The 61,000-nt window shown below is 36.5% G+C and overlaps 6 protein-coding genes across 7 annotated transcripts; 2 read left to right on the forward strand and 4 right to left on the reverse strand.

Moving 5' to 3' along the window:
* Window positions 1-12,244: 12,244 nt before the first annotated feature.
* Window positions 12,245-27,238, reverse strand: LOC104732722 (uncharacterized). The gene is made up of 10 exons (XM_087477391.1): window positions 27,178-27,238; window positions 26,869-27,008; window positions 26,131-26,232; window positions 25,898-26,049; window positions 25,629-25,808; window positions 25,462-25,540; window positions 25,273-25,371; window positions 23,392-25,184; window positions 23,227-23,284; window positions 12,245-12,658 (listed from the first exon to the last, which is right to left on the reverse strand). The coding sequence occupies exons 1-4, from the start codon at window positions 27,236-27,238 to the stop codon at window positions 25,900-25,902; spliced, it is 453 nt and encodes a 150-aa protein (XP_087333517.1). The 3' UTR covers window positions 12,245-12,658; window positions 23,227-23,284; window positions 23,392-25,184; window positions 25,273-25,371; window positions 25,462-25,540; window positions 25,629-25,808; window positions 25,898-25,899.
* Window positions 27,084-30,982, reverse strand: LOC104732723 (uridine/cytidine kinase UKL1, chloroplastic). Of its 2 annotated transcripts, none has more exons than XR_015574548.1 (14): window positions 30,586-30,977; window positions 30,270-30,361; window positions 30,112-30,181; window positions 29,860-29,978; window positions 29,542-29,638; window positions 29,167-29,246; window positions 28,702-28,896; window positions 28,536-28,619; window positions 28,391-28,451; window positions 28,124-28,199; window positions 27,895-27,988; window positions 27,751-27,823; window positions 27,568-27,650; window positions 27,084-27,452 (listed from the first exon to the last, which is right to left on the reverse strand). XR_015574548.1 is itself a non-coding variant. In XM_010452302.3 (14 exons), the coding sequence occupies exons 1-14, from the start codon at window positions 30,794-30,796 to the stop codon at window positions 27,297-27,299; spliced, it is 1,476 nt and encodes a 491-aa protein (XP_010450604.2). In that variant the 5' UTR covers window positions 30,797-30,982; the 3' UTR covers window positions 27,084-27,296. The 2 variants fall into 2 exon arrangements, 1 of the variants encoding a protein (XP_010450604.2); XM_010452302.3 differs by having other exon boundaries at window positions 28,139-28,199; window positions 30,586-30,982.
* A 641-nt stretch (window positions 30,983-31,623) lies between these two features.
* Window positions 31,624-33,651, reverse strand: LOC104732724 (uncharacterized protein At3g27210-like). The gene is made up of 4 exons (XM_010452303.2): window positions 32,999-33,651; window positions 32,689-32,802; window positions 32,331-32,414; window positions 31,624-32,247 (listed from the first exon to the last, which is right to left on the reverse strand). Exons 1-4 carry the CDS (start codon window positions 33,111-33,113, stop codon window positions 31,856-31,858), a joined length of 705 nt encoding a protein of 234 aa, XP_010450605.1. The 5' UTR covers window positions 33,114-33,651; the 3' UTR covers window positions 31,624-31,855.
* A 5,381-nt stretch (window positions 33,652-39,032) lies between these two features.
* Window positions 39,033-41,493, reverse strand: LOC104732725 (S-adenosyl-L-methionine-dependent uroporphyrinogen III methyltransferase, chloroplastic). Its single transcript, XM_087479402.1, has 6 exons — window positions 41,154-41,493; window positions 40,288-40,854; window positions 40,121-40,198; window positions 39,959-40,028; window positions 39,527-39,804; window positions 39,033-39,427 (listed from the first exon to the last, which is right to left on the reverse strand). The coding sequence occupies exons 2-6, from the start codon at window positions 40,831-40,833 to the stop codon at window positions 39,278-39,280; spliced, it is 1,122 nt and encodes a 373-aa protein (XP_087335528.1). The 5' UTR covers window positions 40,834-40,854; window positions 41,154-41,493; the 3' UTR covers window positions 39,033-39,277.
* Window positions 41,494-44,733: 3,240 nt separating this feature from the next.
* LOC104732726 (uncharacterized) lies at window positions 44,734-45,551 on the forward strand. Its single transcript, XM_010452306.3, has 2 exons — window positions 44,734-45,020; window positions 45,111-45,551. The coding sequence occupies exons 1-2, from the start codon at window positions 44,878-44,880 to the stop codon at window positions 45,421-45,423; spliced, it is 456 nt and encodes a 151-aa protein (XP_010450608.1). The 5' UTR covers window positions 44,734-44,877; the 3' UTR covers window positions 45,424-45,551.
* Window positions 45,552-46,613: 1,062 nt separating this feature from the next.
* LOC147933301 (uncharacterized) lies at window positions 46,614-47,674 on the forward strand. The gene is made up of 3 exons (XM_087477931.1): window positions 46,614-46,943; window positions 47,151-47,252; window positions 47,364-47,674. The coding sequence occupies exons 1-3, from the start codon at window positions 46,649-46,651 to the stop codon at window positions 47,570-47,572; spliced, it is 606 nt and encodes a 201-aa protein (XP_087334057.1). The 5' UTR covers window positions 46,614-46,648; the 3' UTR covers window positions 47,573-47,674.
* Window positions 47,675-61,000: the final 13,326 nt, after the last annotated feature.

Raw genomic sequence — 61,000 nt, forward strand, 5'->3', positions numbered from 1 at the left:
GCCAAACTCGCCTAAGCCCGGTATAACTCGGAACTGTGACCGGTTTGTTAACTGATCTCCTTGATATATTTATTGGCTACTGTTTTGTTCAATTTTAGTTATCTGTTCTGAATTTCCTGAATTTGTGATAATGAGTTTGAATCGTTGTATCTTTGCTTGGTGAGCTCAAGGAGCAAGAACTATGGATTTAGGACTATGGAAACCTAAATTATTTCTTAGCTTCTTTTGATGGAAGACGAAATTTTAATTTGATTAGAAAGGCTCATTTGAAAGCTTAGCAGCCTTAATTGTGCTTAGTCTTGTGCTTCTGTGTATTCTTTTGATGATTTTTTTTTTGCTTGGCTGAGATTTTATTTGGATCAATATCATCATCATCATACAGAACAGTGGTTATAATCTGTTTCTAGATTCTTTATTAATCTCCGGTTAGGTAACCTTATGTGGAAACCTCTGTTCTTGGACATTATTATATGTAGTTTAGTTGGACCTCATATCTGTTTTTTCCAAGTTGTTAGTGTTCTTCCTTGTCATTTTTTTAAGGTTATGAGTCATGTTCTAGCAGCTCTTAATCTCTGTTTATCTCATGTTTTCTTCCTTAACCTTTGCAAGAAATGTCCTTAAATTCTTCTTCTATAAGTGGACAAGCATAGAGGTTTACTTAAAGCCCTCATTAAAATCTAACCTACTGTTGCTTTCTTTCTATGTAAACTAGATGTTAGCTCACGCTACACGTGAGTTTTTACATAATCGTTATTCTATTTTGAAAAAAATAATATGTTATTATTATTTTGTTTTTTTGGTGTACATCAAAATTTAAAATCTATTTACTATGAATTTAACTAATGTAAAGAAATCAAATTTTCTTTTGATGATAATTTAGTGTAATTAAGTCATATTGTACCTTACATGTCATATGCTATATATTTTTGTAGTTGTAGTCATATTTCAAAATCATTGTGATATATATTTTCATAAAAGTTATTTTGTGGTGTAGTTATGCATATTATTTTATTTAATTATGGTGATAGCTTAAAGAGATTTAAAATGTTTAAATTAAGAAAAAATAATAATAATAAACAGTAGGTTTGTAGTGTCTCATACATATATAACTAAATGAGTATAACCATAGATTATTAGACTAATACATTTTCCAGAAAAATGAAATTAAAAAACAGCAACTACTTTATTAGGTTATTATCTTAAAGTCTTTAATTGTGTCTGAATTTTTATTTATATGAAATGATAATGTTTAATGTAAAAAAGAAAAAATAAAATATATATCATATATTACATGTATATCCTATTAAAATAAACTGAAACTTTTATTAAGTTAAGATATCATTGGTTAAATCAAGGAAAAATAATGATATTGTAGAATTTATAAAATTATGTGAGATTTGAAATATGAGGCCATGAGGGTTATAGTGAGATATGTGTCTTTCTTTTAATAGATAATACAGAAATCGATGTATCAAAGGTAACTATTTGAGAGTTACAAAAGTGCAATTAAGTGAATATTTATACATTTTTAACATGTTCTATTATATTAAATTAAATTCATTGAGAACACTACTATGATATTATTATGGGAATTACAAACAAACTTTAATATTTTTCCAACTCCTAAAATTAAAACCCATTTAATTTAAAAGTGAGTGATGGTAGGTCCATAATTTGATTCAAAAGTATAATATGTTTTTTTCGTCGAAAGTGAATTATATTGATGAAGAACTTTGGTAGTCCAAATACAACTGTTTGTAAAGCCAAAGTGGCGGGTTAAAACAATCATAATAAAAATTACATGTTTGACAACCAAACTTTGCTAACAGATGAGCAACATTATTCCCCTCTCTCTTTGTAAAGCTAAATACAATATTTGAAAAATATGATGCCCATAACCAAATATCTTGGATTATACCATCTAAACATATTTCTATGTGTTCAGAGTTGATGATCTTATATAAAATCTGACAATCTCCTTCAAAACAGACAGAAGTAAAACCTATAATCCAAGTTTGTTGCAGAGCCATTAACAATGCCTTTGCTTCAGCTTCAAGTGAAGTTCTTGTCGCACCAATTCTTGTAGAGCCCCATCCTAGTGATATACCAGATGTATTACGTATGATCCATCCTCCCGTGGCTTGATTAGTAAGATGATCAAATCCTGCATCATAGTTACACTTAACAAATGAATCATCGGGTCTTCTCCATTTAACTGGTTCCTGTTGTCGACTTGTATCACTTTGACAAGGTTGAGGGTTATAAGTAAACCAATCTTGGATATCATTTTGAGCTCTCTGTATTGTAACCCTCGGTTGTATTGTAATACCCTCAAAGATGAACTTATTTCTTGCTTTCCAAATGTGCCATAGCAGCCACAAAGGTAGTAATTGAGTTGCAGTAGAGACTTCTTCCATGTAATCCATATCTAACAAAGCTTGTAGGATAGACTCGTTATCTAAATTCATATCCAAAAGGATCCCAATTGGCACATTAGCTTGTTCCCATACTAATTTCGCATAGGTACATTCAAAAAGGATATGCTTTATTGTTTCATCAGCCTGAAAACATTTTGGACAAACAGGGTCAATATTTTCTCCCCGAGTATTTAGCCGTGTTATCGATGGTAGTGCTTTGGACAAAACTCTCCATAGAAAGTGTTTGAGTTTTGGTAGAATATTAAGTTTCCATATCTTGTTCTTTAAAGATACCGAACCATGTGGTATTGGAGGTTGATTCAGAGGATGGTGGTTCTGCATACTTAGCCAATAACCGGACCGTACAGTGTATTCTCCTGTTGATGTATAATGCCAAATGATTCTGTCTGGTCTTGTATTTCATGATAAATAGATTGATTTTACTTGTTCATGTTCCTCCTGTGGAATGTGACTCATCAGTTTTTCCTCATTCCAAAAACGGTGAGAACCTGTGGCTGCTATCAAGTCTTTAATCACTAGCTCATCAGTGCAAGATATTGTATGAACAGGTTGTGGTGGTGTTGTCGGTAGCACATTGTCAATATTCGCCCGTATAGAACTTCCGTCTCCAACTAAATATCTACTTCCCTCCTTGATTATCTTGATACCCTCTAGAATAGACGCCCATCCATAAGATTGATAAGGTCTTTTCTTTGCTTCAAGGATGTGAACATCAGGGTAATACCTTGCCTTCATTATTTTTGCAAATTTTGAATTTGGATATTGTATTAGTCGCCAGACCTGCTTTGCAAGGAGAGCATCATTAAACTTAGATAAGTTCTTGAATCCTAACCCACCATCTGACTTAGCATATTGTAATCGTTGCCAAGCAATCCATAAAATTCCTCTCTCATTGTTGCTTTTCTCCCACCAGAATTTTTGGAGAACTTGGTCTATCTCTGTTATTACATTCTTCGGCAATTTGAAACATGACATAGAGTATACATGCATTGATAGGGCTACAGACTTGAGCATTATTTCTTTTTCAGCTTGAGAGAGTATTTTGGTGCTCCAAGAGGAAGTTCTTTGTCTTACATTGTCAACAATGTAACTAAGCATTTCAGCTTTCTTCTTACCAAACTGCTCCAGTAAACCTAGATATTTTCCCCCACCGCCTTGGTTTGGTATATCTAGAATCTTTTTCAAGAGTTCTTGAGTATGACCATGAACTCGAGATCCGAATGTGATCATTGATTTACTCTTATTTATCATCTGACCAGAATAGTATTCGTAAACCTCAAAAGCTTCTTTTATTGCTCTGCAGTTTCTTGTATTTGCCTGACAGAAGAACAATGACTCATCGGCAAACTGTAGATGACTTATTGCCGGGACTCCATTCCCCACTTTTATACCTTTGATGTCACCACTATGAACCCTAGTACGTATTAGATGGCTCATTATATCCGCACAGAGAATGAAAAGATATGGGGATAGAGGATCTCCCTGTCTTATACCTCTTTCAGGGATGATCAAACCGTGAGGTGAACCATTTATTAACACAGAATAGCTTACTGATCTTACAGAAGCCATGATCCACGATATCCACTGAACACTGAATCCAAATAAACGCAGGGTGACTTCAAGAAAATTCCATTCGACACGGTCATAAGCTTTTGTTACATCAGTTTTGATTGCCATATAGTTTTGTGAAACCCTCTTTCTTGATTTTAAAGAATGCATAACCTCATGTGCAATCAAGACATTATCTGTTATTAACCGACCTGGGATGAAGGCAGCTTGTGAATCAGAGACAATGGAGTCAAGATGTTGTTTTAGTCTATTCACCAAGCACTTGGAAATAATTTTATAGATCACATTACACAAAGCAATTGGTCTATAATCAGCAAGAGTGATCGGATCATTAATTTTTGAGATCATACAGATATTTGTATGATTTAAGCCTGATTTCATATACGATGTATGAAAAAATTCTTTGACCTCTGTCACTATATCCGATCCAATAATGTCCCAGTAATGTTTGTAAAATCGAGCTGTGAGTCCATCTGGTCTCGGTGCTTTGTCGTCTCCAATGGAGGATAAAGCTGAATATATTTCCTCTCTGGTGAATTCTTTAGTTAGCTCTGCATTTATCTCATTTGTAACCGTAGGAGCAAAATCTCTAAATTCTATTGGAGAAACAGGATTCTTAGTAGATGCATAGACCTTGGTGAAGTATTCTTGTGCATGAGAACCAATATCATGGTCACCTTGATGAACATTCTGCGTATCATCCATAACAGATTTTATGTAGTTTTTTGCATATCTGATCTTAGTACTGGCATGGAAATAAGCAGTGTTACGATCAACTAGAGTAAGCCATTGATTTCGACTTTTATTTTTCCGATAATACTCTTCATCTCTATATGCTGCATTCAGTTTCCTCTGTATTCTCGGTATATGACTCCGCACTAAGGAATTTAAACTCGACATAGCTTTGTCTAGAGCTGCTTGGAAATGATCTATTCGTTTTGAAGCATTGATATTTCGGCATGTTTCCCTTTGGCCATGGCTTGACGGCATCGTGTTATTTGATCACAAATATTGTAGTAGTCTCGATCTTTACAAGAGTTCCAACCTTTTTCTACTACTTTATCAAAGTCCTTAATGTTGGTGAGTCGTTTATCAAATCGAAATGGTTTATGGAACCCAACGTTTGTAGGATTTAAGTTGGTAAACAAAGGTTTATGATCAGATCCATTAAACTCTAAGAACTCTGTTTCTGCAGTAGGAAAAGTTGCAGACAGTTGAGAGTTTACCAATACTCTATCAAGGCAACACTTTATGGTTTGATTTCTTCTCTCCCCTACCCATGAAAACCTGTCTCCTCTTGATTTCAGGTCTGATAGATCACAAGTTGCTAACATTGTTCTGAAATTACGAAAAGTCCAGTCCTCCCTTTGTGGTCCACCGATTTTCTCCTCATTGTTAAGTATTTCATTAAAGTCTCCAGCTAACATCCAAGCACCATACCTAGCTTCACTAATACTTTGTAAAAGATCCCAAAGTATATGTTTTTGACTCGGTGTAGGATGGCCATACACACCCGAAAAATAAAAGCTATTATTATTATGTTCAATGTGTACATCAATAATCCTATCATCTTGATAAATAGATGATAAGGAGACATCGTTTGCCCACATTATTCCTAAACCTCCACTCCTACCATGAGGGGGTTGTGTTATTACATTAGAAAATCCTAAAATAGAAGCAAAGTTATGAACAACATCACACTTATTTAGCGTTTCACACAAAAACAACATCTTAGGTTTTAAAATACGACATAAATACTTTAAGCGGGATTGAGTTGATGGTGAGAAAACACCCTGACAGTTCCAAGAGACGATTCTCATGGGGGAAACAATGAGAGTACCGGGCCCCCCGCGCCTCCGTCCAAAACAGTACCACTGCAGGAGCCTGCAGATTCCACTCGAGTCTTCTTAATGATCTGATTAACAGCTCTCAGATCTTCCTTTGCTTCCTGACATTGGTAGTACTGTTCCATGTCTTCTCAAGAACGTTTCTTGGTGTAGCCCAGTGGTGGGAATGATAGAGTTGCAACCTCTTTACCCTTCGCATACTTTTTGAAGATGTATCGTAGCCTCTCTGCTGTCAGTTCCGTGTCCTCAAACACACTTGGAGAGGAATCATCATCAGACTCCGAGATGATGAATTCTCTGTTTGCCTTTGAAGGACCAACACCCGGTATCTCACCGTCTGGTGCTATAGTTTGAAGCATGTTAGTGTCCGAGTCTGGTTCATCTGGATTCTGGTAAGCACGATCATCATGGTGGTCATAGTCATCCGGATCATACCCATCATCACCATCAATGTCATCATCATTGCCATCATTGTCAAAAGACAGGGGACATTCTTTGCTATCGTGAGTGAGAGCACCACATTTAGAGCAAAAGTTGCAGAGTCTCTCATACTTAAACTTCAAGATGGTGTTATCATCAATTCCACCAAATTGAAAGTTTCGTTGAAACCTTAAAGATGTTTCAACATTCCAATTCACACAGATTCTCACAAACTCAACTAGATTAGCATTTTCATCAAAATCCACACTAGCAACATTACCTAGTTGATTCCCTATGTAGTTAACCATGGCGGTGTTAAGAAATTGGATTGGAATTCCCCGTACCTGGATCCAGAATGGAATCACTCTTGTCTCCGCTTCAGAGATGTTGGGATACCAACGATGAACCGTAAGCATCCAGTCGTTGAAGGCCCAGGGACCACGACGAAGAACCAAATTCAGTGCTTCCTCTGTTTTGAAGACAAACAGAGCCTTTCCCTCACCCATTATCCGACCACGACAAGCATTGGCGAAACCCCATATCTTAGGCATTTGACCCACAATCGCCCTTAGATTTTGTTTCCTCGGATTCATAGCACATACAATAAGCGAGAAACGATTCTCGTTGATTGCCCTTCCACATAAATCTGACGGCAGAACAATCGGAGCATCATTGATCCCCAAATCCAGGTTTTGTAAAGACTTTCGAACATTGTTACTCATCTTTGTAGGATTGAATAGTGATTGACTGCGATGAACACCGATTATGATCCAAGAGAAGACTCCGCTTTTATAGAGAGACCACGGAGGTTTTCTTTGACAGTTATCCCTCGAGAAAATCGGGGGGGGGGGGGGGGGGACATAACTGCAAACAGTTATCTGTCGCAGACAACAACCGTCAAGATCCAAACCGAAAACGGTCTGTTTTGTTGGAAAAACACTCTCACATAGGGGAATCGAATCAAGAAGACGGTGGCGGTTGACAAATCGCGAATCGCCTTCGCGATCGCCTTGAGAGAGAAGAGACATTCTCCAGAAATCTAATCGTATGTGAATGTAAAATCTAATCGTATGTGAATTTAATATGTTATACATTGATCATTTAAAAGGAATAGGAACATCTAATTCTCAAATAAACTTGATTTTTTTGCTAAATCCAACATATGTGAATTTAAATTTAACTATAAAAATTTTAAAAAATAACTATGAATAGATTACAAAGGCAAGAAATATAAAAGAAATATTTTATTTTTATATAAATAAAATAAAAATTGAAAACAATGTTAAATATGTATAATACTTTCTAAATTAAAATATAGAATCAAACTCTTACAACACATATGGGATATAACAACATTTGATATTGGTGGGAGAGGATGAGAGAATTATTACATTCAAAATGATAATCCAAATAGATAATGGAGATGAATCTTTAAAAATAAGAACAATATAAAATACATATCATGTAGTCTCTAAAATTAAAATATAGAATCAAACTCTTACAACATATATGAGATATAACAACATCTGATATTGGTGGGAGAGGAGGAGAGAATGATTACATTTAAGATGATAATCCAAATAGATAATGGAGATGAATCTTTAAAAATAATAATAGTATAAAATCCATATCATGTAGTCGATAAAATTAAAATTTAGCATTAAAAATTTACAATTTTTTTTTTGTAACCCATACAACAAAAATAAGAAATTGAAAGCAAGAAAAATGATAAATGATTAGAGGTATTATGGAAGAGAATAAGGGAAGTGAAGAGATGTGAAAATGAGAAAGTAAAAGAATGTCAATATGAGAGAATGATAGAATGCTTATTTATATGATAAGAATTGATGAAAGTTACATTTAGAATCATGGAGTTACAATAATAACTTATTGTGTTTGAATAAAATTGAATGGTTGAATATGATTAATGCATAATTTATTTTATTTTCAGTTATAATTTTATTTTAATGTGTGAGTTAAATGTATTGTGTTAATTAGGTCTTAAATATTGTTTAAAGCAATTAAACAATTAGAAATCAATTTAAAAAGAATTAAAAAAATAGAAAATATTAAATGAAAATCAACGAATAAGGAGAGACCAAAACCTTACTTTTATATATATGATTCAGGTCACAAGACAAACAAACAATGATGTCTTCGGATCTTCCACGGGATTTACAAGCAGAAATACTCTCAAGCAGAAATATTAAAAAGAGACCACAAAATAAATTTAGAAGAAAATTACATGACAATATGTCACATTTCACAAACAAATTAAATATGAAAATAACTTATATATTTTTAAATTAGATTATAATAATCAAAAATAGAAGAGTGTGTTTCTCAATTACCCACATATCATTGTTACGATTTTTAACGACGTTAACATAATCTTTTTACAAACGAAATATTGATTTAAGATCTCCGTTGTTGATCAGCGAAACAGCATGAAAACGAAGGTGAGATTAATTAGGATTTCTAGCGGTAACTGAATAAATAAGAGGGGAGGGGTAGGGAAGAGAGAGAGGCGAGAAAGAGGAGAAGAGGGAATTGTGAGATATAGTCGGTTTTGCTTTGGGAAGTCGAGATATTTATGTGGCCCGTTAACCATTTAGAACCTATTAATAATTAACTTAAACATGAGATAAAAAAAAAAAAACCCAAAAGATTCAGAGGTGCCACGTGGCAGATAGATAGAGCTTCATTAGGGGGTGTAAACGTACTTTATTATATTATACTAGATGAATAACCGCGCACTGCACGGGTTATCTTTTAGCGATATGAATAATCACATTTCTACTGTCATATCAGATCATATATTGAGTAGTCAAAAAGGAAAGTACAAACCATGGTGATAAATATCATGTGACTAAAAATTTGGAGTAGCCACCACACATGATTGAATTTTCTTTTTCTCTGGCATTGTGACAGTAAGAAAAAAAAGCTGTAGTAAATTTGGCCAATTCCCAACTCTTATAATATATTCTACCTCTTAAGAATCAAATACAAAATAACCAATTTCTTCTTATTTTATAGTAAAATTACATTTAACAACTGAAACGACCGACCTTTTTTTCTTTGAATAATAAATATAATATAATAAAATAAACTACAACTAGTGGTCCCATACCCACTAGCCACCTAACCACAAACACATTCAACAGCGGAAATAACCAACCAATATTCAATAATAATCCAATAATAAAATATAACCATATTCCAACATAATCAATATCCAAAACAACAGGAATCATAGAACCAGCAACCTAGCAATGTTATAATGACCCAACTCTAGCAACCTAGCAATGCCAGACAACATAAAACCGAGTCCCTAGAACATCCTCCTCTTCATTGCCTTGATTCCACGATCACACTTTGCTTTTACCTGCACCACAAACACATATTGCAATGCATGAGTATTTTATAAACACTCAGTAAGGCAATCCTCCCATCTACTGGGCTATACACACAAGCAACAGAGTATCAATAACCAACACACAACAATCAACAAACGACAAATAACAAACCAGGACTCAACATCGACCGACGCCACACATGCATCGATCGATGCCAAATGGGGAAGCATCGATCGACACAGAAGCTGCATCGACCGATGCAAGTGTAACTTGCATCGACCGATACCCAATCTGCATCGACCGACGCATGCTTGACGTAACACGAAAACCCTAGAATTTACGCGCCGTCCTCGCACTTGCATCAACCGACGCAAGATATGCATCGATCGACGCAACGTCGAGCACCGTGAATTCCCCGAAGCTTCTCGCCGGATCTTCGTTCCTACAACCACAAAACTCGATCCCAAGCCACAAGAAAGCTTCCTAACGTCCATAGCAACGAACTAACAAGCCTAACATCACACAAAAAGCAGATTAAAGAATCCTCTAGCTTAGATAAGCCATGGTCATGCACTTACCTTTGCCAAGATGAATCTGAACCTAACACAAGGAAGAAAACGCTTCTAGGAAGCTCCTACAACGATCCCAGCTACAGATCTCTCTAGGAACAGCTTCGAATCTCCCAGAAACGCTCAAGAACTCTCACCAAGCTTTTTCTCTCTTTCTATTTCTCAAAAACGGCCACACAACCACGAATGAGACAAAACTCGCATCTAAGGGTTTTCCTTAACCCCAAAACGCAGCGTTTGACTTAAGTCAAAACGCACAGAATTGAGCCAGCATTGACCGATGCTCCTACTGCATCGATCGATGCACATCCCAAACCGGAATTCCGGTTCACGGATGTTACAACAACACACATACCCGCCTTAGATACATAAAATATAAATTTAGAAACAACATCACTCAAAGACAAAATCCTTAAGGTTTATCATAGTGAGAATGAACTTGCAACCTTGTGTATAGTTGAACAGATAGAGTCATAGAAAAAAAGTTTTCAGAGAAGGAAAACAACACAACAATGTAAAATCAAGAGAATTTTGTTTTTTCTTGTTTGTTATCAAATGAGAATGAATATAAATCGCTTACAAACTATAATTAAAAGAAGTAATTAAACATCTTTCTCTATGAAAAATACTTAGGTTCACCCCTAGAGGTGAACCTCTCCATTCACCTCCTTCTTTTCAACCAATCAAAATTTTCTATACATTATCTCATTTTAAAAATAAATTAAAAAGCAAAACCAATTAAGAAACAAATTTTGTATACTTTTAAATTGTTTAGGGTTTAGATTTTACAATCAACACGAAATTATATGTCGGTTTGGGTTTACAAATAAATTTTTTAGGGTTTAGATTTTATAATTAAAACGAAATTATATGTCGGTTTGGGTTTACAAATGAGGTGGTTAGGATTTAGATTTTACAATTAGAACAAAATTATATGTCGGTTTGGATTTACAAATGAGATGGTTAAAGTTTAGATTTTACAATTAAAACGAGATTATATGTCGGTTTGGGTTTACAAATGAGATGGTTTGGGTTTACAAATGAGATGATTAGAGTTTAGATTTTACAATTAGAATGAAATTATATGTCGGTTTGGGTTTATAAAAGAGTGGTTTAAATTTTTAATTTTATAATAATGTATACATATATTATTTCCTTATTTTACAAGGAGGTGAATGGATTGTTCTCTATATATATTCAAGATTCCTGCCATATAAAGATTTGTTTTTTTTTGAACCTGCTACACCAAACCAAAGCAAGAAATATAGAAATAAATAAAGAAAACAGTAAGCAAAACATAGTATGCAAATGAATAAACTAATTTGTAATATATTTTGAGCAAAATAAATAAATCATTACTAATGAATTGACATAGTATAGGTAAGCTACAAAAAATAGCTAGTTAAAACCAATATAAATTTGTTCATGTGTGGATATAGACCCTTGAGAAGCCTAAAAAGCCACAAGCTGTATCCATTAGTAATTTGGAAATATAAGCATACTAATCAGTTCTAATTAGACAATTTCTAGATGACGTTAAGATTGTCTTAACATTAGTATAAGACAATTTTTTCCTTTAGGAAATTGAGTCCTCTGTTAACTTCAGCCAGTGGCGAATCTAGGATAATATTTGCATGGGGCACAAATCATACTATATAATCAACATATTAAAATTATATAATAAACATATTAAATAAATATATCTTTTGATAATTTGAAGTATATTTTGCATCTTTAGTGAGCCAAAATTTTATAAGCATTTGTATATTTAACATTTTAAAAAAATAAGTAGACAAATGCACAATTACAAACTTACAATTTACTATAAAATAGATAATTAAATTTACTTATCTAACCATATCCCACAAACTTAAATCCTAAAATAAAAAATGATAACAGTTTTTAATGTTACTAATTAGCTAGTTTTACCATCAATTTTTCAGTTAAGATATATGTATACTATACAAAAAAAAAAATATGAATTAAATATAACTAAAAATATATAATTTTGGTAAAGAAAATATAATTAAATAGAGTAAACAAAATGCAAAATGCATCTGATAGCAAGGAAATAATGAAAAGGAAAGGGTTAAACAAAGACATAGAACAAGTCTAAAATTAATCTTAGGAAAAAAAAAAAAAAAGAGAGAAAATTATACAGTTTAAAGGGGGATAAGAGGTTGAACTCACGACCATACAATGTCACTTGGGTGCTTATTTGCCAAATGACTATAAAATATAATTATATGAACCTATTACTGGTTAATTTTTAAAAAGTAGTATGGGGCACTTGCCCCACCCACTAATACCCTAGATCCGCCCCTGACTTCAGCATTCTAATCTATATTCTAAAGCCAATTTCCATTGCTGATTTCTTCAAAAGAGTACTCTCTGAATATGTTTGATTTTCAAGTTCTCATTTCTCTATAGTTGACCTTTATCTTCCACATCTTCGTTCACTACAAAAGAAAACAGCATGATGTGAGAGATATTATAAAGGAGCAGTTACTACAAAAAAAATTAAAGCAAGAGAAGGCGAAAATGGTCGAAATAGTAGCTACTACGAAAATCAAACAAGGGAAGACGAAAAGTATCAGTCAAACAACATAAATTTCAAAATAATAGGTTGATTTTAGTTATGGACATGTGGCACTCTCTCCATTGCTGATGTGACAGAATGATGGCAAAAGTTGGTCAGCTATCATTATATCGATTAGCCGATAAAATTAATCTGAAGCATGCGGGGGTGGAACGACAAACCACATAGTTTTGTGTTGGCTATAGCATCTTCAAAGTACTGTTTTTTTTTTTCTACCAAAAATGTAAAATCTTCAAAAGTACTTGTTTGCGTAGGATTTGCAATGTTTATTCGTTTCTTTCCCCATTTACAAGACAGTTATCTTGATCTTATATGTCACATGCGAGCAAAAGTGGCATTAATTTGAACACAAATTTAGTCTCATGTATGGATGAACTTATATTTTGGTTACAATTTATAGAGTCAAGTTTTCGCATCACTAGAGTTGAAAGATTTGCATGACCCAAATTTATGGTAAAGTATTAGTGATAAGATTAGAATATATTAGGTTTTGAGCCTTAAGCATGCTCCGAGATATTGGTTTGCAAAGTTATCTCAAGCACTTCTACGATTTGGTTTTGAACAAAATTACTCAGATTACTCTATGTTTACTCTTTTCAAGGGTGCCTCCACTGTTTTTGTTTTGGTCTATGTCGATGACCTTATTATAGGTGGTGATGACACTGCTCTTATCGCCGAATTCAAATCCTATCTTAGTCAATGTTTTCACATGAAGGAGTTGGGGCCATTAAAATACTTCTTGGGTATTGATGTATCTCGAAGCAACGCCGTCATCTATTTGTCCCAGCGTAACTATGCAATGGATATTATCACTGAATGTGGACTTCTTGGTTGTAAACCAGACATCTCTCCGATGGACCAACATCATAACCTAGCGCGACTTGACGGTGGCCTCTACTATGATCCTCAGGCGTATACAAGATTGATTGGTCGTCTTGTTTACTTGTGAACATTGCCTTCAACTCTGAAAAACTTTTCTTGCATTCCTAGGAACTTGGTATCTTTCCCCGTCAATCGCGTCATTGGCTGAGACATACTTAAAAGCCTTTGACGAATCTTCGGTAATAACCGGCCAACCCGAGAAAGCTTCTTATCTTGGTGGCGTTCTTTGGACGCGGCCAGTCCTTTATTGACTTGATCTTTTCCGGATCCACGAACACTCCTTGATCCGAGACAATGTGTCCAAAACAAGTCTTAACTTTGCAAAAAGCTTGTGCTCCCTTAACCGCTCCAAGACTGCCCTCAAGTGGCTTTGATGGGTTTTCCAATCCTTTGAGTAAACAAGTATGTCATCGACTGACAAACTCACTAGCAGCCTTCATGAAGATGATGAATGGTGTGTTTCCAGAATTCTTATACAAGTATGTAATCGATGAAGATGATGACAAACTCGTCTAAGAATTCTCGGAACACACCATTCATCATCTTCATGAAGGCTGCCAGTGCGCTGGTCAGTCCAAATGGCATGACCACAAACTCGAAGTGACCGTACCTTGTTTGAAAAGCCGTTTTCCAAATGTCCGATGGCTCTATCGAATTTGATGGTACCCCGAGACCAAGTCTATTTCTGAGAACCACTTCGCATCTCAGAGATTATCCAACAATTCATCTAGCCAGGACAATGGGTACTTATTTTTCACTGTTACCCTATTCAACCCCCGGTAATCAATGCATAGCCTAAAGCTACCACCATTTTACTTTACATACAAGACTGGTGCACCCCATGGTGAACTACTTGGTCTGATAAATCTTTTCTCCAACAATACTCCCAATTGTTTTTTTAACTCCGCAATTTCTGCCGGTAAGGCACTTTTGATATGGGATTCGTCCCCGGTTCTAGCTCGATGTTAAATGGATCTGACCGATCCGGCGGCACTCCCCGTACCGCTTCAAACACATCGGCAAACTCATTTGCTATCGGAATATCGTCCAATTCTGCATTTTTCCCAACTTCTTTTGTTGTGATTGTGGCCAAGTACGCCTCACATCCCTTCTCCAGCATCCTTTCCGCTTGGATTGCCAAGATAATCAAACTTCCCAAAGTTGATCTTATTCCTTGGAATCTCAATGTTCCTTCCCTTCTCTCAAAATTTACTCGCCCTCGGTGACAGTTAATGTGAGCCTTGTACTTCCCCAACCAATCCATCCCCAAGATAACATCATGTTTTCTAAGTGGAACAATGATCAAGTCAGTAGGCATGTCGACACCATTAACAATGACCAAGATTCCTCGAACCATACCGGATGGGTACATTGCCTGCCCGCCGGCTGCTCGGACCATTCCATATATGGTGTTTGGTTTTTTCCTGAACCCACCTTTCCCTATCATTTCAGGGCTCACAAAACAATGTGTTGCCCCCGAATCAAACAAGGTGTGCGTTTCCACACCACCTATACTTAAGGTCCTTACACATTCCTCTAGAATGCTAAGTACCCAAATCCCCCTTTCACATGAATTATCATGTTATGTAATGCACAAATCTGAACTTAGAAAGGTTCTCGTAACATACTAGTAATCGCCCTGAAATCCCCAGCAGCAGTTACCTCAGATGTTCGTACACACACGGTGCGACAGCCTGTCCTTGCCATGGTTCCCACGTTGGTGGGTCTGTCTTCCCACGGTTCCCACGTTGGTGGGTCTGTCTTCCCACATTCCCTCCTAAAATGTCCCTCTTTTCCACACAAGTAACAAGTCCTTGGCCCATCGCCTTTTTCAATCCTTGGACAGTTCTAGAGCACGTGATCCTTGCTTCCACAGCGACCACATGCATCCACGACTTTCCAGTAAGAACCGTGGAGGTGCTTTCCACAAGACCTACACTCCCCATACTTAGCGTCGACCTTGCGTTGTCCATCTTATCCCATTTCCTGTCTGTGGTTTTGGCTGGGTGGGTCAAACGCGAAGAAACTCTCGAGCGCCTAAGTTTTTTCTCTTCCTCCAACCCACCTTCAATCATGGCTGCCTTTTCCACCACTTCAACGACCGCGTTAAAGGTACCGGTCAAGCAATGGCAGCGGATAAAACGAAGGACTTGTGCTTTATCATCCTTGAGATCCTTCCCAACATAGCTCCTAACGTGACTTGAGTTCAACATCGTATGCACACACCGTCCTATCCCCTTGTACCACGTTCAAGTACGCACTTTCCATTCGGTCCCAAGCCTCAGTTGGAAAAAACTTCTTGTTAAATTCCTTCTCAAAATCCGCAAAGGTTAGGACTTGCTCACCTTTTTGTTTCGAGGAAATGGACGACAATGTCCTTTTGATAATCCTCCGGGCAGCGAGTGGAGTTAAAATTCCTCACAAGCCGACTTCTCCACTCTGTCAGCAACGATCGGGTCCAAAAGAAGCCTCGTTCTAAGTTTCAAGACATGCTCTAACGAAGCCAAATCGTCCCTTCTCTTTTTTGGAGAATTTTCACGACTCACTTCAATAGTTTTTGTAACAATCTTGCTACGTACAGCTGGTACCACAGGATCCGGTACCAACGCCTTTGTGAGCACGTCCAGTTGTGCCATCATTGCTTTCATCGTATCCCATTGTTCCTGGGACAATGGTACGACATTTAGTTTCCTATTCACGTCTGTAGCACTGCTACTCTCCGACTTATCATGATCCGGTTGTTTCTCTCCAGCCACAGGTCCGGCTGGATTTTGAGTCTCCATGTTCCTTGCCTCCGCGTCGACTAGCGTCTCTGCGGCGTCAATAGTCTCATCGGCCACCTCCTTGCCATTCTTCCTCTTTTCCTTGTTGCTCTTACCCATCTGCAAAACTTATGCATTTTAGTCACAGTTAAGTTTAAATAAACCGCAAACAGTAAGAACAACTTATGCATTTGTATAGATCCCTTGTCCAACCGCCAAACCGCGTTTACTTTTCTCCGACCCAACCGTCCGTACATGGACACTCTGGATGGTACGCTAATCGGTAGGGAGGTAGCATGCACATCAGTTCGGTCGTATCACGGCAAACCTAGCAGGTCCCGATCCACTACCAAGCTACATCCTCTTTCCTCCGACCAACTGGACCAACCAAAGCATTATATATCTTATGCTTGATGATGCAACTACCCAATCCCTCAGAACCCATAAGTTCGAAACTTCATTGTACCTCCGTCTCTCAAACCTTACTCGCCGACTATCAGCCTTGAAAACCTTTATCTCAATCACATTCGAGAATTTACACAAAAAAATTATTTCTGCTGATGGTTTGGAATGAAGGCCACACCCTCTATATGTAGGGTCCTGGCCGAAGTCTAGGCCCCAAAAGTCACCTATCCGACAAGACCGTTCGATCGTGTACATTTGGTCGTGCCTGTTTGGTGACCGTGTCCCATAACCGCTCACGAGCTCTCCAGCTGACCCGCACACTGTCCACCAACGTCCAGCTGGCTGAGCTTGGACGAGATCCTTGGCAGCTGGTCGAGCTAGTGGTAGCTGGACGAGATCCTTGGCAGCTGGTCGAGCTAGTGGTAGCTGACTGAGAGCTGGTCGAGTTAGTGGTAGTTGACTGGCAGCTGGTCGAGTTAGTGGTAGTTGACTGGCAGCTGGTCGAGCTGACACTAGCTGGCCGACAGCTGGTCGGCAGCTAGTCGAGCTGTCCGTAGCTGGTCGAAAGCTGTCCGTAGCTGGCCAATCTTTATTCCCTTACTTAGCACGTGATCCCCATTGTCCGAGCTATCGAGTAACACCTTGCCGACTTGTCCGAGATCTCCCTGCCATCTCAACCAAGTCCCGGCCTACTAGCCTATTCAGGATCGCGGGCGTTACAAGAACAACGACCAGTCTTTTATATCAGTAAATTGCTCGATGACTCCTAGACTCGTTACCCAACAGTCGAAAAGATTGTCTTAACAGTCATCACTTCAGCAAGGAAACTCCGCCTGTAATTTAAGTCTCATACCACCACCGTCCTAACCAACCAGTCCTTGAGATCGATATTGCACAGTCTGGGCGAGTAAAATGGGCAATCGAGCTCAGCAAGTACGACATTGAGTTTTAAACCTGCCCATCCGCCAAATCCCACGTCTTGGAGGGCACCAAGCCAACTCCAGCCGACCCTTTCGACGGAAAGTTGACCTTGCACGTCGATGGTGCATCCTCTCACCTCGGCTCTAGCGGCACCAACCAAAGAAATTTTAGAACAATCGTTGAGGCTCAGATTCCAAGCAACAAACAATGTCACCGAGTACGAGGCGCTCCTCGCCGGGATAAAACTCGCCAGCGGGAAGTAGAACAAACGGATCCGAGCTTTCTGCAAGTGGAGATTAGATCTTACTTGGCGGACGCCGACCTACCATCAGATGAGTGGGAAGCATGGAAGACTGAAAACGAAAACCGCCCACTACACCTTGATTAAGGAACATTTACTTCGATGGAACGCATCAGGAGCCTTGCTGATGTGTCTGCATGGCAACTACACAGTGCTAATAATGACGGAAACTCATCAAGGAGCAAGCGTTCAACATTCAGGAAGACGAGTCTTTACGTTACGGATAAAAAACAAAGCTTTTTACAAAGCAACAAATTGAAGGTGGGGGGGAACGATCGAAACACAACAAAACTCTCCGCAAAGCTACGAACTGAAAGTGGGGGAGAATACTCTTGGGGGTGGATCCTCACTCCCACATAAGACCCGGTCCAGAAAAGGTCCAAATATCATGACCCAGAGGAACTGTGAGAGAGTCTATTAAAACTTATATTAGTTGAGAAATCAGCATAAACCATTAGGAGATTGTCGGAAAATATGTTGAGCGGTATTCTGGTGAAACTAGGAGAGAATGGAAAACTGGTGATTAGGCTTGATGGTAATATCGATAAAGAGAGTGGACAGGTAGAAATTGAGCATTCAAGTCTTAAGGAAAGAGTAAGAGTAACTTTTGAGCGGATTCAAAGTGCTGTGAAACCAATCCCTCTTTCAGCTTCTTAGTAGCTTTTTAAAGTCATCTTATGGTGCGGCAAGATGTAAGTCGATTCTCATTCAGGAAAGCACACTTTCAAAAATTACATACACCGAACTTCTAGTGTTAATCAAGAGGTATGGGACCAAACAGTTACCAATGTTCATATCGACGACCACGGGCCCGGTGGACGAGTTAGGTAACCTGGTGGCATCCTCCTCCTTGAATGCGACTGGGGTGTATGACTGGCAAATTGGCGTACTACCGGCTAGCCAAACGATTATTGTACCTTTGACATCGTGAAAATGGCGTATAGATTAAGATGGCTCAGGGTCGAATGGTATGCCTCCCATAATTACGTTAATCCTTCAACAAGCCAGGAGTGTTGAGCGCGTTAGCTTGCTGATTCTCTTGTTCGCCGACCTGATTATTTATTTCCACCTAGTGGTTGGGTGCGGGTCGGTTATTCAGATGACCTTGCTTTCCTAGATGGTTGTGTGCATTGCCTTGGCCTCGCTGGGTGTTGCTCTTGTGTTGCCTCAACTGCACTGTGACTTCGCCATTTAAATATTTGCAGCACAACGCATTTTGCTAGTGCATGCAAGATATTGTTGAGTGGCTGGTACATTCATGTAAGTCGCAATAAAGGTTGTGGTCGGGCACCTCCCTTACTCCTTTAGGTGGGGTTGTCGGTATTGGAGTTGACAAACTAGCGACTAGGAGTGGCGGGGCATCATTGACAAACTCCCTTACTCCCTTACTCTTTTTTGTTATTTGCTATGTTATCTTTGTGTAGATGCTGTCGGGGTTCATTTTCCCTTGCTGGTTGATATTTTTACGGGGGAGTGTTTCATAGCCAAGACGAATTTTTTTCCTCCATCTCAATGTAAACTAACGCTAGGTGAAAGGCGTCCTGGAATGTGGGAAACCTGTTCAGCGAAAGATCTTCTCGGAACTTTGACTCGTACCATAAGGCATTTTTGAGAGCGGCGATTGACACGCTAAGAGGGTCGTTTACTTGTGTGACGATTTTTTTGAATCTTTCCATAAACTTTCGTAACAACTCGTGTTCCCATTGGTCGATGTTGGAGAGGTCGGCATTAGTTGCGGTTGGGATAGCCAAGATTAAATATTGTTTTAGGAAAGTCAACGAAAGCTTGTGGAAACTGTCAATCGAGTTGGGTGGTAGGGAGGAGAACCAACCCAGGGCACCACCACTTAATTTTTTTATGAATAGTTGGCATTTTTCAGCGTCAAGCTCTTCTGGGGCAAATTCAATATCAAGGAGATCCCTTACAAAGGAGACTCGGATCCAACACATCACCTAACGTCGTTTGAGATTGCTTTAGGACGATGACCCGGTGAATTCGAGCCGTAAACGGCGTCTTTTGGGATCGTTCCAGCATACGGTCTGCGTCAAGTGCCGCGCTGGTAGTCCGCTGGAACTTGCTCGTTACATCCCAGATTTGGCTTTTGAGCTCGGCGATCACACCATCCTGACCTCCCTTTGGCTCGTTGTTGGTTTCCTACTGCCCGGCTTTTTCCTAAAGGCTCGCACATATGTGAGAGAGGGTGGTGAAACGCCCCTCTATCTTTCTGTCTTGCGCCTCTATTTTTCGAGGATACTCCTCATCATTGATCCTACGTCCAAGGCGCTTGTTCCTTCGCCGTTCAACCCGTTTGACGTTGTCGGGCTGGGTTTGTCGGTATCTGTGAGGGCTCTACTTGGGCTTGCTGGATACGGTCTGGAGTGTCTGTTACGTACCAGTCGCTTCTGGGAGCTGTGTTGAGTGTTTCGTAGATGGGCTAAGTGGAAGGCTTGTTAAGGTAGGGTGAAACCCATGTTTTTCATTTTTGTTGACAAAAACCATTGGCAGAAAATACGGTAAGCGGTGTTCTGGTGAAACTAGGAGAGAACGGGAAACTGGTGATCAGGTCAATGGTAATGTCGATGTAGAAATTGAGCATTCAAGTCTTAAAAAAAGAGTAAGAATAGCTTTTGAGCGGATTCAGAGTGTTGTAAACCAATCCCTCTCTCAGCTTCTTAGTAGCTTTTTAATCATCTAATGACGTTTCTGTTTCTAAGTTTATCATCTAACAGTGAAGAGTCTAATGGATGTTGTGCTTGTTAAATATATGTTTTATAAAACTTTTCTGCACTAAGTTTAATGTGATGATGATCAAGTCTAATGGATGTTATCAGGTATTGAGTTATATAAAACTTTATTGCTTATGTTCTTAAGTATTTGTGTTTTTGGAGAGGATAAAACAGAGAATTTTTAATGTTGGAGGATATATGGACCTAATCAAAGAATTGTGTTAAGTTTGGTTCAAATTAATAATATAAGTTTACAGCCAAAGTTTTGTGAATTATTTTAGTCATGAGAGTTTTCCTGAGATCTTTTTTGTTTATGTTTATGTTTTTGTGCTTTGTTCGACTAACTAGTTGTACTAGATCAGATCGAGAGTTAACCCTTCCACACATAAACTTGAGAAACCCATTATATAGGGTATAAATATCTAAACCTCAAACATATGAAGCGAAAGACATTCCTAACATGGAGTGACACTGCTCCCGCAGCATCGGACTATATATACACTCTTTAGATTCCCTTCATCTAATCTAACTAGCATATTCGGAGGTATTACTGTGGGAAGCCAAACCCATAGACCATAGTATGCGGCTAACAATTAAAACAAACAAAATGATACAATACTATAAAAAGCAAAAGGATAAGAAGAAGCTGAAATAAAACTTCAGATTTAAAATCTGATCAAGATAACATAAAAAATGTTATCATCCATAGAATAATGATAAGAAAAAAGAAAAAAGAAAAAAAACTATCAGACCAATAATGAAATCACTCTTTCTACAAATCCGACACCACTATAGATAGTAATAACGCAAGAAGATAAGTCTACCAACCAAAATGCAAGAATTGTGTTCATGATCATGAGTCATGACCATTCATACAGTATACCACAAAGCTACAAAATGCAGAAAAAAGCATAACTAAATTCAAATTCAAATTGCCATTTCAACCAAACAGACAACAATAAAGGTGAAAGAGTAAATAAAATAATGGAACATATCATATATTGAAAGGTTTGCAGCTGAACTTCGACATCAATCATATAAAAGTGTGGTTAAAAAAGAAGGCATATGGTAAAGAATCAAAATATCAAAAAATATCATTTGCATATTCTAACTGAACATACACACACCAATGAGTGATTCAAACGAGAAGCAAGTTTCACCAACTCTAAAAGACGAAAGGATAGGCAGTAGGACAATAATATAATATACTTCAGATCATTATATTAAAAAAGAACAAGCCAACAAGTACAAGTGATAAAACTAACACACTAAATCATAGTGATCAACCTATGATGCAAAATTTGAGAATGTCACTTTACATGTTTGAATCGACCACCAAAGATTGAGAGCATAACACAAAACAAATCTATTCATGACTCAAGAAATATACTAACATAATCTGCAAGAATTTCAACTACGTAAAACAAAGACGTACAGGAAACTCATACATGTATCTATTTCATACATAAAACAAGAGACTCACGCCAGGGGGTATAATTTATAATATCTAGCTCAATAAGCATTAGTTGATAAAGCAAAAATTCGCAAGCTTTAGAATAATCAATCACCATGGTTTTCGAGCATAACGCAAAACAAATACACTCGAGATTCAAGAATATTATTATTATAAACAATGTGCAGGAAAATCACATACAGATTCAATATAGAAGACTCCAAGATGCATCTACATTTCAAAAACTAAAAGAAACTATCATACACACAAAGACCAAAACAGAGATAGTACTTTAAACACAAAATGCAATGCCGAATTCTAGGATGACATTCACATGTTTAAGGTTTTCAACATAAACTCAAAACAATTCAAGATACCAAGAAAACTACAATCATAATTGACATAACTCACATAAACTCAAAACAAGTACTTTCAAGATACAAGGAAACTACAATCATAATCTAAACAAGTCACACAAAATCAGAGATAGTACTTTAAACACAAAATGTAATGCAGAATTCTAGGATGACGTTCAGATGTTTAAGGTTTTAAACATAAAACTCAAAACATTTCAAGATACCAAGAAAACTACAATCTTAATTTACATAAGTCACATAAACTCAAAAGAAGTACTTTCAAGATACAAGGAAACTACAATTATAATCTACATAAGTCACACAAAATCCATAACATAGAATAAGATATCTTATAATAACACACAAGCATTGAAACAGAGAGAATTAACAATAACAATTTAAAACACACAATGTAATATTCGAACACCCAAAGCAAAATCAACATTTTTTATCAATGATATTTTAGCAAGAAGTTTCTAGAATTTGACGAATAGATCAAGGATAGTAATGATACTAAGACAGCTAACATAATAAAACATTTTAATTACATATGGTGATTAGATCTGTAATTTTAAGTTCTATAAAATCAATTTATCATGGAGAAGTCGAGATAAGCATATACCTGATCATAAACCCTGCTACGCTCAAAAATTATCCTTGGCATCAATGATAATATAAACCTGAGGAAATCAATTAGTGTATACTTCAATCTCTCACTTGTGATTTTCATATACAAACAAGTTTGCAAAGCACATAAAAACAAAAAAAAAGGTCAGAAAGCATATACCTATCAATGAAGTCTGCTACACTTGAATCTACCCATCTTAAAATCTGAACATCTCCAGAAGCACATACCTGCGCAAATCAGAATTCGTTAGTCTTTCATATTAAGTGAATGCCATATACTTACCTCTTCTTCTCTTAAGCCTTCTTTTCTCTGCTGGTCGTTTATACCAACCAACAAGTCACAGTCTTGTCTTACGACCTCTTTAGTTTTCTATCTGGTCTTTGTCTTAATGACTTTTTAATCATTCCCCTTTGACTCTTTATCCTTTGTCATATATCTCATTATGCCGTTGGTCTGATTCAAAGCCGATGGTACAACTCTTTAGTTTTCTCTGTCTAGTCTTTGTCTTAAGACTTTTTAGTCATTCCCCTTTGACTCTTTATCCTTTGTCATATATCTTATTAAGCCGTTGGTCTGATTCAAAGCCGATGGTACAACTCTTTAGTTTTCTCTGCCTAGTCTTTGTCTTAAGACTTTTTAGTCATTCCCCTTTGACTCTTTATCCTTTGTCATATATCTTATTAAGCCGTTGGTCTGATTCAAAGCCGATGGTACAACTCTTTAGTTTTCTCTGCCTAGTCTTTGTCTTAAGACTTTTTAGTCATTCCCCTTTGACTCTTTATCCTTTGTCATATATCTCATTAAGCCGATGGTCTTATGTCTCATTAAGCCGATGGTACACAAAATTGTGAACTCTTTGGTTTTCTTTCAAGTCTTTGTCTTAAGACTTTTTTAATCATTCCCCTTTGTCTTATATCTCATTAAGCCGATGGTCTTATGTCTCATTAAGCCGATGGTACACAAAATTGTGAACTCTTTAGTTTTCTCTGTCTAGTCTTTGTCTTAAGACCTTTTAATCATTCCCCTTTGACTCTTTATCCTTTGTCATATATCTCATTAAGCCGTTGGTCTGATTCAAAGCCGATGGTACAACTCTTTAGTTTTCTCTGACTAGTCTTTGTCTTAAGACTTTTTAGTCATTCCCCTTTGACTCTTTATCCTTTGTCATATATCTCATTAAGCCGTTGGTCTTATGTCTCATTAAGCCGATGGTTCTTTTACGTCTTTTGTCTTAAGACTTGTTAAGCCGTAGGGGTCATTCCCATCCAACAAATCGCAACCCCTTTTCCAATTCCCAACATGCATGCACTACCATTCCCAACAGTTCACAATTTTGCTCGGGCCAATGTCCCCAAAATAGAATCTGACAGAACACTATTAGATTAGTGTCTGCCCATGATCTTTTTTGGGTTTTGAAGCCGATGGTTCTTTTATGTCTCGCAACCTCTTTTCCAATTCCCAATATGCATGCACTACCATCCCAACAGTTCACAATTTTGCTCGGGACAATGTCCCCAAAATAGAATCTGACAGAACACTATTAGATTAGTGTCTGCCCATGATCTTTTTTGGGTTTTGAAAACACAAAACCAAAACAAAAACATCAAAAACTAAAATCCCCTACATAAGAATCCGCAAAACAAGAAGCCAGAACCAAATAAAGGCTTTGAATTCGTTGTTAAAGAGAGGTTCTTTCTTTGTAGTTGGATCAAGAAAACAAAAACCAAATTTAAAATCTTGATTACAAAACCACAATAATACAAAAAGCCAATTGCTTAAATACAGGAAAATAAATCTGATCAGATCATGAACTCAATCAGTTGTACTGGTTCGATTTCAATCCTCAAAACAAAATTGAAAAACAAAACAAAAAACACAAAAACAAAACGAGAGAGACAGAGTAATACCTCGACGAAGCGGAGAAAAGCTTCCAAGGATTAGATTCGAAACCCCTAAAACAAAAGTTAAATACAACAAAGGATTAGTAAGATTTCGAAACCTTAAACAAAATCACGAAGAGATTCAGGGTAAGAAACTTACGAGGAAGAAGAAACAAAACGGATTGAAATAAAATACAGAAAAAATCAGTATTTTAAACGGATTGTGTGCTTAGAGAAAATATTTCCTCTTTCTTCAAAACTGCATATAACCCAAAAGATACAGAAAAAAATTAGTGATAAGTTGATTAAAGATTAGAGTACAATAAAATTATAGATTGTTAAGCTTCACCTGTTCCATTTTGGTAAGAGCAGAATATGATCGGTTTGGCCTCTGCATCGTGCATCCCACAAAGAGCATGAACAACACTCTGTTTCAAACAATCAGATATGCTTTTTGTTAGAACCAAGTGTTGTTTTTATGAAGAATGGCATAAGTGTAAACAAATAAATCTTTACCTGTTCTTGTCTGCGTGTATGAGTAACTTTCAAAACATCATTTTCAGAACAAGCCCAAACTTTAATGGTCCCATCCAAGGAAGACGATATCAGACACTTGTCCCAATATAAGAGTGACGTGACAGTGTCGGTATGTTGTTTCAGGGTCGTTATACATTGCAGGGTGTTGAGATCCCACACCTGGCGAATCACAGGAAACAGAATTGATTGGAATGTTCCTTCGAAATAATATTAAAGCTGAAATCAATTAGTGGCAGCCAGATTCTTACCTTTATTGTTTTATCGACAGAACCAGAGTATAGCAGTTGACCTCCAACAACAAAACAAGTGACTTCACCACTGTGATGTCCCTCGAGAGATGTGAGGTATTGAAAAGATCAGACTCAGAGTCGGTAGCTTTCCAGACTGATATACTGCCAAACTGTAATTCCAACTTAATTTAGAATCACCAAAGAAGCAGAGAAATAAAACATGTGTAGAGAGATAGAGAGATAATGCTTACACTTGTTCCAGTAAAAAGAATTCCATTTGCAACAGTCATTGCATGCACCTGACCAACCACCCCGTCAAGATGTAAATCTTTACTGGTTTGAACATTAAAAGCCTGCAGGATTTTGTATAAACAAAAACGTTAACACCATAACCAACATAGAATTAAGATAATAGAAAGCATATTTAAGTCAAGAGGCGCCTGGAACTAAGGAGTCTCTGAATTCCCCAATCGTTAGAAGTAAGAAGAGAATCAAAAGCACCAATCCTCTGACTGTGACCCCAAATTCAATCATAGAGCACCACGTCCACAGAAACAACCAAATAAATCTCTAATCTCAATCACACCATAAAGAACTCTAACCCTAAATACCACTAGAAACGAAAGATCTCCTCAATTCCAAACAAAGCCATAGTCGAAGAACGATCGATCATCCGAGTTTCCAATAGAAGTAGGAAAATCATCACGAACAATTCGATGAGTATCAAAACCCTAATTACAAGAATAACAACAATAAATCCCCAAAAAAAGAGAGATCTAGCTTCCGACGAATGTACATAAGAAGAAAAACTCGGATCCATCATCCGAACCCTAGATTCCCCTCATCCTCATCGGTGGAAACCCTAAAATTCTGGGTGTTGATGCGAAAAAGAGGATCGACAAGACGGAGAAACCCAACCCAAAGTGAAAGTACGAAGAAGAAGACATCATCATAATCGCGGAGAAAGCGTAGTCGAAGTAGAAGCAAACCTGAGTAGAATCTGGAGATATCTTCGAACGCTTAGCAACTCGATCGGAGAGAGCGAAGCAAAAAGGAAGTTTTGAGACGGAGGTCACAAAAAGGGTAACGAGTCGAGCGAGAATGAAATAGAACCCTCGGCTTGTAAATGCTGGATGAGCGGTGGAGGTTACACCATATTTTTATTGGGCTTAACTTAGGCCCATCATTGTTGGTCCATTTAATGTTTTGTTTTAAATATTTAATCTCTCTTTCAAAAATAACTAATAACTGGAGTGAAGAGAGAAGTGATTCAGAAACAAATATTAATGGCACAATACAAGCTTGTGTAGGTTCTTTTGAGACGAGACATACAAGTTCCTCTAGTGTCTCTCTAGTCATAAATTTAAGCTAATAGGACCACCAACCAATGCGTCTGTTTTTTTGCTCGAAGCGGTGACTACTGATCTTCCTCGTCGGTGCCGAAGTAACGATCGCCAAACTCGCCTAAGCCCGGTATAACTCGGAACTCTTGGTTCAGACCCTGGTCTATTTCAGAGGTAACTATCTTCAATGCTGGAAAACGTTTGCAGACACAGTGGATTCCCTCCGGCGCCTGTCAAAAAGCAAGGCCATCAGCCATCATGAGAAAGGGAGGGAAAGAGAGATCTTGAGCTTCTATATTCACGGAGAAAGAGAAAAAGAGATCGATCTTTAGCTTTTGCACTCACCGAGATAAGGTTGAGGAATATAATGTGAGATTCAGGTACTCCTTTCTGTATGAGTAATTCAATGGCTTGATTTGCAGAGTTACCTTTAAGAACAAGCAATGACAAAAGAGACTGGTTAAGAGAAACAAAAATCCATCAATAAGACTAGAATAAATGCGTGCAATGTAAAGAGACTGGTGGTACCTGTGGCTAAGACAGGGTCTAGAAGCAGGACATGGCGTTCAGAGATGTCGTGAGGAAGCTTCTCATAGATAAGCTGATTTAAACGAGAAGAGAAACTTATAAATATTCTTGTTAATAAAAAGAGCAGAGTATTAATTAGCAGACCTGTTTTCCATTGTCGCCATCACGGTGGATGAGAATTTTCCCTATTTTAATTCCTTTGCAACAAGCGCGTAATGCATTTTCCATACTTTCACCACTAAGAAAAACATACAAAACAGAAAAATCTTAGGATAGGTATTAAATTGAGAACAAGTAATTTTATGCCTTCCATGATGTAAAACAGTTGGAAGAATAAGCATCTTATCATATCAAACTTAACCAAATAAAATACCTCTCAAAGGCTCACCTTCGAATAATTGAGACCCCACAAAGTTTCTTGCAGAAATCAACACCGGTATATACAGCTCCTGGTGTGGAAAAGTTCAGAAGTTTAAACAAGTTTAATGAGAGCTAACTCTAAATAATCTGTGTGGTAGCGGTAAAGGCACACAAAAAAACTTGTAGAGCCACGTGAAGGAGATGAACATCTGATGACCTAGTTATATAAGAAAGTAAGTGTATACAGTATTGTTACAGCTCATGCATTCTCTTCCCATACCTGTTGGAGTAACTACTTGTTTCTCAGTGAATGGCAAATGACCAAGACCATGCTCCACGACCTGAAATGAAACCGATATTAGTTAACATAAGGAAGCCTGAAAGCTAAGTGACGTTGAAAGAGAAGACATAAGGCAGAGAAATACCAGACGAATGAGTCGATCTGAATAGAATACAAAATCATGCTTTGATATGTCCTTCTCCCGAATAAGTGTATGCATGCCTCTTATCTGCAATCATGATCCTAGAGTGAAACCATTTATACAAACACATACCATCAAAATCAAGTATCAGAGTAAGAGAGAAAAATACCTGAAATGTTGACTGGATGACGTAAACATTTGGGTAGATTTTGCAGAGATCATGCTGCCCAAGTTTTGTGTGGATATGTTGCGTAATCAAATCGACTGCAACGTGATTATCACCTCCTCGAGGTATGATTACATCAGCATATTTCTTCGTCGGGAGCACAAAGTCATCAAATGCCGGCTTCACAAACTTTGCATACTGTAAATGAACATAGCATCCTCAGAAAAAAGTTGAACACAAGGGAAGCTTCAAAGATTAGAATAAATGTTTACAGAGGACTATCTCAAAGGATGGAACAAGAACATATAGAGCTCTCAAGTAAGAAGGAGAAATCAGGGTAGCTAAACAGAGCAGAATTTTCATGTGTTGTTAGCCAGGTCCCGTATTCACGGACATAATAAAGCCACTTAACTAGGATAGATGAACTTATGAACCAATCCTTCAGCATAAATAGAAGCGAGGACTAACCTGTTCAAGCACAGAATTGACATCCCTACCCCTCTCAACTATGTCACGCCTGATTCTGCGAGCAAGCCTTACATCAGCATCTGAAACCATTTAATAGCTTAAGATGAGGACTATAAAAATGTGAAATAGATTCCAATTTGTTCTATATTCAGTGGTTCAAGGATGATATAAATGGTCAAAGTGAAAGAACCCTATCAAGGCATCAGCTATACAGAACAGGAGATGGAAAACTTTGAATTACTATATCATTTCCCAGAAAACAAAACTAATAAGTAAGAAGCTTGTCAAAAGAGTGAAAGACGATGAGTAGCGCAGGATATATGCATGCTTTGCCGAAACGAAAAGACATAGCAGTTGATAGAACGAAAAGACTACCTGTGTCAACAAAGATCTTCATATTCATCAGATTCCGAACTCGTGAGTCATGGAAGATTAGGATCCCTTCCAAAATTATAACATCAGAAGCATTGACCTGGCAGAGGGTCCCAACAGATATTAATGTGATAAATAAATGATTTTCATCAACTGCAACACAGGTATAAACTCGAAGAGGTGCTAACAGGCACGTTAAGTAAAAGGAGAAACAGATCAAAAGTCAGAATTATAGGAGAATCAGATCAAATGGAGCATAGTAATGGGAGACGCGGCTTTAGGCAATAACCACAGAATGGTCTTGGAAACAAGAGTACGCACCTGACGAAAAGTATCAGATCTACGTTGATGGGACTTAAAGTCGTAGATTGGAACTTGATAAGGTAGCCCGCTCTTGAGAGTCTCAGCACAATGCAAGAGCTGCTCAGTGTCAAAGGCGTCTGCAAAAGAAACAAACACAGAAGGTGATAGATTAACCAAATGCTCCAATGGCCTATGAGCTGAACCTCACTGGTCTTAGGCCAAAATACAAAAAGTGAGAAAATTCAAGAAAACCCCATTAAGATAGTTTACCGGGATGATCAAAGTTGTACTCTTGCACACGCTGCAACTCCTCAGATGTCAAACCACGGTAAAAGGAATCCTAATCAACCATAAAAGAACATCAAATTATGTGAATCTCAGCCAAATCAATGCAGAAGAAAGTGGAACATTGAAGTAAAGAATCAAACCTGATTAACTAAAACAACACGATGGTCATGAAGCTGCTGGATTATCATATCGCAGACCGTAGTTTTGCCAGAAGCCGTACCACCAGTAACCCCTTTCAAATGGCAAAATCAAACAAAAACGTCAAAAAAAGAACTGAAATTTATACAACTTGTGTTAGATCATGTAAGCAAAAAATGCTACCATAGACAAAGGATCAAAACCCTAGATTTTAAAACGAAAGCAAATGCAGTAGAAACTCCCAAAATCAAGAGAGACAGAACCCAATTCCCCAAATTCGATAAAAACCTAAACAAGAGGGATTGAGAAAAAAATCACCGATAATGAAGGGCTGTTTGGGAGCGTCAGAAGCAGGAGAAGAAGAAGAAGAAGAAGAAGAAGAGACAACTGATCGGAGATGAGAAAGTGAAGAGATGACGGAGGAATTGGGTGGAGAAGAAGAGTGAAGGCCGTCGAAGCGAAGGCCGGAGAAGTGAGGCCCTGATGCCTTCTCCATCGCGTAGTCTATCGAAGAAGAATCCTCCGGCATTGAACTCCGATGAATCAGCGGTGGCAGAATTTGGATTTTTATTGTTTTTTTTTTGTGTTTCCGGCGAAGAGCAAAAGCGTTCGTCCCGTAGTGAAGACACTGACAAGTAACAACAACGAATCTGTTCAACGCAAATATCAAAAAACCTATGTCTCTCTCACTCACTCCCTCTGACTAAATTGATATTTTTACTTTATAATAATGTTTTCTACTTATATTTAGTTTTTAGGAATAAATTTTACTATATTAAATGTTGTGTTAAATTTTACTATATTGCAATAACTTTTAACATTTACTATATTGCAATAACTTTTTTGTACTTATATTTAGGATTTATTAATAAATCTTATATTTTTGGTTAATTTAGGCTTATATATTTACATTTAATGTTTTTGATAATGTGATATATGCTCCACCAAATTGTGGTGATGATAATTAAATAAAAGTAAAAAAAATAAAAACAAATAAGAAAGAATTAAATAATGGGGGTGGCATGTGAAAACAAAATAAAGAATAAGGGATATTCCACTTTTTATTTCATTTCATACCAATAAATCAACTAAACCATTATCGAAAAGAAAAAAAAAAATCAACTAAACCATATACCAATCATATTTCACTTGTTATGAGAAAATGTAAGCATCTTAAAATTAGTTACAGTTATATACGATAATTAAAATTATTAATGTATGAATAAAATATATTTAAAAGTTTAATTTTATTTAGGGGTTGATTGGTTTTGAAAAATTGTGATTTGTAATTTTAAAACTTAAGTTTTATCGTTTCGTAGCGCTTTTAAAAATGTTTTGATTTTTATTTGTCAAATATGGCAGAAACCAAATAATCCATTACTAATATACCAACATAGAAACATGTTTGTAATTTCATTAACAAATGATCCAAAAGGACCAAAACTAACTTTTAATAAATCATAAAAATGTTTTTCTTCATCTAAATCAGTGCTTATGTTTCCATCACATCAATCAGCAAATAACATGTAAAATTACCATAGGTGAAAGTTATTCGATTTTTAAAAATAAAATATCCAAACTTTCAATCTCATTTCAAATGAATTTTCTTCTTCTTCTTTCTCTTCTCCATTAAACTTCCTTTAAAAGATGAGAATCTTGGAAGACAACGATGATGGTAATTCAAAGATTTAAGATTCTTCTTCTCTTTTACAGAACTTTCAATGATTTTGAGCTCATCAGAGTGATCACTTAATGATTTTTTACTTTTTTCACTTTGGTTTTCTGATGACTCTTCCAAAATTTCCTCTCGTCCTTCTCTTATACTGTCTCTAAAAAGTTCGCCTAGTTTCTTCCTCCGTGGTGCTAGAGAATGCGAAAACGATACTCTAGGCTTCTCTTCTTCGAATAAAGGGTTATGAAACCGAGGAAGCTTCTCTGAGAAACTACACTTTGGAGTGTTTCCAAGTGATGGGGTAAAATCTACATAAACCAAATCTCAAATATTAAGTTTACATAAAGATATCAAACAAAGTTATATTGCAGTGTAATTAATTGTAACAAACCGCCATTAACGCTGTAGAAATCATCTTCAGAATCAGATTGCAGCCATTGATGTGATTCAAAAAAGGTATCATCTTTACTACTCCCTGTCACATTGGAACAACTTACACATTTCAAGACTTCATTGAAATAAATATAAAACAAAAAAAAAACAATTCAAATGTAAGAAATAAAAGAAAGCCAATGTTATAAATTCGATTAAGAAATCATAGTTGTAAAAAATATTAAAAAAAAAATCGTTACTATATATTAATGGAAACGTTAAGTAATCATGATATTGTATTACTATGCTGTTAATTTTTTCATCAATCAGACTAAATGACTAAGGAAATAAATAAAAAAGATTATGGAAACAAGTACCAAAGCTTCTCTTAGAAGAAGAAAACGACCATCGAGATTTCACTTGATGAAAGCCAGTAGTATCCACCGTCGTTGGAGTAGCCACCGGAGCTAGATTCTCCTTTACCGGCAATTCTGAAGGTAAAATATGAATGAACTCATTATATATACGTACGTAATCAAACGAAATCGTGTATACATATAACACAAAAGTTATTTTATATTTGATTATTTTGATATTTTCGTAGAAACCCTACATGATCCCTCGTTAGGTCGATCTAATATTAAGTACCCTATAATAATTCCAAAATCCGAAAATAGAAAGTAATACCAGAAATTCTCTTAGTAGAGGAAGACAAAAAACTTGGCTTGTCCATAACACCACCGTTCTCCTCCGCCGTCTCCAGCGAAATATTCACCGGAACTGAGTTGTGGCGTATCATCATAGTGGGAAATTTCACGACCTTCTACTCACGGACGCACACGTTACAATTTTAAGACTTCGATTAAAAACAGAAACTTTTATTAAAAGATTTGATTTTCTCGTGGAAAACGTTGACACGCAGGGTAATAATGCCTCGCACGCATGTTAAAGAAGAAATTGGCCGGCCGATGATTCATCAAACGTAGTCGGAGAAACGTTGTGAGAGTCCTATGACGATATTATGGAATCAATCAGCCTTCCACGTGGCTCACTCGGGAGAGAAAGACGATGTTGTTTTTGTTTCACTTCACGTTGGTCTCGTGCGGTTTCTGTCTCATTGGAATGACGTGGCTGTTGTATGTAGAACAAGTCTTTCTTAATGAAAAGTTTGACTGTGTTTGGTAAGACATTTCCTAATTACTTCATTCTTCATTCTTCATTCTTCATTCGAAACTTTTGAATGTCGGGTCGGAGGTTTTGTTTACTTTTTTTTTGCTTACTTTGTTTGAATGTGAAACTCAGAAACTGCTAAAAGACGTGAATTGAAGTTTTTGTTTTTCTTCATCGAAAGACGTGAAGTGAAGTTATATACAGAGAAAGGAAAGAAAAAAAAGTTGTTTACAAGCCTTTGATGTAAACGTGAAGTGTGTTTAACTTTTAAAATACGTGAAATCGTTATTAAATCTAATTTTTTATATTCTGATTAGAGAAATCTATAAATTGAATTTTATTCCCAGCTCATTGATTAAACAACACAATTAATCAAATTTAACACGTATTTATAAGTCTTCGTTGGAAAGGTGAGGTTCTACTAGTAAACCACTTCAATCAATTTAATTAACTTGTCTTTGGTAGACCGGGTTTTGCTAATCAACCGAGTCACCACCACCATCGCGCTCACATATTGTTTCTGCAAAAAAAAATTTAAAAATAATACTCCCTCCGTTTCAAAATATAAAATGTTTTGAGTAAAACACGTAGATTAAGAAATGACCACTTTAAAAAAGTTTAACCAATCACAAACAAAATTGCATAATATAAAGTATTAAACTAATCTAAAAGCTACATAGAAACTTGAAAACATCCCTATATTATGAAACAAAAAATCTTCTCTAAACATCTTATATTATGAAATGGAAGGAGTAATAGTTAAGTGATTTTGTGATCAGAATTTTTGGTTCACTAGTAGAACCCAGTGAAGAATAAAATTTTGAACAATGACAAAAGGAATAACTCGATAAAGCTTGGTTTTAAAATCTTCTTTTCTTTCTAATCATACCTCATCATTCATTTTGCATCATCATCTTTTCACCTCACATAACGTTTCTCCAAAGAATCTTTGTTAAGTGGTTTGTGATCAGTATAATTGTATGGGCAAACGAATAACATTGTCAAGTTATAGAGGTATCTAACGTGTTTGACCAAAAATCAGAAGGGTACGTACAAATTTTGAACAATGACAAAAGAAAACTTGATCTTTGGTTTTTTAATTTTCTCTTCTTTCTTCTTTGGTGATTAATTGATTCTTCTTGTCTTCTTCTTCTTCTCTTTTTTTTTTTAGTTTCTCATAGCTCCATGGCTTTTCTCGGTAGCATTTCCTCTAAGCATTCAAATGATGCCAAACCTTTTTTTCCCAAAAAGTCATCAAAAATTCTCTTTCCCACAAGGTGAACAAAAATCCTTTTTCTCATAAGGTCAAGACACTTCTCTTTCTCCCAAGGTCATCATCAAATCAAAGAAAGAAGAAAAGGTGAGTGCAAAGGAAGATGAAGTGATGGATGATGTGGAAGCAAAGAAGGAAGATGAGGAAGCAAAGAAGGAAGATGAAGTAGTGAGTGAAATGGAAGATGTCGTGAGTGAGGAGGAAGCAAAGAAAGAATAGGAAGTGAGGGCAAAGAAAGATGAATCAACCAAAGAGCTTGATGAGAAAGCAAAGAAGGAGGTTATTAAAAAAGCTGAGAAGTTTTTTAAGAACTTGAAGATTCATATCCCTCTTGAAGATAAGATGTTTAACCACTATCAAAGCACGTCTGAATGGAGGTCATACTGCCATTTTGCCATGGAGGAGCTCTATCCTAGGTATAAACATGATAATGTGAGCGAGGATGATACCCTTTTCATGTTTGGGCTAAGTGACGGTAGGGAAGTAGAGGTTTGGGTTGGGAGAAAAGAGATCTCTTTTCACTTTGAAGGTGTCAAAATTGTGAGTGCAAAACTGTGAGATATCCTCAGTGAAGTGGATGAAGAAGAGAAAAAGAAGAAGAAAGAGGAAGTGGAGAAAAAGAAGAATTTACAATATATTCTAAACTTGTGAATCAAAAATTTTAAACAACTCACAAAACTAAAATCCTATCATCATCTCACACACTATATATATATGTCATTCACAACGACCACATAAGTCACCAAACTAAATATCAAATAAAGAATCCTAATTGTGAATCCACCATGTTCTTTCTTTTACAGTTTTGAGTAATTTTTGTTTATTTTACATTTATGTTTAAAGCTTTAATACTTTCACAAATAGTATGGTTTGTTAAAATATATGTTCTGAATACATGAAAAAAATGAATCAAAATAAATTAGAGAAGGTTGAGATTTTCTTGTACAGTTTTGAGTAATTATTGTTTATGTATTTGTTAAAATATATGTTCATAATACATGAAGAAGCAGAATCTAAACAAAATTGGAGAAGGCTTAGTTTTCATGTTTTTGTTGTTGTTTTTGTGTTTTTCATTCATGCGAATTATATTTGATTAATTTTATGTTTTCTCATAACTATAAATGTTTATCTACTATAGATGATGAAAATGATAAAAAGAATATAATTCTTATTGACATGATCGTTTATACTTTATACCAATATAATAACCTAGAGTTTAAAATGTATTATATTGACAATAATACCCAATGTTGTCAAACACTATTCTTAGAAAATTAAATACTATATATATAAGTTAAACTATATAGTTATGTCAAATATTCTTTTAAATTCGAACAATATAATAAATTTTAAACTTTTAATATTTTTAAATATTATAATTGATAAATTTAAACTTAACTAAAAAATGCAGATACTATACATATTTTTAGCAACTATCATATGACGGGTTATAGTCTTATAGACCAGTAATTATTATAAGTATTAAAAAAATATAAAGCTATGGTGAAATCATCATTTTATTACTGTATTTTCTTAACACCACTAATATTTATTTTAATAATAATTAGAGTATTGTTATTTGTTACTAAGTTTATTTCTCAAACATTAAAACTGATAACTTAAAAGATAATCTAATAAAATTTAATATCTTATTATATAAAATTGGGTTTTGAAAGTTAGCCATTAACAAGATTTTGACATGTGTTAAATTATCAATATGAGATTTTGACATATATAAAAGTTAATATTTAATCGGAAGAATTTGATTACAACAAAAAAAAAATATTTGTTTTAAAAATATTAATAATATAAAAAGATAATTATCAAAAATTACAAAAATTAGAAAAAATTACAATTTTTTAAAATAATTATAAGGAGATTATATATACATATATATATTTCATGAAATTCGAAATTATAATATTATTTACTTATTTTTAATTTTAAGTTATTAATTCTACAAAAAAAATAGAAATAAGGATTAAGGAAAATATACTGTTAATTATTAATTCTAAATTTTGAAAATACTCACTTCTATATAAACATCAATCGTCTCATATTTTTCATCTAACAAAATACTTTATTCAAAAAAACTGCTTTCAACTTTGTTAAATTAGAAATTTTTTTTAATGGGATGGTAAATTTTTCTTATTTTTTAAAACCAAAATTTTCTCCTACTTTCTCCTTTTTCAGTTGGGAATAGGTAAGATTAATATGTTGACCCAAAAAAAGATTAATATATGCGTCTTTTCCTAATACTATATTTTAAAATTTATTGTAGTATTTTTATATTGCTTTGTTTAATATATTTTTATCTTTGAATTATTTGGGATTCATATATTACCGTGCTTCTAATTTTCTATTATTTCTTTAATTATATCAAATTAATTTTCTTCTAATTTCTCAACATTGATTGGTTGGTCATAAACCCTTTTTTTCGCAAACATAATTGTTACCATTATTCATTTAATCCCAAAGAAAGATAACAAGTATAAGATCACCAACCTAATGGATGGATAAAATAGGCAAATTAAACACAAGCTTACAACAAACATTGATCGTTAGATTAGAAAAAACATAAATTGTTGTTGATAGATCCATAGGAGTTCAAAGACTGTGAGACACTGGTTTGCAGAAAGATTTAAAAGAATTGATTTGGCCACCTATGTCAGCAAAATGCATTTATCTTTTCGGTCAAGGGTCCTAAGAGAACTTCAAGATGGGTGACCTTCGGGAAGTTGGACGCAAGGTTATCTCCCCAAGGGAGAAGGCAGAGCCAAGGTTCTCTCCATGGTGGAGGAGGTTGGACGCAAGGTTCTATCCATAAGGGAGGAGGGCGGAGCCGATGTTTTCTCTATGGTGATCATACATTATTGTGATGATACATCATTGATTAGTATACTATGTAATATATTTTTTATTCGAAATATTTTTTGAGTTACATCATGGTGTGTTAAAGACACTTCCACAAATATATTGGAAAATTTAACATTAGTTACTATCAAAAGATTTTGTGACGTTAGAAAAGAGTCTTTAGTTTCTTTGGTTGTCGGAGCAAACCATTTTGAGATAGCTAAAAGAAGTGAACATGTTCTCTCCACACATGAGGAGGGCAGATCCGAGGTTCTCTTTATGGTGGAGGAGGTTCGACGCAAGGTTATCACTCCAAGGGAGGAAGGTGGAGAAGGTTGGACGCAAGATTATCTCCCCAAGAGAGGAAGGTGGAGCCAAGGTTTTCTCCATGGTGGAGGAGGTTGGACGCAAGATTCTCTCCATAATGGAGGAAGGCAAAGCCGAGGTTCTTTCCATGGTTGGTCATACACTATTGTAATGATATATCATTGATTAGTATACTATGTAATATATTTTTTTATTCGAAATGTTTTTTGAGCCGATAATTCTATTAATGAAAAAAAACTATGCAAAAGTGAAAGTAAAAATACATAATAGTTGGCTTAATGTGTTTATACATACATTTTCTAGGTGGTGGTAAAGAATATATTTGTAACATATAGTATATTTAGGTGTAAAAAATACGTTTTTAATGGTAACATACATAAAAGATTTGTAAATGGGTATAAATTAATATATTATAGCAAAAATAAAATTTATATATTATATACAACAAATTTTAATATATTTTTGTTAAATTTAATTTTATTTACAAAACTTTAAACCCGCACATCGGGCGGGTCCTTATATAGTTATATATAAGTCAAACTATAAGTATAGAAATTGATATTCAACCACAAATATACCATACCATATATATTTAAATTTAGAAAATACAACAAATCATATACAGTATATAACAGTGTAACATCTATATAAACTACCAAAGAAAAACATTCATTTCAATAAACTAACTCAATTAATTGATTTTATAAAAATAAAATAAAAAATTGGCATGTGGTGTACCACGGGTAAATTGTTGTACATTACACATCACCTTCACCTTACAATTAAAAGTCTTTAATATCTATCTAATTAATGCCCTTTTGATTCACACAATCTCTTTCTCATACCGAAAATTCTACCTTTGACAACGATCTGAGGCCTGAAACAACTGCATTTCTGCTCTTTTGGACTTTGGTAACTTCGTGTTTTATCTCATTTTTTGGAGCTTTTCTGCTCTAACTTTTCTTTCCTTTAATTCCAGCTTTTGTTGTTCTAGCTTTTAGATTCTTAGAGAACTATGTTAACCCTTTTTTAATCAAGTATAGAATGTGTAAACTTTGGTTATGAATTGTGATCTTGTTGTTGATTTATTCTCTAATCTTTTTCTTCCCAAAAACATTAATCATTAATAAATGAACTAGTGAAAAATTTAGGCGCAACTTGGCTTTTCCTAAATTTTACCCCAACGTTATATTGGCTCTGTTTGAAGCCTTTGTTTATTACATTGGCATAGCCCAAATTAATCGAAGGACACGGACACGAGAAAATATCAGCTTTCCTTTTGTTTATTACATCTCTCAACCTTCATAGCTCCTAAAATTTCACAGTAATCTCGATGAAAGCATCTAACGGGTCTCTACAAGGCAGGATGATTCTTTCGTGCAATGTGGCCATAAAGGCGAGAGCTCGACGACTTTCCCTATGATGATGAGCGTTGGTGACACCAATCCAGCTGACTGAATCTCAGTTGCAAAATCTTTAAGCTCAGCAAAAACCTGCACAACATCCCAAAGCCTTGAGAAAACGCACTCTCACAGTAACAAACAGACGCGCTGGAAATCACAGAGAAGAGAGTATATGGTTTGGTTGCTTACCGTACGCTGTAGAGGAGTTGTTCCACGTTCAACCGCAACAGCTGGTGTATCACAAGGGAGACCATGGTCCATCAGTTTTTGCGCTAGAGAAGGTAACGTTCCCAAACCCATATAAACGACAAGTGTTGTGTCCGGGTCAGCTGCATTCTCTGCAACAAACAAAGGGTCGGTCCCTCCTTTCCTAGAATGACCAGTGAGGAACCTCACACTAGTTGCAACACCTCGATGTGTTAATGGAATCCCCAACTCTGCTGCTATCCCCGATGCCGCAGTAATCCCTGCAACCATTTATAATTGCAAACTTCCAGTAAGATTAACCAGTTCAGTCACCACAACCATATTGAGTTCCCAAAGAATGCAACATCCACATTAATCAGAAAATCAAAAGCAGTTGCTTAGATTGGAACAGAGTGACAAGATTAACAACATTACCTGGGATAACTTGAACTCGAATCCCTTGCTGTTGTAGAAAGTCCATTTCTTCCCCACCCCGTCCAAAGACCTGAAATTATCCAAATAGAAGTTACAAACGCATTTTAAAAGGAGCCATATAGGAAATTATAGAGAGTACGAGAAACAGATATATAAGCTTACCAGAGGATCTCCACCTTTAAGCCTGACAACAGTGGCACCAGCTTCAGCAAAACTTAGGAGTAGTTCATGAATCTCCTCCTGCAACAACATCATAAGGCTTAATGATCTTTATCTGTGACAATATGATCCAGCTAACCAATCCATAAGACAAGGACTTAGGGCATTACCTGAGTTCTGCTATGATAACCAGCGGTTTTGCCGACATAAAGAAGCCTAGCATCAGGAGCAACCAACTCCAAGACATCATTGGAGACAAGCCTGTCGTAAAGCAAAAGATCAGCACTTTGAATAACTCTGACAGCTTTAAGAGTCAGAAGCTCAGGATCTCCTGGTCCTGTCCCCACGAGATACACATCTCCTGGTCCACAATCACCACCTTTGCAGCCTTTAACTCTCTTCTCTCTCAGCACAGACAAGAGCTTCTTCAGCTCAGGCAGCTGCGATGCAATGTCGTTTTCCCTAACAAAGACTTCATCTTCAAACGGCGATGGAGATGGAGTCGATGGCGGGGTGGGTTCAACCGCCTTGTACAGCCATTGATCCCTCTGGTACCTCTCCACAGAGTGCTTCTCTGTAAACGGCGAAGAAGAAGAAGAAGAAGAAGACGCAGTCTTGTAATGTAAACAACAAACAGGACTCAAATTATTGGTCCTGGCTTGTTGCCAATTCCGAACACTAGAAGAGGAAACTGGAATCCTCTGGACAAGAGCCATTTAATAACCAACAACACACGCCTGCACAAGATTTAGATCCATAATTAGCATCATCATCATCATATCATCATCAACAATCAACATCAAAACATCATCATCAACAAACCCAGATGTAATTTGACAAAAAATATTCCTTAATTCTGATAAAGAGTTCAATATCAGATTCAGATAACTCAATAAGAAAAGATAAAAGAGAAGTCTCAGTCTCGAAGTAAAATAGCAACGCAACTCAGAACCGAACCCTCAGAGAGAGAGAAAAGAAACAGACTTTGAAGTTTGAAGTGTCGAAGCAGAGCAATAAACACAGAAATTAATCATACCCTGGAGCTGGGGAAGCCGCCGATTTGTGATTACGAGCACAGAATAGAAGAAACTATGAATTAAAAAGATGATAGATTTGCGAGCATCAGAGAGAGATCGGACCAGACAGAGAGAGATGAAGGAGTTTTTTTTGTAATGTGGAGAACAATTGGCGGCTAGAGAGAGAGAGAGAGTTGTGTCGGAATTTGGATGAGGAAATGGGAAGATTCAAGAATGAACACACGCCAAAGTGAGCGTTGACACCAACTTGTGTGCTTTTGGAAATAGGCACATGTATTTATGTTTGTTGGTGACATTATTTGGTTACTTTTATCTGAGGACGAAAGGGCACTTCTCTTCAAAAGGGTTACTAACCCTTTGATGCTTTCAAGGGGGGACTCGTACTCTCGCAACTCAACTGGAGGGCAAATCCGTAGTTTTGTTCTAATATTTTATCTAGTTTCTCTCAGCACTTGTTCTCTCTAGTCCTAATTTAGTACTAGTACTACTATTAGCATATGCAGAATGTTCTATTTAATCTCATCTTCTTCACTTACCTCAAACTCGTTTTGTGTTCCGCATATTAAAAGAAAAATTCATTTATAAATAAGGACACTATTGAGGGTTTTGGTGAGGTACATTAACCATACCCGTAGATTGAGAGATGCAGCTGATTTTCTCTAAATTGTGTTCCACATATCTAAAAAACACTCAAAGACATGAATCTCCAGAGACAATGATGAATAAATTGACTGCCTAATTAATAACAAGGGTTTGGTTGAGACTTGAGACTTGAGAGAATCTCATTATAATATTAGATGGTATTTGTATATAAATACCATCTTATACTCATTAGTCAAGCTTTTCATTTTAATTGGATTGAAGAAAAGAGGTTTAACAGATTCTGCTTCTTGTTCATAGCTCAAAAGTTAAGATCACACGGCGGCAGGAGAGTCTTACTGGAAAGACTTGTGTGTTTCACGACCAGTGACTAATTGGGCCTTAATTGGACTTTTAAAGTTTTAGATCTAGATATATTTGAGATTTCTATTGGGCATAATTTTATTCAGGTCCATTTTCAACGTCAATGACACGTCGGTTCAATGATATTTGATACGTCGAATGTCACTTCAACGCGACGTAGACATTTAACTTGATACGTGTTATTTACAAAATGACTGACCGCGGTAAAAAGAATACGTTTGCAAACAGTCTTTACTCTTTACGATGCGATGTGTGTGACACAGCTCACATTTCGATCAAAACTAGTTGACTAGTAGTTATTATTATCCACTCCACTGTGCTATTGTTACTTACTTTTTTTTTCTTTTCTTGTTAGGAGGATCTACAAAAGATAAATATAAGTACGACATTACTAGTATTAAAATCTCTATATCATAGATAATCTTCTTTTCGTAATCAGCATTATGTGGACTCAGTGTTTTACCTGTTCCTGGTTTAGATGATGAAGGAAAGGATGTCTCAGCAAAAAAAAGCAAGAAGAAGAAGGCAAAGGGTGAAGAAGAAGAAGAAGAGGTGGTGGCAATGGAAGAGGACAAGTCAGAGAAAAAGAAGAAGAAAGAGAAGAGGAAGATGGAGACAGCAGAGGAGAACGAGAAATCAGAGAAGAAGAAAAAGAAAAGTAAAGCTGGAGGAGACGAGGAGACTGATGATGGCCACAGCACGAAGAAGAAGAAGAAGAAGTCAAAGAGTGCGAGTAGGGAATGCAAAACATAACAAACCTTGTATTGTATTTTTATTTTTGAGTAATGTCGGTTGCATTTCGTTTTCTTAGTGAACTTTGGATAATTTTTGTTTTGGTCTGGAAACGATGCGAGATTTGGTAACATCATAATATTGTTTAGGTTTCACGATTCTGTTTTGTTTTACAGGCTGTAAGTTCGGCACTCACATGACTACTTCGAAAAAATATCATTCGAAGTGCTGAAGTGCATATCAAAATCTGACCGTGGAGTCTCTCTATTTTATAAAATACTACAACAACTGCTAATAATAGACTATTAGTAGAGTATATAGACACTAGACACTATTTAGTTGTGTGCCTATACAACATTAGTTTAACTTTTTAGGGTAGAGATTCTAAATTGCCTCCATATATCATCATCATGCTAGTTGTGCTTGTATAGAGTAATATATAAATTAATTAAAAAACATCTCTATTTAATATTTCGTAAATACACAACTTCATTTTGGTATACTATATAACACTTATAGGTTATAAAGTTATAGTTATTATTTTATTCATTAGTTGATTACAAAATAGTTTTTATAGATTGACTTCGTTAGTCATACCGAGATTTAGGGGTTAAAATAATTACTTTACCTGCATTATTATTAATTACTTGCAATGAATACACTTAAAGATGATATTCCAAAGAATAATACAACTTAAAGAAATAAATATATAGATAAATAAAACAATAAAAACAAATCCTTAATAAAAAAAATTTCTATTAAACACGTTTGATAAATATATTTACACAACCATATATATTGTTAGGCGATTGAAGAAATAAAATAAAATCTCCCAAATTTTATTTAATTTTTTTTTAAAAATATCTATTCAACTAAAATTTTGACTGAGTAACGGCTCAAAATTTGAATATTTAAATTCAATTTAATATATTTATATTATTGAATTGTATAGTTTTATATACTATAATAAACTTTTTAAATAATTTAATTTGTAATATTTTAAAATAGTTTAATTTGATATTTTTAAGAATATCATAAATATATGATAGCTGGATCAAAAAGGTAAAAACTATAAACACTCTAGTTTGATTTGTTATAGCACAGATCAATAATATGAAAAATTTCAAGAAATATGTTTTTTTGCTATAGCACAAGTTTAAATTAAAGTTTGGAATAATTTTATTTGGTAGGCTTTCTCGGTCAAGATAATTTTGACAAACATACATTACATATTTGGTCCTAAAATTAATATGTCGTAAACTATGGGTTAAGTCATAGAATTAACAATCAAAATATAATATATAATTTTAAACACTAAACAAATCAAATAAAATTAACAAACAAATTTTTTTCTTATCACACAACTTAACCCACAGTATCTAGATCTACTAGAATAGATCGATCTTATAAAAAAGATGTTATTTTCATAAGTCATGTTCAACATATGATTTCATGGCATAGTGTTATATCCAAAAAATAATAATTTTAAAACAAATAAAATAATCACGTATATGATGTTTTGAATAAAAGTTACAAAATAAACAAAATGAATTTCAATTTGTGCTCTAGAACGGTTCATATTCTAGTAGGTTATATAAATTGCCATCTTTCTATATAACATTGAATTGAGGCCATTTGATTTTTGGCAAGGGAAATACTTATCTAACCCGCTTGATACCAAATGTAGTAAAATAAGAAGAGCAGCTTACATTTGAATGGTCAGTTAACAAAAGGTTAAATTGAATAGAGGTTGAACTTGCGTATGTGACAATAGAGCGATATACCTCCTCATGCATGAACGAGAGATAGCTCGTGAGTCGTGACCAACCACGGTCCCATATTCTTAGTTTAAATACGCATATCACTTCACACACCCCTCAAAAGAAATACTATAACATAACAATCAAATCAATAATTTTCCTTAATTGGCAATTTGGCATGATGATCATCAAGTTAACACAACAATCAAACTTGATGATCTTCTAGTGATCATCTCTCCGATTTGGGCCGACAAAAATCTGATGATAAATGAATGCCACAATGCACAAGCACCGACCACATGCATGCAGTGTCTTGAATCCGACCCAACCTCCGTTCATGCTGACCCTGTTGGTATCGCCGGAGTCGTCATACACTGTCTCGACTCTCGCCTTAATTAATATCATCATCAAGCAAGTGTCCTCTCTATCTAATAACCATATATGTTTTTTTGTTTCCTTAAAATCTTTGATTATAGTGTAACAAGTATTGAATTGTTGTAGCAACCTAACGGAACTATCGTCAAAGGAAGACAAAGCTGAAGTTAAGAAAGTTTTGAAGGCTTGCAAACAGGACTTGTCCATGAAGGTACCTAAAAAACTATCGGAAGCCAAAACGGATCTGAGAAGCGGTGATTACGACAAAGCCGCTAGATCGATAATGCTTGCACTTAGCTACCCTTGGAGCTGTCGGTCCAATCTCCAGAGTGTCAAGTTTGATGAGTATTTGTATGAGGAGTCATTGGAGCTATTTAGCCAAATCAACATATATGCCCAACTCTCTGATGCTGCTATGAGGATCATTGATCGCTTCTAAACTCAACATACAAATAGTCATTGGAGCTAATAACCTCCCATCTCTTTCTTTTTCTCTATGTACGAAACTCAACATCGACGCTTAATTACCCCAATTAAAATAAAATGATTCCCTCTTTTATTATACTACATCATGTGTTCTTATGTTTTTTTATTAAATCATTTTTTGTTTTGTTTTAAATGCATGATTTCATTATGCTTAACATTCGATCATCTAGTAGTAAACGTGATGTTCTGTTCTTGAAACTAAACTCATCGATCTTTAAGGACAAACGTGATGGGCCACGCATCACCAATTCCCCACCCAATAACAGTTTAGTAATTAAATATACGGATTAGTCGCCACGAGTAATTTATTTACATCGGCCGTCATGCAAGGGAAGGTGGGGAGAGAGGAAGAGCGATAATAAAAGCTGTAAATAAATACAAGAAAAATTAATTAAAAAATAAATTGAGCCATTAAAATTTTAAAACTCATTAGGACGACAAAACGATGCGGGAGAGGAAAAGATAATACTATTGAGTATTGAGTATTGAGTATTATTGACGTTTCGTTTTCCCAAAAAAAGAAAAAAAAAGTGGCTTTTGGTATTTCTTTTTAACTTGTGAGGAAGAAAGCTACTCTTGCATATAAATAAATGTCGTCCATAGAAACTAGAGAGATAGTGAGAGAGCCTCGTTTCTTGTTAATTAGCTTCTTCAAAAAACCCTAATATAATCATCATTTCCGTTGCATACTATGGCTGATGAAACAACATTAAGATGTGTTTTCGCTACCACTAATAAGGATACTCATCTCGCCATTCCATTGGATAAACGTGACTCGGTGTTGGTTTTTAAAGGTTACATCTGTTCTTATCTTTATATATTTATGGTCTTTTATCTCTTATTCGATATTTTGGTAAATTCGTTTTTGTGTCAAATGTCATGCATCTATGTTTAATCTTTGATTTGTCTGTTATAATCTGAACAGACAAAATTAGCAAGGACCACGAACTTTGTTTCCCAACTCTTGGGAAAATCATGGTTTCTGCCTTGAAGGTAAAACAATCTGTTTTTTTTTTTTTTTTTTAATTCATACCCCCCCCCCCCCCCCCCCCCCCCACACGTCTTTCTTTCTTTTGTTGTGTCAAGAAAAAAGAAAAAAAACAACAACTTACGGGATGGATCTTGGTTTTGTTTTATAGGTTAAGTCGGGAGGGCAAGTTTATCACTTGCCTGACTCGATGATTCTGAGTCAGGCTTTTCAGGCCATCGGTAACAAGGACTGGTTTCTATCTGTGGACGTCATGCCTGTTGGGGACAAGGCCGGTGAGCTGCCGATGACTAAAACTGCTGCTTCTTCAAACCCTGCTCCGACTCTTCCTACTCTGATAACTCATGGACCAGAGGAGAAATCATCAAAAAAGAGGAAATCTAAAACTTCGGCCAACGAAAGTCGTAAGAAACCAGCTCTTGGGGTTGAGACGTCGAGTGGTAAAAGAGAGGTTGAACCTATTACAACTGGATCAACAGCAAAAGGTAACCTTCGTTTTTTTCTCTCTAAATATATAGCTTGCACATACGTTAGAACTTGTGGATGAGAGCCATAATAATGATGAATTCGTTTTAGGAACAATAGCCAAAGGAATGAAAATAATTAATTAGATTATGGTTGAAGTTAGTGATTTTTCTTCATTATAAGATGTTATTAGTTTTGGTATATTTTAGTATTAACCGTTTGATTAGCTCCAACTGCTACAGAGAACCTTCCAACTGATGAAATGTACAAAACCACTGTTGCTGAGAAGCAAGGTCGTGTTGATGCTACTTCTGAACCAATGCAAATCGGTAAATTTCACTTCCTGATTTGGTTGAATGAATAGATCATTTTGTTCCCTTCTTACGTATAATAATGTATGTTTGTATTGTAACATGGGCGTTTTCTATAATAATGTGTAGAAACTGGGATTGGTACCAAGGAAATCGTTGAAAAAGCTGGTGAGGAAGTTAAGTCTGTGAAGCCTAAGAAGAAAAAGAAAGCAAAGGCACCAGCTAAAGAAGTTGCTTCTAGCTCACAGATCGTTGAGCCTCCTCCTGCTGAAGCTACCAAAGAAGATCCTCTGGAGAATTTGGACAATGTTGAGAAGAAAATTGTGGAAGACGCTTAAGTATTTTGCTATGCTATATCAGTATTTGTTGTATCTTTGATCTCTTTTTTTTTTTTTTAATTTTCTATGTGACTGAACATCAATGCTGTTTCCAAGTTTAAGCAACTTTATTTCCTTTTTATTTATTTATCATGATTAGTGAGTGGATTGTTTTTGGTTTTAATTCTTGATTTCACCCCTTTGTTCACCCCCTATAATGTTAACCAATAAAAACATGCCACCTAAGACTAAATTTAAACCATATCTATATATACATTTTGCAAGTACATTTAGCAAATAAATCCTAAACTTGCCATCTATTTACAAGACTGCCATTGTATTAACTTTTTTGAATTAACTAATTACAATATAAATCAAATCAAATTCGGAAACTTAATTTCAATCTTATCTTTCCATAAAACTGCACTAAACAGATTAACTCGCCTTCGATCTGATGGACGCCGAGATTTCCGTTTTATCTTCTTCATTCAGAAATATTTTTACCATCCAACATATCTTCAATATCAAAACAAAGAAACAGCATTTACAACCAAAATATCTCATATTCCACTAATATTCTATCAAACCAAAATTGTACTCATTATCTCCCTGATTATTCGCTAACTCTAATATTTCATCTCTTTAAACGGATCTCATTTACTCGACCTAATCATGATCCTATAAATATGTAACATTGCCAAACCGACTTAACATAAGCAACCACACTCATACAATACTCACAAGAAACCGTAAACACTTCTCTATCACCAATGACTGCTACTTTTGTCTTCCTAAAAGATGTTAGACCCTACAAAACCGCCTGGAGGGTACAAGTGAAGGTACTCCATGCATGGCGTCAAACTACTGGTGAATCTCTTGAGTTGGTTGTCTCAGATTCTCTGGTAAGAACAAATTCTCTAATTCTATTGCTAATGAAACAAATCCACATATTCTCCCGCGGTTCAACTAATGCATTATTTATATCTACACATTGTAGGGCAAAAAAATTCATGCATCAGTTAAGAAGGAGTTGGTTACTAAGTACGCGATTAGGCTCCCTGTTGGTAACAGGGTTTTCATTGAGACTTTCGGACTTAGCTACGCGTCAGGTCAGTTCAGACCAACTACCCATCTGTATAAGATGGCCTTCATCACCTTAACTTTGGTGTTGCAGAGTGATCCTGTATCTGATTCTACCTTCCTGTCATTGACAAAGTTTCAGAAGATCCAAAGTGGTGAAGCTAATTGATATATCATGGTTTTTAGGTGTTTTTAGCCATGATATAAGTCTTATTTGTAGAGTATTTTTGGTATTGTTAGAGTCTTTTGAGTCTTTATAGGATTTAGCATGGATGGGAGCTTAATAGAGCTAAATAGGAGGATTTGGAGCATAATCAAGCATTGAGGCTGAGCTACGAAGTTGGGAGACATGTTCAGAAGGGTGCATCGATCGACACAACATATGCATCGATCGATGCTAGGCCAAAGACGAAATCGAAAGTTTTTCCCTCAAGTTTTGAAGATTTACAAAGCTGTCCCAAAGTTTTCCATATTTGCATCATTAGTCCCTGGACGTGTTTAGGAATATAAATAGGAATTTGTTGGTCATTGTTTAGACCTAAGCTTTATTTTTTCCTGCAACTTTTGAGAGCAAAACCCAGAGAGATTTTTAGAGAGTTTTTGGAGAGAAGAATCAAGACTCTTTCAGAGAAGATTCATAACTCATTTTCTTCTACTTTTAATCTCTTAATGCTATCTATTTTATTCATAATTTGTGTTCTTACAATTATGTCTGAGTAGATATGCTTGTTAGGTGATATATCATGGTTTTTAGGTGTTTTTAGCCATGATATAAGTCTTATCTATAGTCTTTTTGGTATTTTTAGAGTCTTTTGAGTCTTTTTTTTTTTTTTTTGAATAAAATGTAAAATTTATTCCAAAAAAAGTAGTGTTTACATCAAGTGCAGCATGAAGTTAAATGTTTTTTGAACAGAAATCTGAAGGTTTTCTTTAACGAACTAGTGCATTAACGTGATCCAAGCCATTTCTCCATGGAGCAAGTGTATTTCCCGCCTGGTGGAAGCGAGAGCAGCCTATTGCGAACCTGTCTGTCGAGAGTTTTAATGAGCTGAGCTGCGGGAACTGGTTGTTCTCCATGCCGACGTCGATTCCGCTCTTGCCAGAGAGAGTAGACGGAGGTCTGGAAAGCGTAGTGTAGAAGGAACATGGTGTTAGATCCCAAAGTTTTATCGACGAGGAGATGCAGATTACAATCCCAGTCTGTAGAGAATTTGGTCTGAAGTAACTTTGAGATGAGGCCTGTCCAGACCGCTGAAGAATAAGAGCATTCGAAAAACAAATGACCTCGAGTTTCTTGTGTTGCAGAGCAAAAGGAGCAAGTGGCGTCAATCCGTGAGTTCCAAGAGAGCATGCGATCACCCGTTGTCAGGCGATTGAGAGCTGCTAACCACACTATAAACGAGAACTTTGGAGTGCACTGAGAGAACCAAACACCCGCTGCCCATTGCTGCTTCTGTCTGGTTATCCGTGTCTGTTCCCAAGTCTCTTTGGTGCTGAACCTGTTCTTAAACTGATCTCCCTTCCCCCGCCAAAGGACTACATCCTCTGCTTCAGATAGTCCTCTGTTTCGTATAGTCATTAGAGCCTCTTCTAACTGATTCAGGTGGTCAACTCGATGGTGGCGTTGGTGATGAGTGATAGCTTCTGCGACAGTGGCGTGGAGGCTGATACCCATATCTATTGTACCCCGAGGGCCTGCAACATCAAGTAAACGGCCCATCGTTGACCAGTTGTCAAACCAAAATTAGATACCCTCGCCGTTCTTAACCTCGCATCTAACAAAAGTCGCCGCTAAAGCACGGTACTTTAGCAGCTTTCTCCACATCCAGGAACCAGAGACTGTGGTGGACTTGATAGACCAAAAAGAACCTCTATTATGTAGGTAAGCTCGCAGCCAATCCACCCATAGTGACTTTGACGCCAGTAGTCTCCAGATGAGCTTCAAGCAACTCACCTTATTTGTTGAACACAACCCCAGTCCACCCTCTTCCTTCGGCAAACAGACATCAGACCAGTGAACCTTAGCCTTCTTTGTGTTGAGAGATGGACCCGACCACAAAAACGCAGAACACATACTGTCTATCTCCTTCGTGCAAGCTGTTGGGAGGCGGAAAGCTGACATCCAGAAGTTTGTTAGGCTCTGTATGACTGAACTTATGAGCTGTAAGCATCCCGCAAAGGACAAATATCGCCCTGTCCAGCTGCTAAATTTATCTCTGATGCGTTCAAGAAGTGGTGTATAATCAGAGATTGTCATACGCTTGGTGAGGAAGGGCAAACCAAGGTAGCTTACTGGGAGAGTTCCTGAGGCAAATGGGAATGATTGAAGAATCTCTGCTTGGTCCGTGGCTGTAACTCCAGCCATATACAGTGTAGACTTTTCGAGACTAATATTCAATCCTGACACGCCTGCAAAATGATTGAAAGTCTGAAGAATGCCCTCAATAGACGTCTTAAGTCCATCTGTAAACACAAGTAAGTCGTCCGCGAAACACAAATGTGTTAAACGGATATTCTTGCATCGGGGGTGGTATCCAATACGTCTTCCGTCAGCCTCTTTATCCAACAAAGCAGACAAAACTTGCATACACATCACAAAGAGATAAGGAGACAAAGAGCATCCGTGTCTCAAACCTCTTGCACTCCTGAATAGACCGGATAACTCACCGTTCACTTGGACTGAGAATGAAGCAGTGGTAACACAAAGCTCTATCCACTTAACAAATTGTGTCGGAAAATGCAGAGTGCGGAAGATACTGAGCAAAAAAGGCCATTGAACAGAGTCGAAAGCCTTAGAGATATCAATTTTAATTGAGCATCGCGGTGACACAGTGTCTTTATGATAATCAGCAACAATCTCCGAGGCCAACAAGACATTCTCCATTAACAGCCTATCCTTGACGAAAGCAGACTGGTTAGGAGATATGAATGCAGGTAGTAATGTTTTGAGTCTATTAGCAAGCAGTTTTGAGATCACCTTATAAGTCACATTGCAACAGGATATAGGCCTGTAGTCCTTCATCTCTGTCACCACTTTCTTCTTGGGAATAAGAGCTAGAATAGTTGTATTGACTCCTTTTGGTAAGAAACCAAACTTGAAAAAGGACTGAACCGAGGTAACAAAATCACTTTTGATTATCGGCCAAGTCGCCTTAAGAAACTCCACAGTATAACCGTCTGGACCCGGACTCTTATCCCTTGGCATAGAGAATAAGACATCTCGTATCTCAACCTCTGTGACATCCTTTACCAACATAGTCTGATCCGTTTCTGAGCACCGGTATGGTAACAGATTCGAGAGCTTTGCTTCATCGATTGCTTGGTAGTTAGGCATCTTATATCCCAAAAACTCACGGAAAAAACGCTCTGCCTCCTGCTTAATTGTCTCTTGTGTGTCTACAATGCTACCATCCAAGCAATGAATCTCCTTAATCGCATTACGTGCTTCACGGGCTTTAGCAGCACGGTGAAACACCTTATTGTTCCCATCGCCTACCTTAAGCCAGTGTAGTTTTGATTTTTGTTTTAGAAATTTCTCCTCCAAATCTACTACAAACAACCACCTATAGTAAGCTGCTGCTTCTCTCTGCATAGACTGGTCGGTTGGACTCTGCAGCGTCGCAGTCTGACAAGAACAGAGGTGTGCGAAGGCCTCTTTAGCTCGTTTTTGTAGATTGCCTAACCGATCACGACTCAACTGCTTGATTTGCGGTTTCAATGCTTTTAGTTTTTTGGAGAACTTGTACATTTTTGTTTTTTTGGAGTCTTTTGAGTCTTTATAGGATAATGGAGCTAAATAGGAAGATTTGGAGCTTAATCAAGCATTGAGGCTGAGCTAAGAAGTTGGGAGGCGAATTCAGAGGATGCATCGATCGATACAGCATCAGCATCGGTCGATGCAGTGTCCAAAAGAAGAAATTGGAAGTTTTCCCACAAGTTTTGAAGATTTACAAAGCTGTCCCAAAGTTTTCCATATTTGCATCATTAGTCCCTGGACGTGTTTAAGAATATAAATAGGATTATTATGGTCATTGTTTAGACCTAAGCTTTATTTTTCCCTGCAACTTTTGAGAGCAAAACCCTGTGAGAGATTTTAGAGAACTTTTGAAGAAAAGAATCAAAACTCCTTCAGAGAAGATTCAGAACTCCTTTACTTCATATTTAATCTCTTTCTTAATGCAAATTATTCAGAAGATGTTTTTCTTTTCATTGATTATGTCTGAGTAGATCTGGTTGTTAGGTTTAGGGTTTCTCATTAGGGATTTCATGGATTATTAGATATGTTAATTTAGGATTCATTATCTTTCTTGTTCTTCACCATAGGTTGTTTTTAATGCTAGATCTTTGATTAGTCATCTGGATTTAGATCTTAGGATTATTGATTGATATGAGAATATAATTGATTTCCCTGATAAAAACCTTTGGTGAGCAAAATTACTTTTTACAAAGAGATTTGAATTAGTGATTTTGTGAACTTATCTAAACTTGATTTTATTGCTGGTTTTTAACTTGAATTTTGCAAAGAAATTTGAATTTTTGGGTTTTAAAACTTAGATAATATTTGCAGTGAGAACTGATTTATTTTACAATTGTGTTTAGAGTTCAAGAACGGTGCTTAATTGTTGCATCCTGCTTGTTTAATTAATTGATCTGATTTTTCATGATTTCCTGAGAATTTTTCTAGGCCTAGCGTTTAATATTTCTGAATTTTACAACTCTTTTTTTTTTTTTTTGTGTACCCAAACTCTTCATTCAAACTTAGCAAAATACAAAGGGATAAAGCATATTCGAACATGCCCAAATAGCAAACTTTGAAATTAAAGCAAAAGAACAAGCAGAGATTAAACATAGAGACACAAACTTGACAAAGCTTGATAGGGAACCAGGAGATGTGTCGAAACAAACTATCACAAGAACACCCATGAGAGAAGATGCATACAACACAAAAAGCTCAACTGGTAATACGATAGTCACCAAACACTGTGACTTTGAACTGAATTTCGATCCATCAACAGTGACTCTAGGTTGAAGGTAACCTGCAGAAACGCTGGAGGAGGTTCCGGTAAATAAGCACCACCACAGATGGGCGGAGTCTGAACCAACAAAAGTGATTCTGGACTGACTGCAAAGAGGACCTGACGGGGAACTATCCGAAACAGGTACGGAAGAGCAGGAGAAGTATCCGGTGCTCTGTTGGGAGTGGAAGCAGGAGATTCCGCGAGGAGATGTATCGCAGCGGCGGCTGCCGGGAGGAACGACGACAAACACACCAGTTGAGACCATGAGGTTAGCCTGGTTCTTCGGGTGGGCACAAGAGGCGGAGATGAGGTCGCTGGATAATACGCGAAGGGGGAACTCCGAAAGGAAAAAGGACTGGAACCGGAGGTTAGAGGCGGTTGGCAAAAGAGAGCAGGAGAAGTATCCGATGCTCTGTTGGGAGGGGCAGCTGAGGAAACCGCGGGGAGATTCATCACGGCAGCACTTGCCTGAAGGAACGGCAAAGAACTCAACACTTGATACCATTAGATTTGTCTGGATCTTCGGGATGGCCAGAGAGGCGGAGAAGAGATCGATGTATGAACTGCGAGATAGGGGATCCGATAGACCAAAAGACTGAACCCTCAGGATAGGAGCAGTTGAAGACACTGCCAGAAGATGGAAGACAACAGATCGAGAGAGGAAGGTTCTCCAAAATCTCACCGACAAGATCTCAGATTCAGCCTTGAGCGGGTTAGCAGAACCAACCAAAGACATCGCCAGGAGGAGGCAAGCAGCCAAAAGGGAGAGAAGGGTTCTCGAGTGAAGCAGAACGGCAGCGACGGAGAGACGCGACCAGTCACGGCGGAAGTAGCGCCGGTAACAGAACCGGAAATACGGTTCGAACCAGCAAAGAAACTGAAACGAGATTAGATTTGCTGGGAGATGAACGAAATAGCAGAGGGAGGACAGGATCCGACGCCGGCGAGCCATGGCAACTCCGGCGCCGGAAGGAAGAGACTCCCGTGGCGGCTTGCTAATGGTGGCTAGGGCGAACACACTCGAGGAGAGTTTGACTAGATACGTGTATATGACTTTACAACTCTCTTATTTTCTGTTTTGCATTGCTATTTAAATTACAATTTCTGTTTAGCATAATTAAAAGATTATTAAATCTATTGTGTGAATCTAGAATTCTTGTGGATTCGATCCCTAAGTACTACAATTGATCTCTTAATTTGAGAAAGTAGCTCTAGGGTAAATTTGAGCATATCAAATTTTGGCGGCGTTGCCGGGGATCGAACCCGGGTAAGCAAAGGCTAAGTCTGTTTTCCATGATTTCCTGAGAATTTCCATAGGCCTAGCGTTTAATCCTTCTGAATTTTACAACTCTCTTATTTTCTGTTTTGCATTGCTATTTAAATTACAATTTATGTTTAGCATAATTAAAAGATTATTAAATCTATTGTGTGAATCTAGAGTTCTTGTGGATTCGATTCCTAAGTACTACAATTGATCTCTTAATTTGAGAGAGTAGCTCTAGGGTAAATTTGAGCATATCAAATTTTGGCGCCGTTGCCGGGGACTCTTTTGATTCACCATTAGATTAAAATCTTTGATTTTGTCTAAATTTTTCTTTTTCTGTTTACTCACACGCTTTTGTTTCTTTTCTCTTGTGTGTTTCAGGTACATGCCTAAGCCTAGCACCAGGAAAAATCCTACTGGTCCGGTTGTGAAGCTTACAAACCAAGAGTTAGGACAACTAGAGCGTGAGAACACAAAAGCAGCCAAATCAACAAGGATGGTCAACCCAATCATATTGAGACCAAATGCGGCTGGAGTTTTGAGAGATCAAGAGGGTCATGTGCGCAACGAACTAGGCCAGAAACTTGATGCTGAAGGACAAGTTATTCAGGAAGAACATGTCGTCGTTGATGAGAATGGAGACGGCATCGATCGACGCAACGTCGGCATCGATCGACGCAATCAAGAAGGCATCGATCGACGCATCATTGGCATCGATCGACGCAATGTCTGGGCTGGTGCGAATGGAGCCAATTTGGATGGTAACAACCAGCAGAACCTTCAGCCTAGATGGGACAACAATGGAGAGCTTGTCAAGACTCTTGCGGACTTCAACAGGCCAGATTTGTTTTATGAGAACCGCTCTGCGATTGTCCCTCCTCCATTCCCAAGGAATGATTTTGAGCTGAAGCCTGCCTACTTCGCTCTTGTTGGACAAAGGCCATTCCAGAACTTGCCACATGAGAAGCCTGTAGACCACATTGAGCACTTTAAGGACATAATCACAAGCATCAAGGCCAATGGAGTCACAGAGGACTATCTCTACTGCAAGCTTTTCCCATACTCTCTTGCTGGGGAAGCTTCTCATTAGCTAAGGCAGCTGAAACCAGGATCTCTGACAACTTGGCATGACATCAAGGTGGCATTCTTGAATTACTTCTATGATGATGCGATGTCTGATGAGCTAAGGATCAAGCTCTCTACCTTTAGACAAGGACCTGCTGAATCTTACAAAGCTGGTTGGGTAAGATTCAAAGCATACCAGAGAGATTGTCCGCATCATGGGTTCTCAGAGGTGCAGTTGATCAGTATCTTCTTCAGTGGTATTGATTGGAGGTATCAGATGGCTTTGGATGCTGCTAGTGATGGGAACTTCAAGACAAGGTACCCAGATGACGCTGAAAAGTTGATTGAAAGGCTAGCATCAAGCAACAGTACCAAGAATGCGGACTTAGAAAGGAAAAGAGCACATGAGGGTTATGATTCGAATCAACTAGCTTCAGTTAATGCTAAACTGGATTCAGTGCATAACCTTCTTGTTGGAAAGAAGTCTGTCCATTTTGCTGAAGATGTTGAGATTTTTGAGCCAAAGCCAGAGACTACAGAAGCAGATGTCAACTATGTGTATGGAGCTGGGTATCAAAATCAGAGATTTGGTCAGAAGAATTCCTTCACGGGAAATCCAAGCAACAACTTCACTAGGAACTATGGTTCTTCTTCTTACCAACCCCTCCCTCCACCCAATTCAGAGAGCAAGATGGAATCAATGTTGGGACAGATTTTGGAAGGTCAATAGAAGCTAACAGTGGACTTCAATGGGAAGATTGATTCTGTATACACTGAGCTGACTGGGAAGTTTGATGCATTGAACACTCATGTCAAGAAGCTGGAGAATCAAGTGATTCAGACTGCTGGGTCTGTTAAAAGACAAGAGGAATTTCTTTCTAGAAGAACAGAGTCAAACCCCAAGCATGCTTGTAATGCGATTTTGGTGAAGGAAAGGGACGATGATACGGTAGTGGAGCTAGCATCGATCGACACTACATCAGAGCATCGATCGATGCAAACTCAATCAAGCGTCGATCGACACAATGTCAGCATCGATCGACACCCCCCACAGACAGCTCCGGTTTCTCTCCGAGTTCCACCATCTGATTCAGAGCAAGCCTATAAGCCTAAGGTCCCTTTTCCTAAGCCTAGGAGGTCCAAGAAGGAGATTGAAGAGGCTAGATGCGAGGCTATGATGGATAAGGTGATGATAGAGATGCCATTAATTGATGCTGTCAAATTTTCTCCGGGGATTAAGCAATATGTGAAGAGAATGGTCACCAATAGTTTGAGTCCTGAGGAAGGAGCACTGCTTACAAAGGATGTCAGCTCAATTTTGTTGAACCAGCCTGCTCAGAGGAAGAAAGAGAGGAAAGAGAAGGTTGTTGTCTCTGAGAAAGTGAGTGCAGTGATTCAGAGTAAGATTGCAGAGAATTTACCGAATCCTGGAAGTTTTGTGTTAGATTGTTCTATGACACAGGAAGGTTTTCTCACTCACTCTGTGATCTTGGTTCTAGTATTAACTTGATGCCCCATTCTGTTGCTGTGAGACTTGGGATGACAGATTTCAAGCCGACTAAGATATCTCTTATCTTAGCTGATCGATCTCGCAGAATTCCTGAAGGTGTCTTAGAGGATATTCCAATCAAGATTGGAGATTGCATGATTCCCACTGACTTTGTGGTGCTGGAATATGACAAAGAGCCTAGTGATCCTCTCATCTTAGGACGCTCATTCTTGGCTACAGCTGGTGCCATCATTGATGTGAAGAAGGAACATATATCTCTGAATGTGGATGTTTGGTCATGAACTTTGCGATGGACAAGCTGAGAAGAGCTCCCACCATTGATGGTCAGACATTTTCTGTGGAGATTGCTTCTGATGATGATCTGATCATAGAGCTTCATGAAGACATTACTGCTGGGTATGTCAAAGAGTTGGAGACTGTTGAGAAAGTGAGTAAGCAAGCTGTTGAGCTTGAAGATTGGAGTGGAGATCATCTAATCAGTACTAGAGATCATGATGAGGTTTTGATGCATGACAAGTCGCTGGTAGATGACGTTTTTGTGATGGAAACACGAATTTCAGAGGTTAGTTGCAGAAACGTTGAAGAAACACGAGTTGCAGACCAAGCATCGATCGATGCATTAGGTTTAGGATTTCTCATTAGGGAGTTCATGGATTATTAGATCTGTTAATTTAGGATTCATTATCTTTCTTGTTCTTCACCATAGGTTGTTTTTGATGCTAGATCTTTGATTAGTCATCTGGATTTAGATCCTAGGATTATTGATTGATATGAGAATATAATTGATTTTCCTGATAAAACCTTTGGTGAGCAAAATTACTTTTTGCAAAGAGATTTGAATTAGTGATTTTGTGAACTTATCTAAACCTGATTTTATTGCTGGTTTTTAACTTTAATTTTGCAAAGAGATTTGGATTTTCGGGTTTTAAAACTTAGATAATATTTGCAGTGAGAACTGATTTATTTTACAATTGTGTTTAGAGTTCAAGAACGGTGCTTAATTGTTGAATCCTGCTTGTTTAATTAATTGATCTGATTTTCCAAGATTTCCTGAGAATTTCCCTAGGCCTAGCGTTTATTCCTATTGATTTACAACTCCTTTATTTTCTGTTTTTGCATTGCTATTTAAATTACAATTTTGGTTTAGCATAATTAAAAGATTATTAAATCTATTGTGTGAATTTATAGTTCTTGTGGATTCGATCCCTAAGTACTACAATTGATCTCTTAATTTGAGAGAGTAGCTCAGGGTTAAATTTGAGCATATCACTAATCCCCATATTTTGGTTGGTAAGTATATATAGATTTAAATTTCATTACAACTCTCCAGTAAAGATGATTTACTAACCATAATATCATTTTTCAGATGCTATTGGCCAAATTGTAAGCCTTGGTGAGTTGCTGAATCTGGAAGCCAACAATAAGCCAAACACAAGGCTTGACTTCGAGCTTAGAGATGAAACGAAATTATGTCATAAATAATTGGTTTTAGATATTGATATTTATATTATCTACACATAAATATATTATCTAATCGATATACTTCTTCTATTGTATAGAGATGAGAGGATGACATGTACCTTATGGGGTTCCTTTGCCGAGAGGGTTTTCAGATCATGTCAACGTTCTGATGGAAGCATCATCATTTGTGTTCTCCGCTTTGTGAAGATAAAATCATACAAGGGTAAATACTTTATCATCATTTAAACTCATCTAAGTCAAATAGCAATGTTTATTTTACATCTTATTTTCAAACAGGTGTTAGATATTTATCTAATTCGTTTGATGCTTCTCAAGTCCATCTTAACCCTGAGATACATGAAGCTGACATTCTCAAACAGGCGTACGCCAATTCATTTCTAACAATAGTGTTACTTATTATGCTAAATCGTTACCTAAATATATGAATAACTGTTTATGTTAATAGTCTGCCAAGTGATGGCCTGACTCTCATGTACCGTGCGAGACAACCAAATTTGGAGATTGTACCTGTTCAAAATGAAGATAATTATGCTTTCCCAAGGAAAAACATTGAAGAGTTGAAAAACTCTCTTGATGTATCTTTTTATTTAAGCTTTTACATTGCAATGAATTTTATAGAAACTAATCACTGAATACCGTGATTTTTAGATTGGAAAGGCTAGCAATTTATTTTCAGAGTCTATCTATAAAAATTTCAGAAGAGAGAATATGATTTAAGAAAACAAACCTGTTGGTATCACTCTATTTGTTCTCCATTCCCTTTTACATGTTTATGTATGATCTGAAAAAATTATAAATTACAATATCAACTACAAAAATTGCTTAAACTGATTCAATCACGTCACTAACTGATGCCAAATAATAAGAGTCAAAATTTGATTATAAGTGTTATTGACCATAACTAAAGAGATAAGGATCCTATTCAAATTTAATTAGTCACTGTCATCCCATATATATGTCCTAAATAGTTGTAATTGAGATCGACTTTCTATATCTATTAAACAAGAAAATATATGATTGTAACTACCAAATCTTTCTATATACAAACAGTTTTACCAATGAAAGACATAGAAATTCTCTAATCATGGACATCATTTGACTTGCAACCATTTTTTCTAAATCAGTCATGAAAAACAAAGAAAACTCCTCTTCGATGGATTTCCCTTCATCTTCTAATCCATCAAAAAAATCTCGTTTGATTCAGAATTCTATACCCAACAGTCAGATAACTCAAGTAAATGAAGGTAATACTAATGGTTCTGTGTGTCTGAAAAAAGCTTTTACTAGCGTTTTAAAAGATACTAGGTAATTACCCGTGCTGTTGCACGGATAAAAATTTTGTTTGCGATATTACATTTGTAAATATATTTATTTAGTATAACATTTATAATACAAACTTATATTGGTTTGAATTCATCAAGTTTATGAAATTTTAAATTATTAATTGTTTCACCATAAATTTTAAATTGGCATGATGGCAGATATGGATCAAATGTGAACCGAATTAGTGATCAGTTAGATTTTTATCAAAATCTTGAACAAATCAGATAAAACCACAAAAAAAAAACTAAAATTTCATGAACCAAATGATTTGAATAAAATTGTTAACCCGGTCAAACCCGTCCGCTAAGCCATCCCGCAACGGGTTTAAATATTTTGAGCCGCAAAATGTCTTTGCATATGTCCCGCTTAATTTCTATTAATAAAGTTATGTGACAAAGTTTTTAAGAATAACACATTTGTTTTTTTTGTTTTGTGAAAGACACAATCGCATATAGTTGTAAATAATAAATCAAAATGAGGCTAAATACTAAATGTGTCTCATCTATTGGTATAATATTATTACTTTTTCACTTTTTATTGGATTGGATTTTCTAAATTTTAAGATTTCTGTAAAAACACTGTAACCACATATTTATATATAATGTTTAACTACATAGTTATCCAAATTAATATATATATATATATATATATATATTCATGTTATTTCAATTGGTGATCATACGTTTTTCTTAGGGCAAATATAGGTA

Source organism: Camelina sativa, chromosome 12 (assembly GCF_030686135.1).
Source record: "Camelina sativa cultivar CO46 ecotype springtype chromosome 12, ASM3068613v1".
Taxonomy (NCBI): domain Eukaryota; kingdom Viridiplantae; phylum Streptophyta; class Magnoliopsida; order Brassicales; family Brassicaceae; genus Camelina; species Camelina sativa.

Bases quoted from the DNA above. Each gene is read 5' to 3' on its own strand.
- LOC104732725 (XM_087479402.1), bottom strand. From the start codon at position 40,833: ATGGCTCTTGTCCAGAGGATTCCAGTTTCCTCTTCTAGTGTTCGGAAT. The intron at 40,029-40,120 runs GTAAGCTTATAT...GGATAATTTCAG, and splicing joins TTAAAGGTGGAGATCCTCTG to GTCTTTGGACGGGGTGGGGA. The intron at 39,428-39,526 runs GTAAGCAACCAA...GATGTTGTGCAG, and splicing joins CAACTCCTCTACAGCGTACG to GTTTTTGCTGAGCTTAAAGA.
- LOC104732726 (XM_010452306.3), top strand. From the start codon at position 44,878: ATGAATGCCACAATGCACAAGCACCGACCACATGCATGCAGTGTCTTG. The intron at 45,021-45,110 runs GCAAGTGTCCTC...GAATTGTTGTAG, and splicing joins TTAATTAATATCATCATCAA to CAACCTAACGGAACTATCGT.
- LOC104732722 (XM_087477391.1), bottom strand. From the start codon at position 27,238: ATGACTAGAGAGACACTAGAGGAACTTGTATGTCTCGTCTCAAAAGAA. The intron at 26,233-26,868 runs GTTTGCTTCTAC...AAAATCCTGCAG, and splicing joins TATCTCCAGATTCTACTCAG to GCTTTTAATGTTCAAACCAG. The intron at 26,050-26,130 runs GTAAGCATTATC...TTGGAATTACAG, and splicing joins TTCTTTTTACTGGAACAAGT to TTTGGCAGTATATCAGTCTG.
- LOC104732724 (XM_010452303.2), bottom strand. From the start codon at position 33,113: ATGATGATACGCCACAACTCAGTTCCGGTGAATATTTCGCTGGAGACG. The intron at 32,803-32,998 runs GTATTACTTTCT...TTTTACCTTCAG, and splicing joins CTCTACTAAGAGAATTTCTG to AATTGCCGGTAAAGGAGAAT. The intron at 32,248-32,330 runs GTTTGTTACAAT...TGGTTTATGTAG, and splicing joins TTTCTACAGCGTTAATGGCG to ATTTTACCCCATCACTTGGA.
- LOC104732723 (XM_010452302.3), bottom strand. From the start codon at position 30,796: ATGCCGGAGGATTCTTCTTCGATAGACTACGCGATGGAGAAGGCATCA. The intron at 30,182-30,269 runs GTTTGATTCTTT...ATGGTTGATTAG, and splicing joins GTGTTGTTTTAGTTAATCAG to GATTCCTTTTACCGTGGTTT. The intron at 27,651-27,750 runs GTACCACCAGTC...TTGTTCTTAAAG, and splicing joins AGACCCTGTCTTAGCCACAG to GTAACTCTGCAAATCAAGCC.
- LOC147933301 (XM_087477931.1), top strand. From the start codon at position 46,649: ATGATTCTGAGTCAGGCTTTTCAGGCCATCGGTAACAAGGACTGGTTT. The intron at 46,944-47,150 runs GTAACCTTCGTT...CCGTTTGATTAG, and splicing joins AACTGGATCAACAGCAAAAG to CTCCAACTGCTACAGAGAAC. The intron at 47,253-47,363 runs GTAAATTTCACT...AATAATGTGTAG, and splicing joins TTCTGAACCAATGCAAATCG to AAACTGGGATTGGTACCAAG.